Source organism: Hylobates moloch, unplaced genomic scaffold, assembly GCF_009828535.3.
Source record: "Hylobates moloch isolate HMO894 unplaced genomic scaffold, HMol_V3 SCAFFOLD_2, whole genome shotgun sequence".
In the NCBI taxonomy this organism is placed as follows: Eukaryota; Metazoa; Chordata; class Mammalia; order Primates; family Hylobatidae; genus Hylobates; species Hylobates moloch.
In genome coordinates, this window is record NW_026652277.1 from 131,631,502 (window position 1) to 131,703,590 (window position 72,089).

The window sequence follows — 72,089 nt, forward strand, 5'->3', positions numbered from 1 at the left end:
AATTTCAGTTAGCCATTAGGATAGGAAGTTCTGATTGTTGTGTCATTGGCATAAAGCAATATTTAAAGCAATGAGAAAAAATCCAAAGTCAATTGAAAACTTGCCTTAAGTATCTTTTCCTCAATATTGGAGATGAGTGTGGTGATGCATGTCTGTTGACCCAGCTACTCAAGAAGATGAGTAGCTTGAGCCTGGGAGTTTGAGACTGCAGTGAGCTATGATTAGGCCTGTGAATAGCCACTGCACTCCAGCTAGGCAACATAGCGAAAAGCCATCTTAAAAAAAATACACACACGCACACACACTGGAGAGGAAGGGGAGTGGAAGACATGTAGAAGAGGCAGAGACCTCAGGATAGGGCAGTGACAAAGTCCCTGTCTGTCCCAGCAGACCACAAGATACTGGCTGGTCTGGGTAGCTATAGTTGAGATTGGGAATTTTTTTGTTTTTAGATGAAGTCTCTCTCTGTCACCCAGGCTGGAGTGCAGTGGCGTGATCTCCGCTCACTGCAACCTCCGCCTCCCAGGTTCAAGCGATTCTCCTGCCTCAGCCTCCTGAATAGCTGGGATTATAGGCGCGTGCCACCATGCCTGGCTAATTTTTTTATTTTTAGTAAAGACAGGGTTTCACCATGTTGGTCAGGCTGGTCCCGAACTCCTTACCTCATGATCTGCCAGCCTCGGCCTCCCAAAGTGCTGGGATTACAGGCGTGAGTCACCGTGCCTGGCCTGTAGTTGGGATTTTAAGCAAATTATTTAACAGCCTTATAACTGGGAATTCATCTAATTGATCTAATTGATCTCTGAATTTACTATGGGTATTAAATAAAATAATATATACAATAGTGATTGAAATTTTAAAACTGTCAAGTATTTATACCTACAATCAAAATGTAAATCAAATTCCAACCATAGCCTTAATGGAAGAATGTCACATTTTCATCACTCCCTACATTCTCCGCCATGAGTCTCCTCCATCCCAGGAATCCTTACAGTTTTCTCACAGTGCCACTGCGAAGGGCTGTACCTTCTTATCTCTGATCTCATCTCTCAGCCGCGTCTCACATCTGGATTCTCTTTCCAACTGTAACATTCTCTCCCTTTCTTTACACACTATTTTACCTACATTCCAAAAAGCTTCACTCTGCTCTAAGCAACATTCACACTTTTGCCCCAGGAAAGGTAGAGGTAAGTTTTGGCACAACTTAACCATTTATGTTTTTATTCAGTTGTCCAAAAATATGTTTTGTGATGACAATATTCTGGATAAAGTTACTAACGATGTTTCCAGATTCAAGAATCTGACCTGTCAGTTTCTGTCTGTGTGTGTGTGTGTGTGTGTGTTTCTTTGAATGCTAATTCCCACCTTGCAGATGTAGCCCTAAATACTTCTCTTACAACAGATAAAGTTTAATATTTAATATATTTCAGAAATTTTTAGTGTATCTTGATCATTTTGTAACCTTCACAAAAACTGGAAACATCCCATAAAATTCTTAACTTTATCTGAGGCAGTATGATATAGTCAGGGAAACAGTGTCACAGCTTTGGAATCATCAAGAGCTGGACTGAGAACCCAGTCCAGACCACTTATGAGCAGCATAAACTTGAGCATGTTATGTTATGCCTCAGGGATTTGATTTACAAAGAAAATGGGAGTAATGGTTTCTATTTTATAAGATTACTATAGGGATTCAAATATGTAATGGAGGCAAATCACTGTACGCCAGTGCCTGGTATAAAGTAGGTATTTAATAAATATCTGCTGAGCAAATGAACTCCTTCCAAGTCATCTCATCACAAAACCTAATAGAGTGTTGAAGGCACTGAAAAGTCCATCAGACTGGAAGGGCCCTTACTAAAGTTCTACTTTAGCAGTAGCTTAATAAAAACTTTCTATTTATTGATTGCAATAAGTTATTTCTAAGAGTTTAATACATCTTTTTTAAAAAACTGCATTGTTATTTGGAATAAAGGTGTTTGATTTTATACTTTAATTTCTAGAACCATAGATTAGTTTAAACAGCTCGTTTCAGCCACTGTTTAAATCTCCTTTTTAATATCAGAAAGTATTTATGACTAAAAAAGCAATGAAAACTTACCCCTTGTATGGTCCCTATACTCATCATGCCGAAGATTCAACTTTTTTCTATGTGAATGTTTTACCTCCACTTCTGGTCTGCCAGTTAAGAACAATGAGAAAAGTGACTAGGTAACTCTATAAGACCAGGAACCTGATCTCCTGATCCTTTTAATGAAAACTTTGATTGCTTTTCTTTATTTACTTGCCTCTTATCTCTGAGAACAAAGTAGTTGGAAAGGGAATTATCCCTGTGCCCTCCCCAATCCCCCACCTTCATTCCGTTCTTCCAAAAGCTTATATGGAAAATTTTCAGCCTGTCCCTGGAGGATAAATATTGCAAATTTTGAGAAATGCTACTATGGATAAGCTTTGATTCAAAATTTCTGGAGAAAAATTTTTCTTTAAAGATTTTCCTACTTTTTGTTTACTTGTCTCTAATATTATGTCCTACTCTTTGATTACTCTTTCAAATATTAAAAAATCTTGGGCAGGCATAATGGCTCACATCTGTAATCCCAGCACTTTGGGAAGCTGAAATGAAAGAATTGCTTGAGCTCAGGAGTTAGAGACCAGTCTGGGTAACATAGGGAGACCTGGTTTCTACAACAAATACAAAAATTAGCCGGATATGGTGGTACGTGCCTATAGTTCCAGCTACTGGGGAGGCTGGGGAGGGGGTGAGAGGATCATTTGGGCCCAGGAGTTAGATCAGCCTGGGCAACAGAGCGAGACTCTGTCTCAAAAACAACAAAAGAAGATATATATATGTGTGTGTGTGTGTGTGTGTGTGTGTATGTATATATGTGTATATGTGTGTGTATATATATTTATATATGTGTGTGTATATATATGTATATACATGTGCATGTGTGTGTGTGTGTGTGTGTGTGTGTGTGTGTATATATATATATATATATATATATATATATGGTTATTTCAGTTGGTGTGCCTGAATAGCAGTGACCAAAAAATACACTCCTCCTTATAGTGGTTTTGTAGTGATCACCTATTCCGACCATGTGGAGATCTAACATGCCAGAAACTTCACTCCTGTCGTAGATGTGTTAGTTCTTGATTCCTCAGACAGATAAGCAGTGACTCCGATGTTTCCTAATTATGAAAGAATCTTTCTATTTGAGTACTATTGGATAGTTAATAAGGAACACTAAAGCAAAGTCTAAAAGTAAAGAAGCTTGCAGTTTTAGTATCAATTTTAAAAACCAATAAAGCTCCTATTACAGGCTGGGGGCAGTGGCTCATGTCTGTAATCCCAGCATTTTGAGAGGCTAAGGTGGGAGAATCAGCTGATCCCAGGAGTTCGGGGCCAGTCTGGGCAACATAGTGAGACTGTCTCTATTTTTTAATTTAAAAAAAAAAAAGCTCCAACTACATATAAGGTTCTGTGCCTATTACAACCATTTGAGCTCTTATTAGATTCCTAGATGCCAGATAGACTTCAATGAACAATGGCTAACACACTATTAAACTTTATTTTCCAAACCTTCCTGAACATCAATTTCCAAATCTGTAAAATGGGAAAATGATACAAGTTCAGGTTCTGTTGGAAAGGTGAAACACAAGCCTAGCGGACTCACACAGTGCAATCCCTGGTACAGAGTAGGTTATCTTCCCTCCCTCTTTCTCTTTATGCATATCTGTATGAAATAATACAGGATTAACTGACATTGTGCTTTGTAATAGCACTGCCTTTTAATCTATATTCTATTTTTGTGTGAATATTGACTTACAGATATAATACAAATTGGGCATAAGTTGAGAGAGTGAATGGCTGGAAATCTTAAAGAGGATTGTAGAAAGATATATTTGATATATTGATTAAGCATCCTTGAGATTTATCAACCTCAAATGGGCCCTCATTACTGCTCTAAAGTCTTACCATGCCCAAAAGTCTCAATCCTATGCCTCCCAGTCATTATTCCACACCTTCTATAAGATCATCAAACTGCAACTCTCCCTTTTCTTCTTTCCTCTTAGCTGAATAGAAGCCATCAGAGGGAAACTTTCTCATCTTCCCACCAGCAAATCTATAGCCATCCTCTTCTTCTCTCATTACAGAATATTTTAAAAAGCAGAATATCTTTTAAAACCCAATTTCTCAGCATGTGCCCTATATCCCCATCCCTTCCTGCCTTCTCAGAAATGTTTTTCCATTCTTTATTCCTTTTCCTCTTGTATCTTCATTTTCTTTTCTACTGTATTAGTTTCCACATCAGTTAAACGTGCTCTGATGCCTTCCATCCAAGACAGCATAACACAAGCCAAAAAAACATTAAGTGGGTTGAGCATTCCTTATCTGAAATTCTTGGGACCAAAAGTGTTTCAGATTTCAGATTTTTTTGAATTTTGGAATGTTTTCATATACATAATGAGATATCTTGGGGATGAGAACCCAAGTCTAAACACGACATTTATTTATGTTTCATATATACCTTATAAACATAGCCTGAATATAATTTCATACAATATTTTAAATAACATTGTGCATGAAACAAAATTTGTGTACATTGAAATTTATGTACATTGTGAAAAAAATTTGTGTACATTGAACTACTTTATTACCCTTTGCGGTGTGCTTGCATGGGGGAATCTGGACGTGCAAAGAAAACATATACTGCAGCTGACAGGGACTGGGGGGATGTTTTTTCTCCTTGGAGACACTGAAAAAACTGTGTGTCGTGCACGTGTGTTTTTACCACGACCCCTCACATGAGGCCAGATGTGGGCTTTTCCACTTGTGGTGTCATATTAACACTCAAAAATTTCAGATTTTGGATTTCAGATGTTCCCATCAGGGACGCTCAACCTGTCCCAGCCCTCTCCAGCTACTGCCTTGTCTCCCTAAACCTTTACTGAGTCCAGCTTCATAAAGAGGTGACTATGCCATCAACTTCTTTGTCTTCCATTTTATCCTCAACACATGAAATCCAGCTTCCATTCTCAACATACTACAAAAACTGCTCTGGAGCCTGTATCCAGTAGTTTCTGTCCTGCAACATCCAATGGAAATGTCTCAGTATTTCATTTGAACACTCAACAGCATTTGACAAAACTCACCTTTCCCCCTTGAAACACTGTCTTTATTGACTTTCCTGACCCCACACTCCCCTGGCTTTCTGTCTACTCTTTGAGAGTTCTTTCTCAGTCTTCTTTGCCATCTTGGCTCCTTTTCTCTGGGTCCTCTGAGAGCAGAAATTACTCAGGGCATCATTCTGTAATCTCTTACCTTTTGCATTTTCCTGTGACTTGGCTTCTAAAAATATTTTCATGTGGAATGATCACAAATCAATATTTACATTCAAAACCATAGTTTGAACTCCAGACTTACATCTGTGAACTTCACTCTTCTACTGAGACGTTTTATAGAAATCTGAAAATATGTTCTAACTCATCTCTCTACCTTCCTCCCAAATCCATGCCGAACTCTTCCTCCTCATGGGCTTTGCTATTTCCTCCATCTGAACACAGTTCTTCACATCTTTACCTGGTTAATGCCTACTCTTCCTTTAGGTTTCCACTTAAATGTCACTTATTTCAAAAGGCCTTCTTTAACTCTCCTGATGAAATTATACTATCTTATAGCACAAAATAGAACTTCAGATGGTCACATGTACTCCCTATTTTCGTTCAGAGTACATATGACAGTTTAAAGTTATATTCTAGTCTGTGAACTCATTGTTAAATGCTGTCTTCTCCCCTTTCTTGTTAGGCTAGAAGCATTTGAGTGAGCTATCTGCATTATTAATTCCCCCACCTCTTCAAATCTGCTCAAAGTTTGTCTTCTCCATGAGGCCTTTCCCGGCCTATATGGAATTACATCTCAACTCTCCCCTGAACTCCCATCTCTCTTATTTTGCTTTAGTTTCCCCCACCACTCCGCCCCTCCCACAACACTTACAGACTTCTAACATTTCGTATAATTTGCTGACTTACATTTTTTTAACTTGTGCTTTTCTCCCCACCCAAGAATGTATGCTTCACAAAGATTTCTTGTCTGTTTTGTTCACTGATATATCTCAAATGCCTACTACATGATAGGAGTTCAATAAATCTTGCCGAATGAACTGAGGGGCTGTGTCTGTTTTCCTCCCCACCACACTGCAAGCTAATCAATTTCTGTGGAATTAAATTTCAAGTAGCATAAAACCTAAGATGAAGGATGGAGCAGAACACTGCCTGCACAGTGGGATTGCATATGTTGTGAATGCATGAATGCTTCCAGGTGAAAAAGGCGTATTTAATTTGGAATCTACAAAGTGGCTGTCATCTTTTGTATTGTTTTTTAAGCACACAGTTAATCCTGTTTTTCCTTTCTTTCTTCACAAATTAAGAAGTTTTAAGAAATAATAATACAAATGTAAGCTGCATGAGAGGAAAGACCATGTCCATATTTGTCCCTGGTGCAAGCTGATGTCTAAAGCCTTTTTCTTGGCACTTAGGAGGACCTTAATAAATACTTTAGGAATGAATGACTGACCTACCGAGTGAATCTGTGCCATCAAGGGAAGACGGCAGCACCGGCAGTGGTGGAAAAAGCCAGGACTCAGAATCATCAAGGGGGCTGAGCTCTATTCGTGGCTCTACCATCTGAGAAATCTGGCAACGCTCTCGTGCCTATTTCTTCATCGTTGAGAGAGGGAAGCCAGGTGCTCCAGTTGAACTTCACTAGATGATCTTCTAAATTGGAAGCCCCCTGAGGTCAGAGACTGAGTTTATCTTGTTCAATGATATGAAAACAAGATCTAGATTATTGTGTTTGCCACACTGGGCCCTCAGGATTTTGTGGAATGGTCTCTAAAATCCTTTCCAACGCTAACATTTTGCAGAAAAATAACAGGTCTCTTAAATAAATTGCTCTTTTTTTCTTAAAAAAAAAAAAAAAACCTATACACAGATTATTATTATTATCTTGCAAATATGTTAGGGCAGGGTGAAAGGGGATTACAAATAAACAATAAATGGCCGTTTCTTCCTGCTGATTTGGTTACAGACACCGGTTTTACATTTTCACTATGAACTCTTGGGTTCTTTAGTCATATTTATATAAACACTTTTGGCGCTTTATTTGGAACCTTTAACTCTGCGTGTGAGCACACCAAACTCCTGAGGAGCCACACTTGCACTTGTACTGCTTCCCTACTAGTTCCACGTTCTTGGCCTTCCTTCCCTGTCATTATGCAGGTTTTCAAGAAGAATCACAACCGTTTCCCATTTCCCAGCCCGTTCTTCCTTACCCATCCTCCGCCGGGACCCCCTTCCCTATAAGCTGAAGAAATCCCTTGCTTGGACGACGCTAGTCGCTGGGGGAGGTTGGGGAAAGGGTGGCCCAGCCCTCAGCGGCCGCTGGCAGCTCCAAGGAGCCTCTGCCTGCCACTTGCTGGGGACCGTCGGCTTTCCAGCTACTGTAGAATGCGCTTGCGTATCAAAAAGAAATCATCTTTCTACTGTAAACTAGAGACCGAGACCGCTCGTGGGGAGGGAATCTATGTGTTTACATTTTTTTTTTTTTGCCCCGGAGCTGCTGCGGGAATTGATTGGCTCCCTTGCGCCCCTGACGCTGGGACTGTACCCCCGCCCCGCCCCGCCCGCACCCCGCCCCCTCGCTCGGCCATCTGCTTCGCAGTCTGTCTCTCAGTCTCTCACTCGGCCCCTCTCCCCTCCACCACTCCCAGTCCCCGTCTCCCCCACCGTCACCCCCCAGCGCCGGCTCCGCCTCTTCCCCCTCCCCGGCCCCGTGCTCCGAATCTTCCCCGGCCGTTGCCAGGGAGACCAGCCGATACCAGGCAAATAGGCGTACCAGAAAGAAGAGGGGGGAAAGCTACACGGCAGCCTGGTAACAAAGGAGCAATAAAAGCAGCCCCCAAATGAAGGGCTAAGGACGCGTCTGGGAGAAAATCTGAAAGCGAGCTAGCAGTCACCCCAATTTAAAATAGGAGGGGGATGCGGAGGAAGGGGCATGATTCACGTTGGGGGTGGAGGGAAATCAAGAGCCTTAAATGGGCTTTTGGGAATCGCCTTGGATGGTGGTGTCGGATCAGCCCAGTTGGCTTTTCAAGTTGGAAATGCTAATACAAGTGATTCGCGTCCATCCTGGCGGCTGGGCTCGTGGGCCAGGCCAGCGGGCTCTCTTAAGGGTAATAACACGTTTGCTGGCAAGATGCATTTCTACGGAAACGTCTTTACATCAGCTCTGGGGAATATGACCATGGTCGAATAACGCATCTGAAGGAACTGGACAGTGAGAAGACGAAGCTTCACGTAACAATGTTCAGCTTGGTGATTTTCAAAGCAACGCTTGAACAAAGAGTTATTGGCTTGAACCAACCGTCTTTTTCACTCAGAGTGTGACCTATTTCCCTACAATGAGCAGAAAATAAAACTGTTTGAGAATTCAGAGCCAGCACCAGGAGAAATGAACCATTCCCTCGACTGCTTCTCACCTTCATAAGCGAAAGATTATTCCTTGCAGGATCACCAAATGTAAACGAGAAAAGGTGGTCTGATTTTGCCACGAGTGAAAACTTTGGGAAGAAAATGCTTATTAAGCTGTTTCCTTGGTCCCCCTCACCCCCCATACTTTTAAGTCAGTGACTTGTCTCTCACGCACAAAAAGCGTCTGGTACTTCGATGGCAAGGAGTGCAGTGACAGATGGAGGTATCCTGTGTACCATTATAGAAGCTTTTCCTCTAACCCAAGTTAGACTTGGAGAGCTTAGGGATCTTGCTATCTCTCAACATGCAGAACATTTCTCCTTAGAACTGCAATCCGGTTTAGAATGTCATCGTTGCTGCCTCCCTTCCTTCCAGGAGCACATTCGCCTGCGTACGCACTCACACACACGTTCAAAAAGAGTCCATTCGATTCTGGCAGTAGGCTGAAAATGATCCATATTGACGCGAATAACATCCCAACTGTAAATATGGATTCGTATACTCGAGGCTGTGTCTCATTTCACCATAGAGGAAAATTATGTCATTTAAAACAGTGATAAAACGCGAAGAGTTTCGATCTTCTGTAAATGGCTCTCACTTTGAATTGTGGAAAAAAAAAAATCACTAATTGGGAATAGCCAGAGAAGGGGGAATTTGTTGAGCGCCCAAGGCCAATCTCAAAATATTTTATTTCATGCCAATGTGGGAGAGGGAAGGGAGTGTGGCTTCGCTGTTTGCCGCTTTTGCATTTTCCACATCTGGCCTACAGACCTAATTCTAACTTGGGATCTCGCTTGATGAAATTCGATCTTCGTGGTTTAAATACCTTTCAATTTGGGACGATTTAACCATTGCAGCAGTTGAAAAAACAAACCCTGAGCATTATCTGTAAATCCAATATGGAAAAAGAAGGAAAGAAAGAAAGAAAACATGCTGCAAACACACAAATCGCAACCATTGTCTTTAACACTCGCATACACATACATACACATAAACACACGGAAAGATGGGGGAGGGGAGCGAGAGACACACGGATATAGACCGACGAGAGTCAATGCGAGTCAAGTTAACGCTTTCTCCGCCCCGATGCACAAGTACCCCCCTCCCGCGTTAATTAATTCCAAACAAAGCAAGCCAATCAAGAAATGCATTATTATTTTCAAGCAGAGAGAGGCGAGTGCCATGTATTTTTTAATTGATTTATTTATTTGGAGGACATTAATTCTCGGTCTGAGGCTGATTTTCAAACCGTTTGCAAAGCGCGGCTCCATTGTTCGCCAGGCGCGCAGACCCCGCCCCCTGCTTTGTGTGCGGCGCGCGGATTGGCCGACGCGCGCGGGGGCCGCGTCAGCGCCCGCGAGCCCATTCATCTGTGCACTTGGGCGTTGGACCCCGCATCTTATTAGCAACCAGGGAGATTTCTCCATTTTCCTCTTGTCTACAGTGCGGCTACAAATCTGGGATTTTTTTATTACTTCTTTTTTTTTCGAACTACACTTGGGCTCCTTTTTTTGTGCTCGACTTTTCCACCCTTTTTCCCTCCCTCCTGTGCTGCTGCTTTTTGATCTCTTCGACTAAAATTTTTTTATCCGGAGTGTATTTAATCGGTTCTGTTCTGTCCTCTCCACCACCCCCACCCCCCTCCCTCCGGTGTGTGTGCCGCTGCCGCTGTTGCCGCCGCCGCTGCTGCTGCTGCTCGCCCCGTCGTTACACCAACCCGAGGCTCTTTGTTTCCCCTCTTGGATCTGTTGAGTTTCTTTGTTGAAGAAGCCAGCATGGGTGCCCAGTTCTCCAAGACCGCAGCGAAGGGAGAAGCCGCCGCGGAGAGGCCCGGGGAGGCGGCTGTGGCCTCCTCGCCTTCCAAAGCGAACGGGCAGGTAAATTCTACCTGTGGTTGTGGTCATTTATTTGGTGTCTTTCTCTCCTTCCCTCCTGGTGGCTCCCAAGGCTCATTCGTGGAGAGGAGTGTGGCTGGATTCTGGTCTGAAAGTTGAATGGAAATGGATAGCCTAAATTGTGGATTTTTCATAGCAGGGGTCTCCCCCCCCCCCCCCACAGCAAAGGAGTGGTTCCTTAGAATCCTGGAGAATTCTTGAGTAGACGGGAGGAAAGGAGTGATAAATCGTCTAAAATGGCGTGGTTTGGAGATTGGCAGAACGTGACTAACTAGGTGCCCTCCTCCCCCGCCCCCAGCAAGGTTGCATTTGTGTTTGGGGGCACAATGGTGTTTGGGTGGCTCTCGGGTTTGTTGTCGAAGCTGGATTGTCTTCGAGATTTCTGAACTGGTAGTGTGATTGTGTGTGGGGGGGAGTCGGGAAAGGGGGGCGCAATGGGGATGGTGGTGGAGAAGGGCGAGGAGGGAAGGGCTGTCTTATTGTATGCCGCGGCGGCGTGCCCTGGGTTCTTGGAAAGGTGGCTGGCTGCGGCTAGACAGTACCTTTTGATGAGGCTTTCCCACTGTCCTAAATCTTTATTCGTAGCTGTCTGTGGAATTACACACCCATTTGATTTTTAAATGGCATCTGTGGGGTAGGAACACTCGGTGGGTCCTTTAAGAACCTTTCCAGATGGTCAAAATGAGGCGGTTCGTGCCTTTCGGTCGGGATTGTTCTTGTGCGTGGCGCCTCGACCACCCGCGGGGGGCCGCCCGGCGCTGCCCGGACCCAGGCAGATAGCCACGGTTGGGTGGACCCGAGAGGTCGGCCATGGGTGGCTGCTTCGCAAACATGGGCACCCACCACGCCTCTTTTCCTAGAGAAGAGATCGTGTCGCTTCGCCTGCTCTAACCTACTGGGGAAAGCGAGGTCTGCCAAGAGGCTTTAAACCCGTTAAAAATGCAAAATGAGCCACCGAGGAGCGCCCAGGCTTCGCAGAATCGCAGGGGAAGGTGGGCGTGGAAGCAGAGGCGAGACCTCAGAAATAATGGGTTTCCCCCTGCCGTGTTGGTTTCAGCCCGACCGGCAGGCCAGGAAACCACCTGAGCTTTGTTTGCGGACTGTTGGGCTGCGCGATCCGGGCTCGGGGGCGCCTCGGCCTGCGGGCAGGGCCCGGCTGGGCAGGGCGGGGTGGCCTGGCGACTCCGCCCCTCCTCGCCGGCCTGCGCCCAACGCGGCGCGGTGGAGGCACAGCGCCCCCTGCCGGTCCCAAAGGCCTGGGCGGGCGCAGGAGCTCGGAGGGCCCCGCGCGGGCGCTCCTGGCTCGAGTGCTGTGATCCCCCTGGGAATTCCTGGTATTTTGAAGAGGCCTTTATGTATTTAGGGCGAAAGAGGGATGTGAAACGTAGGCGCGAACCACCAGCCCTGGCTCTGTGCCTTCTTCCAAAGGGCGTTTGCTGTGTCAACTATTCCCTGGCACCTTTTTTCCCCCAAGCCCCCAATAAGGCGAGGGCTGGCATGGTTAGCCTTTGCTTGCTACGTTTCGGACTTCGTCTTTAGGGCACTTGCTGAATGGCTGGGAGGCCATTGCCGTACTTGGGGGCTACAGTTGGTGTTTTGGGGGGTCTCCAGGCAGCGGTGCCCATTTCCTCGTTCGTGGGGCTCTCGTCTGGGCATCCACCCGCGCCTCCCTCCCCGTAACGGCAGGGGTGGGGTCTCGATGGCCACAGGGGCCTTAGGGGGAAGCGGGGCACTCCCGGTCCAGGGCTGGGGGCGGGAATGGCGGCGCCCTGGCCGCTTCAGTGACGCTCCCGCTTTCTCTGCCCCTTAGGAGAATGGCCACGTGAAGGTAAACGGCGACGCTTCGCCCGCGGCCGCCGAGTCGGGCGCCAAGGAGGAGCTGCAGGCCAACGGCAGCGCCCCGGCCGCCGACAAGGAGGAGCCCGCGGCCGCCGGGAGCGGGGCGGCGTCGCCCTCCTCGGCCGAGAAAGATGAGCCAGCCGCCGCCGCCCCCGAGGCCGGGGCCAGCCCGGTAGAGAAGGAGGCCCCCGCGGAAGGCGAGGCTGCCGAGCCAGGCTCGCCCACGGCCGCGGAGGGAGAGGCCGCGTCGGCCGCCTCCTCGACGTCGTCGCCCAAGGCCGAGGACGGGGCCACGCCCTCGCCCAGCAACGAGACCCCGAAAAAAAAAAAGAAGCGCTTTTCCTTCAAGAAGTCTTTCAAGCTGAGCGGCTTCTCCTTCAAGAAGAACAAGAAGGAGGCTGGAGAAGGCGGTGAGGCTGAGGCGCCCGCTGCCGAAGGCAGCAAGGACGAGGCCGCCGGCGGCGCAGCTGCGGCCGCCGCCGAGGCGGGCGCGGCCTCCGGGGAGCAGGCAGCGGCGCCGGGCGAGGAGGCGGCAGCGGGCGAGGAGGGGGCGGCGGGTGGCGACCCGCAGGAGGCCAAGCCCGAGGAGGCCGCTGTCGCGCCAGAGAAGCCGCCCGCCAGCGACGAGACCAAGGCCGCCGAGGAGCCCAGCAAGGTGGAGGAGAAGAAGGCCGAGGGGGCCGGGGCCAGCGCCGCCGCCTGCGAGGCCCCCTCGGCCGCCGGGCCCGGCGCGCCCCCGGAGCAGGAGGCCGCCCCCGCGGAGGAGCCCGCGGCCGCCGCCGCCTCGTCAGCCTGCGCAGCCCCCTCACAGGAGGCCCAGCCCGAGTGCAGTCCAGAAGCCCCCCCAGCGGAGGCGGCAGAGTAAAAGAGCAAGCTTTTGTGAGATAATCGAAGAACTTTTCTCCCCTGTTTGTTTGTTGGAGTGGTGCCAGGTACTGGTTTTGGAGAACTTGTCTACAACCAGGGATTGATTTTAAAGATGTCTTTTTTTTTATTTTACTTTTTTTAACCGCCAAATTTTGTGTTTTTTTTTTTTTCTCCCCTCCCCACAGATCCCATCTCAGATCATTCTGTTAACCACCATTCCAACAGGTCGAGGAGAGCTTAAACACCTTCTTCCTCTGCCTTGTTTCTTTTATTTTTTATTTTTTCGCATCAGTATTAATGTTTTTGCATACTTTGCATCTTTATTCAAAAATGTAAACTTTCTTTGTCAATCTATGGACATGCCCATATATGAAGGAGATGGGTGGGTCAAAAAGGGATATCAAATGAAGTGATAGGGTTCACAATGGGGAAATTGAAGTGGTGCATAACATTGCCAAAATAGTGTGCCACTAGAAATTGTGTAAAGGCTGTCTTTTTTTTTTTTTTTAAAGAAAAGTTATTACCATGTATTTTGTGAGGCAGGTTTACAACACTACAAGTCTTGACTAAGAAGGAAAGAGGAAAAAAGAAAAAACACCAATACCCAGATTTAAAAAAAAAAAAAAGATCATAGTCTTAGGAGTTCATTTAAACCATAGGAACTTTTCACTTATCTCATGTTAGCTGTACCAGTCAGTGATTAAGTAGAACTACAAGTTGTATAGGCTTTATTGTTTATTGCTGGTTTATGACCTTAATAAAGTGTAATTATGTATTACCAGCAGGGTGTTTTAACTGTGACTATTGTATAAAAACAAATCTTGATATCCAGAAGCACATGAAGTTTGCAACTTTCCACCCTGCCCATTTTTGTAAAACTGCAGTCATCTTGGACCTTTTAAAACACAAATTTTAAACTCAACCAAGCTGTGATAAGTGGAATGGTTACTGTTTATACTGTGGTATGTTTTTGATTACAGCAGATAATGCTTTCTTTTCCAGTCGTCTTTGAGAATAAAGGAAAAAAATCTTCAGATGCAATGGTTTTGTGTAGCATCTTGTCTATCATGTTTTGTAAATACTGGAGAAGCTTTGACCAATTTGACTTAGAGATGGAATGTAACTTTGCTTACAAAAATTGCTATTAAACTCCTGCTTAAGGTGTTCTAATTTTCTGTGAGCACACTAAAAGCGAAAAATAAATGTGAATAAAATGTACAAATTTGTTGTGTTTTTTTATGTTCTAATAATACTGAGACTTCTAGGTCTTAGGTTAATTTTTAGGAAGATCTTGCATGCCATCAGGAGTAAATTTTCTTGTGGTTCTTAATCTGAAGTTTTCAATCCCTGAAATTCATAATCCACAGTGTCAGATTACGTAGAGGAAGATCTTACAACATTCCATGTCAAATCTGTTACCATTTATTGGCATTTAGTTTTCATTTAAGAATTGAACATAATTATTTTTATTGTAGTTATGTAGCATGTCAGATTAAATCATTTAGAACAAAAGGGGTGTGAACCTAAGACTATTTAAATGTCTTATGAGAAAATTTCATAAAGCCATTCTCTTGTCATTCAGGTCCAGAAACAAATTTTATACTGAGTGAGAGTCTATAGAATCCATACTGCAGATGGGTCATGAAATGTGGCCAAATGTGTTTCAAAAATTGGTGGTGTATTACCTGCTATTGTAATTGCTTAGTGCTTGGCTAATTTCCAAATTATTGCATAATATGTTCTACCTTAAGAAAACAGGTTTATGTAACAAAGTAATGGTGTTGAATGGATGATGTCAGTTCATGGGCTTTTAGCATAGTTTTAAGCGTCTTTTTTTTTTTTTTTGAAAGTGTGTTAGCATCTTGTTACTCAAAGGATAAGATAGACAATAATACTTCACTGAATATTAATAATCTTTACTAGTTTACCTCCTCTGCTCTTTGCCACCTGATAACTGGATATCTTTTTCTTCACTGGACCCTAAACTGATTGAAATTTAAGATATGTATCAAAAACCATTATTTAATGCACATCTGTTTTTCTGTTTTTGAGCAGTGTGCAGTTTAGGGTTCATGATAAATCATTGAACCACATGTGTAACAACTGAATGCCAAATCTTAAACTCATTAGAAAAATAACAAATTAGCTTTTGACATGCATTCTTAATTGGAATAATGGATCAAAAATAGTGGTTCATGACCTTACCAAACACCCTTGCTACTAATAAAATCAAATAACACTTAGAAGGGTGTGTATTTTTAGTTAGGGTTTCTTGATCTTGGAGGATGTTTGAAAGTTAAAAATTGAATTTGATAACCAAAGGACTGATTTATGGGTCTTTCCTATGTTAATCAACGTTTTCTTAGTTACCTAGATGGCCAAGTACAGTGCCTGGTATGTAGTAGGACTCAGTAAAAAAGTGGATTTTTAAAAATAACTCCCAAAATGAATAGTCAAAAATCCTGTGTAGCAAACTGTTATATATTGCTAAGTTTGTTCTTTTAACAGCTGGAATTTATTAAGATGCATTATTTTGGTTTATTCACTGCCTAAAACACTTTGGGTGGTATTGATGGAGTTGGTGGATTTTCCTCCAAGTGATTAAATGAAATTTGACGTCTCTTTTCATCCAAAGTTTTGTACATCATGTTTTCTAACGGAAAAAAAATGTTAATATGGCTTTTTTGTATTACTAAAAATAGCTTTGAGATTAAGGAAAAATAAATAACTCTTGTACAGTTCAGTATTGTCTATTAAATCTGTATTGGCAGTATGTATAATGGCATTTGCTGTGGTTATGAAATACTTCCTCTGGGTTATAATAATCATTTGATCCAATTCCTATTGCTTGTAAAATAAAGTTTTACCAGTTGATATAATCAAGCCTGCTAAAATAGGATTTTTTTTACAAATTTTATTTTAAAATGCAAATATTTTTAGAGAAAATTTTTAAATCTTGTGTTAAAGGTAAGCATTCAGTTTAAGAGATTTAAATGATATGCTTAGCATTATATTTAACAAATAAAATTATATCCATTGAAGGTGAGTTGTATGCCCCCAAGCCAATTAAAAATTTTGATGATAGAACTTGATAATGTATTTGAGAAACAATGCAATTTTTTTATCATATGAATATAAACAATATATCCTTTCAATTAAAGTTAAGGATTTGGGGTAAGGTACTTTTCACAGCCATATATATATATATATATATATATATGTTTATTTATTTACTTATAGGCAGGTGTCTTACTATGTTGCCCAGGCTGGTCTTGAACTCTGGGCTCAAACAATCCTCCTGCCTCGACCTCCCAAAGTTCTAGGATTACAGGCGTGAGCCACCACACATCCCTGGACGTGCAGTCATATTTTTTAGATAGATCCTTGACTAGCAGTTCGTAGGGGAGTATAGTTTAATGTAGCCTCAGTCAAGTTTGAAAAATTTTTAAAGTATTTAAGTAAGAAATCTATTAGATTTTAACTTCCCTTTAATCATTCACTGCAAATTGAGCATTTTTTTCCCCTCTCCACATCCTATGAAAGTAGAGTGTGCCACACAGGAATTTTAAAATGCTTTTAATGTGTAAATGTTCTAGTCCCCCCTGTTGGGGATTGAAGTTCCAGCACTCTTTAAATTATACTCAAGAATGCTATTCTGAAAATGGAAAATAAATACTTTTAAAAGGTTAGGTGTCAATTTCAACAACTTTAGGATTTCCTATATGTTTTCAATATTTTTAAAGTATTCAATAGATACACTTGGGTGTAGTTGACTAAAACTGATGAGATTATCCTTTTTTCTATTTTATCTTTAGTAACATGCCAATCACTAATGAATTATAAAAAGCAATCTTTTCAGTGTTACTTGTTTACATATGTTCTTCATTTAAGTTGTAGGTAGGTGAAACAGATCAATTTTTTGTCTGGAATTTATTCAACCCAAAAGGTTCTCTGAAACTCCTCTTTCAGAGACATGTGGAAATCACTCCTTATTTATAGTTATGGCTCATATTTAAGAAAAAATGATAATACATAGTTTGATCTCTTGCCTAATACTTTGAGTGATAATGACTTACTGTAAGCCATACCTTTTCTCAAAAGATGAGGATTTGGCATCATTTAGAAAAACTGTCTTCTGGATAATAGGCATTTCTTGTTAAATTCTAAAAATACTTTGAATCTTAAAAGCATCAACTAAATTAATGAATAAACCTTTCAAGACCACTGTAAGGGAAGCCCCATATTTAGATATATAAGGTGTGTTTCATTCTTAAGAAAGAAAATTCTTTATAGATTGGTGTTGAAAATGTGAATGAAACATTTTTTTTAATTTTTGCTTATGAGACTTGAAATTTGAATGTTCAAAAATAAACTGTGTAACTCTTTATAGAATTCTGGGGTAATTATGGTCTCAAACTCCACATTACAAAGTTAACAACCATCTAGTATCAAAATAATGAGCTTTTTTTTTTTTTTTTTGAGTTAGGGTCTCACTCTTGCCCAGGCTGGAGTGCAATTCACTGCAACCTCCTGGGTTCAAGCAATTCTTGTGCCTCAGCCTCCCAAATAGCTGGGATTACAGGCATGCACCACCATTCCCAGCTAATTTTTGTGTTCTTCGTAGAGACGGGATTTTGCCATGTTGGCCAGGCTGGTCTCGAACTTCTGGCCTAAGCAATCCGCCTACCTCTGCCTCCCAAAATTCTGGGATTAGAGGCATGAGCCACCGCGCCAAGACAAAATAGCATTCTCTATAAGCATTTTGTTTCAGGTCCTTGAGAGAGGCTAAATGAAGTTAAATACACAGCTAAGTGGCATAGTATGCCCTTGGAAATACAAGAAGGGAAAAAAAGTAAACCTTTTATAGTAATCAATTTAAATCTAAAGGATTTCATTTACAGACTGTAATGTTGAGAAAGCTAGATTAATGTTTGCACTGATTCTTTATAATGCTTACTAATGTGCAGTGTTGAAGTGCATTCAATGAACAAGATATTCAGCAATCCACTTCTATAGTATTTTGCTTTCTCTGTAACAGAGTACTCTCCCTCTCCCCTTTTTCCTCCATCTCAATCCTCCAAATGGGTAATCCAATCACCCCAAAATGCTGCAAAAGTAGTGCTTGAAGAAATGTTTGGAAGGATACTTCAACTATAAAAATAATTATTCTGAGATTCTATGTTGACTTAAGATAATTTTACAGGAGACAATCAAAATTAAGGATGTGAAAAAGTGATCTAATTACAAGGAGTCTTGTTAAAAACTTGACTCTCCAAAAACCTTTTTTTTCCTATTTCAATGCCTTAAACTTATTTTAAAAACTGACATTTTCATTATTTGATTTCTTGTCAATTCTTAAAGATTACTTTGATGATTGTGGAAACTATCATTCAGGGATATAAACGATAAGCCAAAACGCAGTTTTTAATCCTGTAGGTTTTGAGCCACTGTTGTGCTGCCAAATAAGTATACTCATTTGATGAGCATTTAAATCTACCTAATTAAGCCTGTATGGATTAATTGTACTAAAATGAAAATCTGGGTAAGATACAACTGAGCCTGCCAAGAAATACAAGCAGTGGATGTTAATCATATTTTATGTTCCTGAAAAAGTAAAAAATTACTGATGCTGAAATACTCCTAACTACAATTCCTCCTCTCAGCATCAACTTTTAAGCAAAATGAAATATTTATCTTTGTCACAAAATTTAGCAGCTGCAAATATGTAAGTATCGCAAAAATTTCTAGAAATCTGTATAAGCCCAGTTCTAGTGTTTTGGTAAAATTGGAGCATAACACTTTTTCTAGTGTTGTTTATAAATGAAATATCAGAGTATCTTTTTTACATTTTTTATTTATTTATTTTTTAAATAGAGTCTCACTCTATCACCCAGGCCGGAGTGCAGTGGTGCAATCATGGCTCACTACAGCCTCGACCTCTGAGACTCAAGTGATCCTCCCACCTCAGCCTCCAAAGTAGCTGTGATTACAGGCATGTAGCACCATACCCAGCCAATTTTTTTATTTTTTTGTAGAGATGGGGTCTTGAACTCCTGGACCCAAGTGATCCTCCACACTGTCCTCCCAAAGTGTTGAGATTACAGGTGTAAGCCACTGCGGCAGCCTGAGAATATCTAGTACCACTGGTAAAGGAAAAATGAGAGTATCTTTGTCAATTGCTATTATTATAGCTTCTCTTTTTCCTTGGAAATGGTAAAAGGCAACAGAACTATCCATCACTTAACATTTCAATAAATATAACAAATTTCAGTGGTTTTTTCTAAGTTAGCATTACATATTGTCTGCCTAAGAAGTAGGCACATGTTCTTCAGGTTTGAAATGTGAATTAAGGACTGCATATAGCGCTAGAATTCTGCACCTAGGTTATTAAATGTGTGGTGCAAAAAGGAAACGGATTATTGGGGAGAGTCATAAATTGGAAGTCTAAGAAAGTCTTTGAAGCAAATCTTAGGTCAAATGACAGGTACCTGTATTTTTGAATAGTGCCATCCAATAGAAATATAAAGTGAGCACATAATTTTAAAGTTATTTACTAGCCATTTTTTTAAATAAGGAACAGCTGAAATTAACTTTAATAATCTATTTAATTTAGTATATCCAAACTATCATTTCAACATGTAATCAATACAAAAACTAGTAACGAGATCTCTTTCTCTTTTTCTTGCTAAGTCTTTGAAATCCAGTGTAATGTATACTTACAACACATCTCAGTTTGGATCAGCCACATTTCAAGAGTTTACTAGTTCATGTGTGACTACCATATTGGAGAAAATAGAACTATAGAATTAGTCTGAAAGTGAAGGAGTGGTTAGGATTGTTGGGCTATGGACTTTGCAAAGTATAGCATAGCGATTAATGCCAGGAGCTTACAAAGTTTAGCTTTTGAGCCAATATTGAAGGTAACCATTTTAAGCAGTTTATATGGCATTGATATTACAAATAAACAGAGCAAGATTCTGAATGGACTTGTTATGAACTGAATTATGTCCCCGCAAATTCCCACTAATGCCTTAACCCGCAGTACCTCACAATGTGACTGTATTTGGAAAGAGAACTTTAAAGGTGACTAAGTTAAAATCAGGCCATTAGAGTGGGCCATGATCTAATCTGATTGGTGTCCTTATAATAAGAATAAGAAATTTGGACATGAACCCACGGCCAAGATTGCCTTGTCTATACTCAGTCCCCAACCCCAACACCAGACTCTTGGATAATTTGGAAGCAAATTTCAGATTATAAATCTTTTCTTCTGTAACTATTTTAGGAAGTATTTTTAGAAGAAAAAGACTCAACAAAACCCACAATACCATTAGCACACCTGCAAAAATGAAAACTTTCTTGTCATTAAATATCCAGCCAACATACAAATTTCTTCAATAATCTTATTATTTTTTCACACTTTGTTGATTAAAATCTGAATCCAAATAACATTCTGTGATGGTTAATTTTATGTGTCAACTTGACTGGGTTAAGGGATAGCCAGATAGCTGGTAAAACATTTCTGGGTGGATCTGTGAGAGAATTTTCAGAAGAGACTAGCATTTGAAGCAGTAAACTGAGTAGAGAAGAACCACCCTTATCAATATGGACAGGCATCATCCAATCCGTTAAGGGTTCCAATAGAAGAAAAAAAGAAGAAGGGCAAATTCTCTCCCTCTTGGGGCTGGGACATCCATCTTCTCCTGACTTCACTGAGCTTTCAGACTCCAAGAGTACACCAATGGCCCCAGTTTCTCTGGCCTTCAGACTCAGACTGAATTACAACATTGGCTTCCTTGGTTGTACCACTTGCAGATGGGATGTTGTGGAACTTCTCACCCTCCATAATCATGTGAGCTGGCTTCCATAACAAATTCCCTCTGATATATCCATATATATCCTCTTGGTTCTGTTTCTCTGGAGACCGCTAATACACATCCATAAATTGCATCTGGTAAGCATATCTCCGAAGTGTCTTTATCCATGTCTTTATTTTTCTCTTGCAATTTATTTTGCAAGAAACTAAATTGTTTGTTCTATAGTTTCCATGGTATGAATTTTGCTGATTGTACCTCATGCTGCAGTTTAGTACCTTCCTTTGTCTTTTCTGTGTCTCTTGTGTTTTATATAAATTGATGAATAGATCTAGAGGCTTGATCAGATTCAGGTTCAAAAGATGAAATCATAGATAATTGTGTATATTTCAACCAGGAGGCACATAATATTAGTTGTTTCTTTTCTGTGTTCTATTCAAAGCCATTTCTTTTTGCTTAGATTCATTAATTAAATCAGGATTGCCACATCTTGTTGTTGTAATTATCATTCCTTTCTCATTTATCTACTCAGTTACTTTTTTTTTTAACTGCTCCTTGTGGAGCCGGGCTACCCATAGGCAGTGTGCCCACAATAGCTGATGCCCAGTTACTGTTTTAAATATTTTCTTTCTTTTTAAAGACAGGGTCTAGATATGTTGCACAGGCTGGTCTCAAACTTCTGGGCTCAAGTGATCTGCCCACCTCAGCCTCCCAAAGTGCTGGGATTATAGGCATGAGCCACCACGCCTGGCCTCTTCAGTTACTTTTATAAAGAGAAACTTTCTTTCATTATCACCCATTTGGTTGTTCAAAGTACAATTTTTTATGGAAAGACAGAAAAAAAATGTTTGCTTCTTTCCCTTTATTTACTGATTTTCAGAATAGTTAGTTAATTCTCTAGTATTCTCCAAAGGTGACTGATATGGTTTGGCTGTGTCCCCACCCAAATGTCATCTTGAATTCCCATGTAGTATGTGAGGGACTGGTGGAAGGTAATTGAATCATGGGGGAAGGTCTTTCCCATGCTGTTCTCGTGATAGTGGATAAGTCTCACGAGATCTGATGGTTTTTGAAAAAGGAGTTCCCCTGCACAAGCTCTTTTCCCTTGTCTGCTATCACGTGAGATGTGCCTTTCGCCTTCCACCATGATTGTGAGGCTTCCCCAGCCACATAGAACTGTAAGTCCAATTAAACCTTTCTTTTGTAAATTGCCCAGTCATGGGTATGTCTTTATCAACAGCATGAAAACAGACTTAATACAGTGACCAATGATTTTATTTGTTTGCTTAGTATCATTATTGACTCAAATTTAAACTTATTTTATGTAAGCAATATGTGATGCTCAAAATGATCCAAAGTAGATTGTCTTTTAAAGTTAATAATAAAACTCAATAAGTAAAATCAGTTTAAATTTATGGAGATGCTACTTGGGAATTTGCTAAAAGGTAAATGAAACTCAATATTTACTCAAACAAAATGGATTTACTTATAAGTGCTGTCACACCCCTAAATTTTAGTTGGGGTATCATGCTCAGAAGCCTTTCATTGTACACAATTTCAAAGAAATGGGAGTCATGGCAACTTTTTCTTACCTTCGAAATACTGCAATGTAGTCACATTTAAGTGTCATCAGACATTTAGCAACATAGCACATTACTCCATGTACTAAGAAAAATGTTTAGAAATTTACTAATATAAGGAGACTCAGCCATCAGCAGTCACTGGAGACATATACGATGGCACTTAGTGAAGCAGTACACCAAATAGAACATGTTGGTCAATAGGCAATACTAATTAACAGCAAAATGTGAAAACTTTTATCATAGAACATAGATCAAGAAATTGGCAATTTTTAAGGAAAAATTATACTCACTGCGGAGCCCAGAGTGTCCTTTGGCAGGATTACTTCACAGCTTTATATAAAAAAAAGAACTTTTGAGGATGTTGGATTTAAGTGACCATGGGGTAACATTTCTTTCTAAGTAAACCACCAACTAGAGCTATTTATTTTAGTGTATTTGAGAAACTGGGAACCACTGGATGAAGCAATAGATAATCTAAAATAGGTAACATTTGAGTAGAATTAAGGACTTCTGGTGAGATTATAATGAAAAAGAAGCCTATAGATTAAGGTCAGATTATACAATATTAATTATTAACTGGAAAAACAATTATGTTAACAATGCCATTTTCCTCCAGTCTCTGAGGCACTATCTAGCTGGTTCATTATTTGGCTTACAATATACAATGAATGTCTTTTTTTCCTTTTCTCATTTGCTTCCTGATATTTTGAAAGCATGAGTTACTGCCAGGAAATACAAGGGATACAGAAAAGACAGAAAAATATATTAAGTGACAGTAAAAGACAGAGGAATGTATTAAATTATAGCAACTGCCTATGTTTAAAATTTTTCAGAACATTATAAATGAGAATTTTTATGTTAATTTGAAAATTAGTTGCTGTACAGCTTCTAACTTAAAATTTTCACATGGTCTAGAAGCAAAATTTATTAGAACTCCAGTGATGAGTTTATTTAAAACAAACAAAAAATAAACCAATACTAGTTTATTTTCCAAATTATAGTGAAAGTTGTTATTCGTATATCCGGATTTGAATTATACATTTTTCAGCATTCTTACCACAGCACAAAGATTTTTTTCATGCTTAGTAATGCTTAGTGAACAGAAAGGACTTAATATAACAATCAGTAAAAAAGAATTCTAGCTTTCTAGCTGTAGTATTATCATATGAAAAAATATTTTTTTTTCCTTGAGACAGAGTCTTACTTGCTCCATCACCCAGGCTGTAGTGCAGTGGTGCCATCTCAGCCCACTGCAACCTCCACCTTCTGGGTTCAAGTGATTCTCGTGCCTCAGCCTCCCAAGTATCTGGGATTACAGGTGTGCACCACCATGCCAGGCTAATTTTTTTTGTTTGGTTGTATTTTTAGTAGAGACAATTTTTCACCATGTTGGCAACGCTGGTCTTGAACTCCTGACCTCAAGTGATCTGCCTGCCTCAGTCTCCCAAAGTGCTGGGATTACAGGTGTGAGCCACCATGCCAGGCTTGAAAAATATTTTCTGTAAAGCATTTCTACCATAACTTCTTGAGACTTAAAACACAGAGAAAAACATATTTATTGAGAAAATGCAGAGTTTTGATTTTTTATTGTTTAGATTAAGAATACGATCATTGAAACCAATTACTCATAAAGCGTGCTTCCTCTAGACCTTCTTATTGTCCTGAATTCCTATTTCGTTAGCAAAAGTACATTTACAAGAAATATATATATATAAATTTCATATATGTGAATCAGGCATAAATATGAATGCATACTTCCCATTATTAAAATTAGAATTCTTTAAACAAAACAAAATTTTCCTCTATTTTCAACTTTTGTCACTTCTGCCATTTGCTGCTTGAAGTCCTTAAAAAATATATCTTCTGAATGATTTCTAAGATTATAGAGATAATGGTTGAATGAGGTTTAGAGTTGGCTAAAGGAGGACTTTTTTGACCAGAAGTTGATTCTCTGAAGTTTTTTGTGTGTCTTTAATTTGTTTTTTTTTCCACTGATTAATCTTTCATAGTATGTAGTTATAATGGTAACCATCATGTACATCTGACCTACAATAAAGAAGAAAATGGACAGAAAAAAGATTATTAACTTTTCTTCCTTTTTTGTTCCTTCTGTAGGTCTCATTCCTGTCAGTTAGACTTGTGGTCATGTTATTTCCTGATGGGGTCACGAGGATGAATTAGTGATTAGACACTTAGGTGCTGGACTGAAAGGGACCTGGCTCCATCACATGCGAACTTTTTGTAATAGAAGGTACATTGTTTTATAATGTGCATTTTTGGTTGAATATTAAACTAAAACTTGAGAGCAATCTAGCTCAGGTAGACACTGGTGTCCTGAAATCATTTGCAATACATTTAAACTAAGATATACTAGATAAAGATATTAAAACAAAAGAAAAGGTTTAGATTTTATTCCATATTTCATTTATATTTTTACCAAACACTTATTGAATATCTAATATGTTCTAGGGAATGGACTTGGGTCTAGAAACTTAAGAGTGAATGTACAAATGCCTAGAATCTGTTCTAGTAAGAAATTCACTTGAGTAAAAAACAATACTAATATTATCAATAATAATCCATAATGTGATTTTTTAAAGCCAACTCATTTAATCTATTATATCTAATATAATAGGTTAGATTATAATCTAGACTGTACAATCTATAGTCTAGATTATAGACATTTAATAAAAACAAATTGAATATTGTAAAAAAAGTACTTAATATACCTAGTAAAGTTTTATATGCCAAGTTTGTATTTTAATAATATTTTTATTTTAATAAATATCAGGAAGAAATAAACTTAAAACATAGGAAGTGCATGTTCAGGTTATCTATTGTCATATTACAAACCACCTGAAAACTCAGTGGTATAAAACAACAATTATTTTTAAATTTTTGAACAGCTTTATATATAATTGACATATAATAAACTGCACATTTTAAAGTGCACAGTTTGATAAGCATACATAGGTACACACCTGTGAAACCATCACCAAAATCAAGGTCATGACCATATCCACAAATTTCACGATTCTGTAGGTCAAGGATTAGAGCAGCCATAAGCAGAGAGAGTTTGTCCCTGATACACGATGTTTGTGGCCACAGCTGTAGTTGTTTGGATAGCTGGGGGCTCCTGGGATGGCTAGAGCGGGATCATATGCCTGGGGGTCTTGATTCTTCTCCATTGGATGTTTGCTCGGATGAGAAGGTCCAAGATAGTCCTTTGATAATGTGTCGTGGTGCCTGGGCTAGGATGGCTGAAACACAGGAGTCTTAGCAGAAATTCTCTATACTCACCGCGATCTCTGGATAGTCAGACTTCTCACTCAGCAGCTGACTTCCCCCAGGTCTGAAGTTTCAAGAGACTTCCAAGAGACAGGAAGTGAAAGTTGCCAGTCTCTTTCAGCCTGAGCCCGAGACACTGGCACAGCTTCACTTCCACTATGCTTTATTGGTCAAAGCAGTCAATGAGCCCACCCAGATTCTGGGAAAGAAGGACATTGACACCACCTCTTGATGAGATAATGTCAAAGAATTTTGACCATCTTTAAAGCACCACAATGCATGTTGGATACTCTATATTCCTGAGTGAAAGAAGACTTCAATTTGGTCACATGAACAAACTATTTCTGTGTTTTACAAGGGCAGTAGTAGGGGAAGGAGGTGGTAGTAATATCAGAATTTCCATCGACTCTTCTGACTTCATTGCTGTTTATCAAGTAATGTTCTTCAAACAAGCTGGAGTTGCTATGCCCTGATATGGTATAAATGAGTGTGTTTTGGATACAAATACACATGGTAAAGGTAATATGGTAAATACCATTGTTTATTTATTATAGAATATTGTCATGTTAATGGTATACTTTAGCCATGTAAGTTTTTATCAAGATTCCAAAATATTATTGAGACATAATCAATTCAGTAAAAAACTATTTGAGATGAACGCATCAGATTCTAGTGATGTTACTCCCCTAGGGTCTTACCCTATTGGGAATCTATTGTATAATTAACATATAACTGTACCTTTGGCCAGGCATGGTGGCTCACGCCTGTAATCCCAGCACTTTGGGAGGCTGAGGCAGGTGGATCAATGGGTCAGGAGATCAAGACCATCCCGGCCAACATGGTGAAATCCCGCCTCTACAAAAATTAGCTGGGTGTGGTGGCGTGTGCCTGTAATCCCAGCTACTCGGAAGGCTGAAGCAGGAGAACCGTTTGAACCCAGGAGGTGGAGATTGCAGTCAGCCAAGATCGTGCCATTGCACTCCAGCCTGGCAACAGAACAAGACTTCATCTAAAAATCAAACAAACAAACAAACTGTACCTTTATACAAATTCCATCTTTTAAAAGTCTATAAATGGAGCTGTTACATTTTAACAAACTACTAGAGGTAATTTCAAATAGATGGCTTCAAATTTTCTGAATAAATATAATCTGTTGTGAGGATAGCATCTTGAAGAAATGTTATCAAGCCATGGTAAAAATATATCTTTCCTTATATGTTCAACCACCATGTGAAATGTGTGAATCTAGCATAAAATGCAGTAAAAACAAATTTTTCTAAGTCAGTGAAATAAACTAAATTTTTCAAGAGAATGTTTTTATTGTGATCTTTTGAGTAGCACAAGGGAAACAAAGTATAAATACAGTTTTTATGCATGAAAGGGACACGTGACTCATTTAAGAGGAGCTAAATAATTATTAACAATTGTTTGTATTATTTAAATATTTGTTCAATGGCAGTGGCTACTACTTGTAAAGAAAGAGATACCCCATATCATCCTTTTGGATTCCACTTAACCACAAATAGTCATCTCAGTGGCCCAGTGGCCCCTGTTTCATAAATTTCTCACTGTACCACCATCCTAAAACATCTCTTCTGGCTAAAGCACACAGGAATGCAAAGAAGGAAGATAGACTATTTTTGAGTGCACATGTCCTTGCATACATGTATTTCTATATCAGGGAGATCACAAAGAACCATTAAAAATGTAAGCCATTTGGAACACTAGAGCTAGAGGAGTGGCCAGATGGTAAAGATCTTGATCATTTAGTACATCTGAAGGTGATGTATAGGGGCAGGAAGTATCTGTCACGGAACAGAGTTTAAGGCAGCGACATTCCTTGGGAGAGCAGTGGCAGCACTAAAAACAAGGAGTGAAAGCACCACATTTCCTTTGTTTTGGATATCTTATACCTTTGGTTACTGAATGTTCAAGTCAAATCTCACGTCTGTTTCTTTAAGAAGCTCATGTCAAGGTTTTATTATTTTTTTTTATTTTTTACAAGGTTATATCATTTCCATGGAGTTGGGGGATCATGTAACCAAGGTGAAAAGCAATTAAAATTAATTATTGTGATAGAGGTTAAGCTAGGTTAAAATATCTACCCAACCATCAACATTCCAGACTTCTAATAGAGGTCTGTGTGTGCAGGGTGGTAAGTAAGGGTTTGGCATATGGGGTATTAATTAATTAGCATCAGAAGAGAGAGAAGTCAGACATGGTAGACAGTAAATATAGCTGGAGAAAAACGAGACTCAAAAATATTTCTTTATTGCTGAGCCTTAAGTTCTAGAGTTTCAAACATGCTTGTTCAAAACATAGCTTCTTTGTTCGTGGTCAACAAATTCCTCCCAGATGATGTCAGAAAGAGTGGCTTTATCTTTGGAACCCAGTGCAGGCCTAAAGTTTATTTCATATGGTATCAATACTTACTGAGAGTGTTTTATATATGATCCATTGTGCTAGGTTTTCAGGATACAGCCATGAAAAAGACAGGTTTCCTGCCCTTGAGAAGCACACAGGCAATAGGCGAGATTTGAAACATAATTAAATACAACAGAAAATGACCTAAAAAAGGAAATTCATATCTCAGAGAAGATTTAAATGTTAAAAGATACAACAAAATTTAAATGTGAAAAAAAAGTGTTAGAAGAATCCAAGGCAGAAATTCTATCAAAGTAGTTAAAATTTTGATAAATTTGACAACATAAAAGTAAAAAGTTATGCATGGCAAATATTACTCTAAGTAAAGCCAAAAGAAAAATGACAAACTGAGAAAAAATGTTTACCACTCATAAATCAATGATTAAAATCTCTAAAGAGCTTTTATAAATCAATTTTTAAAAAAACCAACATCCCAGTAGAACCTGAGCAAAGAGCATGGACTATTTAGAAAAAAGAAAATACGAATGGCTCTTAAATATATTAAAATATGATCAATGTTATTTTAAAAATGGAAATACAAATTAAAATTATACCATTTTCTACCAATTAGATTAGCAAAAATCAGAAAGTTTAATAACATAGTATTAGTCAAGGTGTAGGAGAATAGTGACTTCATATATTACTGCTGAAAGTGTAGGTTGGTGAAATCTCCCAGATAACCATTTTGTAATATCTATCAAAACTGTAAGTGCATATTCTCTTATATCCGGAAATTCTAATTTTAGGAACTCATGCCACAGATACAGTCACTCATAAAAAGTGACATATTTATGTCATTATTAATTGCAACATTGTTTATAATAGCAAAAGAGGAGAAACAACCTGAATATCCATCAGTAGAGGTTGGGTTAAATAAAACAGCATATACCCACATGATGGATTACTATGTGTTTTGGTTATCTATTGATAGTCACAAACCACCCAAAACATAGTGGCTTAAAACAATAACAATTATTTATTTTCTCTCACAATTCCAGGGGTGACTGGGCTTAGTTGAGAAGCTCTGTTCTGTGTGATGTCCACTGGGGTCATCACAGGGTCATCTGGAGAGTTAAATCGGCTGGAATATCCAAGATGGCTCCCTCACATGCATGTTAGTTGGTGCTGGCTGTTGGATGGGAAATCAGCATAGACTGTTGAACTGGAGGGTTTTAGCATTAGCTTCCTTCCATGTGGCCTCTCTTCATGGCTTGGGCTTCTTCCAGCATGGTGGCTAGCTTCCAGCAGTGAGTCTTCTCAGGACATAAAGTTGTAGATATCTCAAGATCTCAAAAGCTGTAGATCTCAGAAATTATACAGCATCACTGCTACCTCATTCTATAAAGAAAAATAAGTTTCAGAGCCAGCCCAGATACAAGGGGAGAAAAGTGGACTCTACCTCTTAATTAGAGAAGTGGTCAGGAATTTGTGGCAGTCTCTAATCTATACTATGTATCTATAAAATAGAAAGAGGTAATACTTTATGTATTGATTTGGAATAATTTCTAGTACCTATTGTTAAGTGATGAGTGTACATCAGTACAGTATAATGATACAAACATACTATACTATGTATGTATGCAAAAAGTATGGGCACAGGAGAAGATGCAAGATTGATTACTTACATATTACATTAATATCTTTAGAAAATACACAAGAAACTGTGTAGTTAAGCCCAAGAGTGTAAGAATGCTCACTAATTCATCTTTGTGCCTGGTGAAGTTTGAATAATATGAATGTATTACCTTATTTTAAAAGTTAAACTCTAAAAATTACAACACGTATTATAGGCTACATTTCCTGAACTAAAAATTAAGAGATATTTGGTAGAGAGCAGGAAATTTGAAATATATTCCTAAAATATCTGTCATTTTGATAGTGATTATATTCACAATGTGACTGATGGAAGACTGACACCGGAACTGGAAGAGAATGATCCAGGGTGGCCACAACAGAGGGATGGCTTTTGAGCTAGGTCTTGAAGAGTGAAATGATGACCTATAAATATTAGTAAGTTGCAGTAAGAAGACTGAGAAGGGTCAAACATGATGGTTTTATTTTTTTCTTTTCTTTTTTTTCTTTGAGAGAGAGTCTTGCTGTGTTGCCCAGGCTGGAGTACAGTGGTGAGCTCTCAGCTCACTACAGCCTCTGCCTCCCAGGTTCAAGCAATTCTCCTGCCTCAGCCTCCCAAGTAACTGGGACTAGAGGAGCGCGCCACCACCCCCGGCTAATTTTTGTATTTTTAGTAGAGATGGGGTTTCACCATGTTGGCCAGGCTGGTCTTGAACTTCTGACCTCAGGTGATCCACCCGCCTCGGCCTCCCAAAGTGCTAAAATTACAGGCATGAGCCATTGCACCCAGCCTCTATTTTTTATGTGAAAGAAGAGGCAAAGTTATCTCTTAAATATGATTTTTTGAAAATGAAGAGGAAGACTTGAAGAGAATGAAAAAGGTTAACAGCATTTCCATAGGAAATGAATTTAAAAAGTAAGAACAAGTAGAATAGCCAGGTCAAAAAATTCATGAATCTGCCACACTGTCATCAACACAGCGATGAGATTTTTTTCTGCCTACTCAGTTACAGAGGAAACAGATCATGAACTGATGCAGGGCTGAGGATGAACAGCACAGGTGTGGGAGGAGGATGAAGGAATGTGAAAGGACACTGATGTGAGAGATGTTAAAAGCCACTGACAATACAGTCCTGCACAGGAACCCAGAAGAAACAGTAGACAATGGAAACTCAGCAGCACCCATGCAGACTCAGAGATGGTAATGGGAGAGAAGGTAGTGAAGTTAGATGAATAGAAGATAATTTGATTATTGGTTTGAAGTTGAAGATTTCAAACATGAAACAATTCTGGGTGAAAGAAGGTACAACCTAGACTGGAATGACTGAACATGGAGTTCTGCTTCTAATACTGGCTGTTAGAAACCTATTTTTCTAGGTTTTATTTGGAGACAATACTTTTTGACTGAAAAATATAAACTGGATAAGCGCCCTTAAAAACCTGGGGCATAGTTCTAGTGATCATATTTTATAAACCCAAATTAAAGCAGGTGGCTTAGCAATAGCCCCTACATTTTGGTAATTTGTTAATGTATTTATATGAAAAGACAAAATAACATGTAACATATAACAATATATTGGTTCTATGTCAGAAAACTCAGGAACCACAGTTTCTGTAGACATTATAGCAGTAACTTTTAGAATGACAAATAACAATGATGAAAAAAATTAAATACTTCCAAACATGCTTAAAATACAACAATTTTGAGTTAGACTGTAAACTTCTTGAGAGAAGAGACCATTTATGAACTCAGTGTGTTTCAATACTCCTTTTGCACAATTGTTCCCTTCATCACTACCAATATTTAGGACAGTACAGGCCAACAGTAAGAGATAAATAATACTTCTTGTTCAAATTCTTGGTTGGTGATTTTATCTATCTCTTTTGGGGAGGTGCATCCCAGCTAGAATAACTTTATTTTTTTGTCCCCCAGAAGGATGAGCGTATTCTTTCTTGTTCTACTGCTAGTTTAAAGAACAGGCGACTTCCCTGCTCAGATTCCAAATTCCTTAGGAAAACAAGAAGCGGCAACAAAACCACACCAGTAACTTCCACTCACATGTCAGTTTTAAAACAACTTGGGAAAGGTCAGTCTATTTGACTTCCTGCTATTGTTGAATTTACCCAGTTCCTGATTATATTACAGTCTGGTGGTGATTTTTAAAGGAGATTCCTTTATCTGTTTCGGTTTTCTAAGCAACATAAATTAACCGGGAGCTTTCTTTTCACACTGAATACTGTTTGTCTTGGGAAAAGATTAGCTGTGATTTAAAATTTTTTTAAAAAACCTGTTCTCTTTAGCTCTTGCCTTTGCAAGCACACCGATAGCACTGGAGTGGGAACCCGTTGAAGAGATAGGTAGAAGGGAGCCAGGGAAAGCTCACCAGTGACACGAAGAGGTCACTGGTGTGTACTGTATCTCAATTTCACTGCCAAGGACACTCCTTAGTGGATTAAGCACTAAATTTAGACTTACTGAAATTATAGTCTTAGCCTTCAAACTAGGATTTCAGTTTGTTTTGATTTCTATTATCTCAAAGTTATTAGGTTTGTCCCAATTATCTGAAAACACACATTTATACTATGCAGTGGCTGAGTATAATGTGTAGAAAATTGTTCCTTAGGAAGTCTTTTTCGTCTATCTTATGAACAATTCAGAATAATATATTATTTTTATATTTATCATTTTGTTGATTGTTATTTTACTTTTCAGTTACCAATGCTAGTCTAAATTTTCTATAGTTTTCTATATAATCTCCATATTTTTAGTACATTACTTTTTTTACCTTATTATTATTTTTATCTCCCAGTTGGCTTGGCCGCTTTAGTACCTTTTTAAATGCTGCACAGACAATATCTGATAGTTAAAGTAGAATTCAATGTTTTCTTTTTTTTTTTTTTGACTTTTAACTTCTGGGGTACAAGTGCAGCTTTGTTACATAGGTAAACTTGTATCCTGGGGGTTTTCTTGTTGAGATTATTTCATCACCCAGGTATTAAGCATAGTACCCATTAGTTATTTTTCCTGATTCTCTTCCTCCTCCCTCTCTCCACCCTTTCAAAGGCCCCTGTGTCTTGTTGCCCTCTGTGTGTCCATGTGTTCTCATCATTTAACTCCCACTTATAAGTGAGAATATGTGGTATTTGGTTTTCTGTTCCTGCATTAGTTTGCTGTGAATAATGGCCTTTGGCTCCATCCGTGTCTCTGCAAAAGGATATGAACTCCTTCTTTTTTATGGCCATATAGTATTCCTTGGTGTATATATACCATATTTTCAACATGAAAAAGGGGTTGAATATCAAAATCATCATTTGAAAAAAGAAATCCACAAAACTGGGTGGGAGTGGTCTGGGAGGAGATTGTGCTGGATGAGGAGACGAATTTAGAGCATAACTTTCTGTCCTTCTTTCTTTCTGTCCTTCTTTCTCTCTCTCTCTTTCTTTCTATTTTTTTTTTTCAGACAGAGTCTCTGCTTGCTCTGTCACCCAGTTTGGAGTGCAGTGGCACGATCACGGATAACTGCAGCCTCGACCTCCCAGGCTCAAGCAGTCCTGCCACCTCAGCCTGCCAAGTAACTGGGATTACAGGTGCACATCCCCATTCCTGGCTTTCTTTTTTTTTTCTGGTATAGATGAGGTGTTGCTATGTTCCCCAGGTGGTCTCCAACTCCTAGGCACAAGTGATCTTCCCGCCTCAGCCTCCCAAATTGTTGGGATTACAGGTGTGAGCTGCTACGCCAGGCCTAGAGCATAATTTCTCAGATTACTTGAATATGTTTCATGGGTAAACCTGCTTTTAGACTTCAATAATACTACTTACCAGAAGAATGTTCCAGAGGCAATTTAGTATATATTGGTCATCAGTGTTTAGGAATTGGGTAACCAAACCAGCAAGCTTAATGTAATGGACAAGGAGTGCAGAGCAATGGTTATGAGCACACATTCTGCTTTGGGGAATTTGCTCAACGTGACCTTGGGCAATTTACCTAGCTTCTCTCTGCCTCAAGTTCCTCACCTGTAAAAGGAGGATAACAGAACTACCTCTTAAGATTGCTGTGAGGATTCATGAGGTAGTAATATATGTATCACACGATACTGTGAACTTTAATCCTGGCACATAGTAAGCACTCAGACATCAAAGTGAATACTCTGCCCAGTTTTTAAGTTGGTGTAGACTCCAGATGAACCATAAAACTGGTGGAAGTTTTAAAATAATGCCCATTTCTAGAGGTGGAAAAAAATAGGAAGATCAAAGAGTCCTGGCCTCTATGAAGGGATTGTGAAAGAGGAGAGAGATAATTAAGCATTTGGTTTGTACTAAGGAGGAAACAGGTTTAATTTATAGCAGGAAAGGCTTCGTTTCAAGTTTGTAGACTTCCTGGCACATTGCACTGTAAGATACTATTGAGATGAAAATTGCAAAGAAAGGAAAACTTAACTGAATATCAGTCAAGATGGCATTAGTAAACTTGGAAGCTTCCCTGCATCTTTTTTGGATATGAAGTATAGTGATTTGACATAAATATACTACTGCCTAAAACAAAAGAGCTGGATTCTACTACTATTAGAGTCACTTAACAGGGAGAATCACTTCACCCTGGGTCTCCTGTTAGCAATTCAGTAACTAAGTTCCCTTGGTTGAGTTCCAAGACCAGTAATTCTTATAAGGAGGTTCACTCTAGAGCAAATAGTGTTTATGGTGATGTTTAAGCCTTACTCATATTCAATTTGAATTACGATGGAAAGTAAAAGTATTTGACATCTAATAATCCATTTACATTTGTTAGTGATCTCAATTTAAATCACCGTGCCTATGGCCTGACAGATGAGTTACTAGATTTTGATTTTCCTGAGGTTTATAATGTTTTAAAACTCATTAACATTTTAAATATTTACTATTTCATTTTATTACATAAAGCAGCACACAAACAAACTGAAAATTATTTCTAAACCAAATTTAATCCAGAACAGTTATTAAAACAATAAATGTTAAAAAATGACATTTTAAAAAGCAAATGTGAAGAAGATATAGAGAAATACTGGAGTATCCATTGTCAGAATGATTAAATTTCAGTTCAAAGGGACTTTGAAGATCAGTTAATTTGTCCATCCTTCGTCATGTTATATACAGGCTGCCTCTTTGCATGTTCCTTGCAGTTGTGCAGGACAGAGCCTGTGTGGCCTCGGCCAGTGCCCTGGTGATAGATGGGAAAATGGACTTAAATGCACTTGCCCCAGGCTTCTTAAAAGGTTTGGTTTCTTGTTGACTTCTTGGGTGCTTTCCAAACTCCACAGTGTTGAAATAAAAGTTGACCTGCTAAATCTAAATTCACATTCTATACCAGGACATGTTGTTTGGTTAAAATGAGAACCTTAGAGGATATTATATTAAGTGAAATAATCCAGGCATAGAGAGACAAATACTGCATGTTCTCACTCATTTATGGAAGGCAAAAAAGTTGACCTCATAGAAGTAGAGAGTAGAATAGTGGCTCCTAGAGGCTGGGAAAGGTGTGTGTGTTGGGGGTGGGGTGGTAGGGAGCTAGCCAGAGGTTGATTAGCAAACACTAAGTTACTGCTAGATAGGAGGAATAAATCTTAGTGTTCTATGGCACTATAGAATGACTACAATTAACAAAAATTTACTTTCAATTTTTGTGAATAATTTATATTCAAAACCTACAAGAGTGGATTTTGAATGCTCCCAACACAAAGAAATAAAGTTTTGAGGTGATGAATTTGCTATTTACCCTGATTTGATCACTACACAGTGTGTAGGCATGTCAAAATATCACATGGTACCCCATAAGTATGTACAATTATTATGTGTCAATTAAAAATAAAAGCAAATAATCACTAGTGAAGACAAAACTGATTTAAATCTTAAAAAATTTATGCTCCCCAAATATCTAAATGCTTTCAAAACAGAATTTCAAAATGCATCCAAAGGAAGGACATAGAATAGAGTAGAAAAAATAGTGCATAGCTGTTTGGATAGCAATAGCAGTAAACCTGTTTTTTTTAAAAATGAACAGTTCCCTTGAGGTGGAAAGTAGGTAGGAGCGCGTGGAAGAAGCTCAGGCCTGGAGCCACTTGGTGGCGTCAATCTCTGGTGATTTGAGAGCTGCTCTGCCACCTGCAGTGCTCTCAGTGGTTCCTGTCTCATTGTCTTAATTTTATGGGATCCTGGTTTAGGTAACCTCACAGAAGCAAGGATTCTCTGAAGAATCTATAAAATGTTAACTTAGAGAAGTCATTAAGGGATAGCTGAAGGAGGCATTGGGGAAAAGTGAGAATGTGAGCAACAGCAAGCAGAGGTAGCACTAAGATATTTACTTTTGCACTTGGGGAAATGCATCTAACTTATATGTTATGTAACTTGTATCCTTTGGACTTCAAAATGCATTGAAATATATGCAAATAGAAACTTTTAACCTCTTTTTCTTTTCCGTCCTAGTGAATTATTTGTACCATGGTCATTGTGATACAATTTCTGACATTTATCCATGAAGGGCAAGAAATATCATATACTTCTTTGGCATTCCTTACATGTACAGCATTATGATGGGGGTAAGACAGAGTTTTATTACATTTGTCTCATATTATTAAGACAAAGGAAAGGGGGAGATGAATCCCTAGCTTTCTAGGTTTCTGTTTATTCTCCCAGATATACCGTGTATGTGTTTTTTCATTTGTCAAAGCTTATCAGTTGAGTGTGAAACTCTATTTTCATTCATAGTCCACAAAGACTTACTCTAAATTGCAACCTATTGCAGTGGAAAACAAACAAAGAAAAACAAAAACAGGCTGGCTGGCATTGAAAGTGCTGGCAGGCTGAAGCAGTAATCTGTTGGTAATTTTATAAGATTTCTTTGCTGATTACTATTTGGGCAGTGTCCGCATCACTGATGAATTCACACACTCACAGCTGCTCTAGGAGCAAGACAACATCTCCAAAAACAGACAAGGACTATTCTGACCATTTAAAAAGCTGGTTCCTGCTAATGGTATTGTTGATGATCTTCTACGAGAATTTCAATTACATGAAAATCAAATGCCAGCTCTCAGAGGCCATATGGTGTCATGAAGGAAAAGCCGCACACCCATAGTCAAGGAGCCCTGGTTCCTGCCCTGGCATTGCCAACAACTAACTGAGAAAGACAGTGATCAGCTCATGCATGCACAGACCTAGGCAAAGGTCTTTAGAATCAGAGAGAAAGGACCTGCTGCTTCAGTAACCCAAAGAAACTGAGGAAAAGCTTATATTAGACTGAGAAGAACAGACACACTCAAGAGGACAGAAAGGAAGGACTGGGTTCGAAGAGAAAACTGCAGAGAACACCTCCGGGTGTGGAAACAATAACTCATATTTTTTAGTGCCTATAGAATGCCAAGCACTTTTTAAAAATAACTTATTAATATTTTTATTGGAACATGTAATGAATCGATCACCATCCTTTCAAATTTCATGCATTGACATCACTCAGCAGTTGCCGCATTGCAATGCCAAAGGGCCAAGCACTTTCATCTAGTATTTCTAATGGATAAAACAAACTTCCACCAGAATGTGTAATTGCGGTTGTTGAGGAAACTGAGATTCAGAGAGGTTGAATTCTCAGAGACACACAGCTGGTGCATGGCACCACTCCTCTTACTGGAGATTTGGGCAAAGCTTTCAGATGATTCAAGCTCTCCTGAGTGAAGGGAGCCTATCGACTATGAAGATTCTCATTCTGTGTAGTCTGAAATGTTCTCACTTGATGGTAAAATGCTTCCTATTCTTTACATAGCTTGCACTGAGAAGAGAACTAACAAAAAGAAGGAAGGAAGAGAGGAAGAGGAGGAATCCGAGAGAAGAAAGTAAAGAAGAAAGGAAAAGGTAGAAAGAAAAAAATTAAAAGGTAAGAAATAAAGGGAAGAACTAGTGGGGCCAAGAGAATAAAAGGAATCTGAATAAAGATTCTATTTTCTAAAGAGTAATAAAATACCTTTCCCTATATCCTGACCCCAGGTACAGGGGCCTGTTTTCTCCAGATGTAATAACTGCTTCAAAGGAAGCTTCAGACCAGGAGCAAGTAACTTTGCCAAGTCAAGGAACTGCAAAATGGACACTCCACACTACAGAAAGCATTTATTTTGAAGAAATTAGATCTATTTTCTTCGTTTGCTTGGTAAATTCAGGCCAGTTTTCACCATAATATTATTACAACTTTTATACAAGATCTGCTATAAAATTTTATGTAAACTAAGTGTTTAATAATAGGGAGCCACAGAACAATTCTAGGATGTTAAATTCTTTTCAGAGAAGAAAGCTGAGCGTGGCCATTTTCCATGTGTGTTTAATGATCCTCTGTGCTTGCTATTATAATTATATCACAGTCATTAGTTTACTCACAAAGACTTGCAAATATAGTATACGAATATAGAATATATTACTATTATAATAATTTTTTCTTGAGACAGAGTACCGCTCTATCACCCAGGCTGGAGTGCAGTCGCACGATCTCAGCTCACAGCATTCTCCGCCTCCCAGGTTCAAAGGATTCTCCTGCCTCAGCTTCCCAAGTAGCTGGGATTATAGGCATGTGCCACCACACCTGGCTACTTTTTTTGCATTTTTCATAGAGATGAGGTTTCACCATGTTGTCCAGGCTGGTCTCGAACTCCTGGCTTCAAGTGATCTGCCTGCCTCAGCCTCCCAGAATGCTGGGATTACAGGCGGAAGCCACTGTGCCCAGCAACAATTATAATAATTTTAACAACTAACTTGAATTAAACCCATTCTTTCTTAGCATAGCCTTCTCCAATCAAAACTGCACCCCGACACTGTCCCCTATACCTATCACTTTTTTAATAGACTCATTGCCACTCTAAAATTTTACCTTACATATTATTGTTGGTCTCCTTTCAGAGAATATAAACTGTCTGGGGCCAGAGTTGCTCTGTTTTGTTCCCTGTTGTATCTCCAGGACCTGGCTCAGGGCCTACATGAAATAGGTGCTAGTAACTAGTCATCAAATGAATTCATGAACAAATGATGAGTGAATACGTGAGCAAATGAATGCCATGTTCCAAGAACTACACTTTTACTTACCTATGTTTTTTAGCTTGATTGTCACATCATTCTAAGGTAGGAAGTCATCTTTAGAATGACTGAGTTACTTGCCCAAAGTCTCACAGGTATTAAATATCAGGGCATGACCCAGGCCTTCTGATTCCAAAGCCCTTCAACAACTATGCTATGAAATAATAGTTCTTGTGTGTGTGTGTGTCTGTGTGTGTGTGCGCACACATGTGTGCCTGTGCACACTTAATCCCTGCGGTTAGATTGCCCTAAACTCCCTGATTAAATTAAAAAACACTCAGTTATATGCAACCAAAAGGTGATGACAAGACAAAATGGAATAGTTAAAACATAAAAATAAATGTTTAGCTTTCTTTAGTTACTGCTAAAAAGAGAATTGCTTGTGGGAGTGGGAGATAAAAACAAAACAGTGAAATTCTCTTTTTCACATTTTTTCATACCATAGTGCACACATAATTCAATTTACCATTTTCCCTTAAATAAACTAAATATGTAAAAATTCTCTTTTTCCAATGTGCAACATAGCATATCTTGTCATTGTATAGTATCAGTATTAGTTCATCATGCTCTTCAGGGTAAGAGAAGCCTTGATTTTTTATTTTATTTTATTTTATTTTTGAGACTGAATCTCGCTCTGTCGCCCAGGCTGGAGTGCAGTGGTGCAGTCTCGGCTCACTGCAACATCCGCCTCCTGGGTTCAAGTGATCCTCCTGCCTCAGCCTCCCAAGTAGCTGGGACTACAGGCATGTGCCACCACGCCCAGCTAATTTTTTGTATTTTTAGTAGAGACGGGGTTTCACCATGTTAGCCAGGATGGTCTCAATCTCCTGACCTCGTGATCTGCCCGCCTCATCCTCCCAAAGTGCTGGGATTACAGGCCTGAGCCACCGCGCCCGGCCTTGATTTTCATTTCTTACCTAGACCATCTGTTTCCAATTCTCTACTCTTGACTCCATTCAAAGTAGGGATGCACCATAAATATGCCCACTTTGTGGTCTGAGAAGGTGTCAGGTGTTCCTGAGCAATACGCTGGTGGTCTCAGAATAGAGAAATTGAACCAGTGAGGGGTAAAACACAGTATGTTTGAGTATAGCAGTGATGTCAAAAGGATAGTTATTTAAATTTTACTTTTCTTTTTCCAGTCTCTTAAGTTAAATTTAAACAATTAATGTATGAATTCTGCCTGAAATTAGGGGAAACATTATGGCCTCATTTAGAGCCAGGAGAACTGGATTCACATTCCAATTCTGCCACTTGTTTGCTCTGAGACCTTGGACAAATGGGAATTTATTCCCTCAGCTGGGAAGTGAAATAATCATGCCTGCCCTGGCTGCTTCTGTGAGTGGAAGATCATAATTGGAGTGCATGAAAGACTTTGTAAACTGTTAAGTGCTCTATAAACGTTAGCATTTTACTCAATAAATTTTTATCACACACCCGATGGAATAAGGAAAGAGAATTGAAATAATACAGTTTTTGTTCATTGCCTTAGATTATAATTCAGACATAATACAGTTCATTACATTTCATATTTGTGGCTATTTTAGTAAATTTATTTGTCAAACTCTATATTAAATAAAATAAATCTATTATATTTTATCTATGGGAAAGTCATTTGATTTGCGTAAAAATTTTCTAAGATGTATTTTCATTCATTTCTCTTCTTATACTCTTGTTGTGTGGATAATATATTCAAATGATTCAAATACTTAAAATTTAAAAAGATACACAACAGAAAGTATACTTCCCATCTTTGCCCCACAATAGCCTAGTTCCTATGCCCTCTCCAGCAGATAATCTGTATTCGAGTGTCTTAAATATAATTTTTGACTGGTTTTATGTACACATGTAAGGTTAAGATCTGTTTTGCAGTAACATGGGTTTCTTTAGGCTTAGGGTATTGAGAGGGGAGGCAGGAGCTAACTCTTCTAGGCAACAACAAGTTCACACACTGGTTCAGTGGTAGAGCCAGATTTGAACTAAATCTGTTTGTTTCCAAAGCTGGTATCTGGTCCATTGTGTCAGACTGAAGAGGTATGGAGTTAGAGGTCAGAGAAAAATTAAGTGAGGGGAGGACATGAGTGATAAGGGGAGCAGGAAGAAGGCAGGCATTGCATATTTGGCTCTACCCGGAGAAAGGGTCCCAGTCCAGGAACATCAGGAGGTGAGCCACAAATGATGTGTGCTCAACTGCAGACATGTGCCCAGCCTCACCTCAAACTGGGGAACTATATGCCTTGCAATCTAGGAGCTCAGAGGCTTTTCCGAGCAAGTCACTATGAGTCGTGATTAAGATCCAAGGTAGCAGGGTAGACTGAGCCCATAGGGCCACATTCATTCATCTGAGAGGCAGGAGAGCAGGTACAGCTTCAGTTTTTCTTCCAAGTGAAACCCAGAAGTGCATCTGACTTTTTTCTTCTGCATGGACCAAGCCTGGAGAAAGATCAGTAAGTAACCTTCAAAGGTGAAGCTTCCTCTTCTAACATTGCATTTTTAAAGGGCTACCAAGGGATGAATACCCTGACAAGTGCAGAAATGGCCTTCAGACATCCATTGCCATCACTTTGCAATGGGCATTTGAAACACTTGGCCTAGAGAGTAACCTCTTAGGTCAGCCTTCAACTAATTAGCTTATTTTCAGGGACTTTGAAATTCTGAGATGATGTAAGATATTCCATCAGGAAATTTTGGAACTTTGAGAGATTTGTTTATATATGGTTGGCCTGACATTTTTTCTTGAACACTGTATTCTTAAACGCAGCACACACACACACAAACACACACACACACACCCCTATCCGTTACCACACAGTGACAGAATTATGGGATTTGTTGGTGTCTTACATGTTTGTTTCTTCTCAACTGCCTTCAGCTACTCAAAAATAACCTAAGAATTCTAGTTTGAATTTCAAAGATGTTTCTAAACTTGTGTTTTTGCTGCATTATGTTATCCTAAAAATACTTCCAACTTTTCTTGATTTTTTTCCTTGTGTAATTGTTTTCATGTGTTTCTATTTTCTTACATCTGAAATGTAACACTTTGAAAACCACATGTGGTTGCTGTGTTCCAGAAGGGCCACTCAGTAGGAAGCACCCTGGAGTCATGGAGTCATGGGACTTTGTGATTTCTCTTCCTTTATTTCACTGATTTTAAGCTGAACTTTATAGTGTGTCTTCATCAAAAAAACTAGATAAGGAGAAAGATGCTGGGGATGTTCAACATGTTTGTATCTGTCAAAGCTATATTAGGATCTAAACAATTAGTCGTATGAGTCAGGCATATGCAAAAGATGAAAAAAGTAGCGTTATACAGTGAGAATTTCATAGCTTCCGATATCTCAGCAAAACATAAAGCTTGAACAGAATCTCAGATGTGATTCTTCCATGTCACTAAATTGTTGATCAAATATTCAATTCAGCCTGGCACAGTGGCTCGTGCCTGTAATCCCAGCACTTTGGGAGGTGGAGGCAAGTGGATTGCTTGAGCCCAGGACTTTGAGAACAGCCTGGACAACATGGTGAAACCCCATCTCTACTAAAAACACAAAAATTAGCCGTAGCATGAGAATTGCTTGAACCCAAGATGCAGAGGTTGCAGTGAACCCAGATCGTGCCACTGCACTCCCACTCCAGCTGGGCGGCAAAGTAAAACTTGGTCAAAAAAAAAAAAAAAATTTAATTCATGAGCAAAGTGATGTAGATTCAACAATAGTCATTACAGCACCATTTTTATAGCAAGAGATCAGAAAAACTTAACCATCTTGAGGTGATTGTTTATGAACTATGGCACATCAATAAAATGAAGCTGTTTAGATAGAATAAAAAAAAAAAAAACAGGCCGGGTGCAGTGGCTCATGCCTGTAATCTCAGCACTTTGGGAGGCTGAGATGGGAGGATCCCTTGAGGCCAGGAGTTTTGAGACTAGCCTGAGCAACGTAGCAGGACCCTGTCTCCACAAAAAAACAATTGTTTTAGTTAGTGGGTATAGTGACACATGCCTGTAGTCCTAGCTACTCGGGAGGCTGAGTCAAGGGGATCGCTTGAACCTAGGAGATGAGCTATGATCACACCATTGCACTCCAGCCTGGGTGACAGAGTGAGACCCTGTCGCTAAAAGTAAGTAAATAAAAATAAAATAAAATAAACACAACAATATCCAAGATATATTGTTAGAGAAAATCCAAGGTGCAGAAAAGTGGGGTGTGTGTGTCTTTGTGTACACACATATATATACAGGCATACCTTGTTTCATTGCACTTTTCAGACACTGTGTTTTTTACTAATTTAAGGTTTGTGGTAACCCTGCGTTAAGCAAGTCTACCAGAGCCATTTTTCCAACAGCATGTTCTCATTTTATTTCTCTGTGTCACATTTTGATTATTCTCTCAATCTTTGAAACATTTTTCATTATTATTATATATGTTACTGCGATCTGTGATCAGTGATCTTTGCTGTTATAGTGTAATTGTTTTGGGGTGCCAAAAACCACACCCATAGAAGACAGCTAACTTAATCGATACATGTTTTGTGTTCTGACTGCTCCACTGATCAGTTGTTCCCCATTTTTCTCCCTCTTCTCAAGACTTCCCATTCCCTGAGATGTAACACTATTGAAAGTATGCCAATTAATAACCCTATAGTGGCCCCTGAGTATTCAAGTGAAAGGAAGAGTTCTATGTGTCTCATTTTAAATCAAAAGCTAGAAATGATTAAGCTTATTGAGGAAGACATGTCCAAAGCTAAGATAGGCCAAAGCTAGGCCTCTTCTGCCAAATAGCAAAGTTGTGAATTCAAGGGGCAAGCTCTTGAAGGAAATCACAAGTGTTACTCAAATGAACACAAGAATGAAAAGAAAGGCTGGGCACAGTGGCTCACACCAGTAATCCCAGCATTTTGGGTGGCTGAGGTGGGAGAACACTTGAGGTCAGGAGTTCCAGACCAGCCTAGACAACACAGTGAAACTCCGTATTTTTAGTAGAGATGATGAAACCCTGTCTCTACTGAAAATACAAAAATTAGCCAGGCATGGTGGTGCACACCTGTAGTCCCAGCTACTCGGGAGGCTGTGGCAGGAGAATCACTTGAACCTGGGAGGCAGAGGTTGCAGTGAGCCAACATTGTGCCACTGCACTCCAGCCTGAGCCACAGAGCAAGACTCCGTCAAAAAAAAAAAGAAAGAAAGCAAAACAGCCTTATTGCTGATATGGAGAAAGATTTAGTGGTCTGGATAGAAGTTCAAACTAGACACAACACTCCCATAAGCCAAAGCCTAATCCAGAGGAAGATTCCAACTCTCTTTAATGCTATAAAGGTTAAAAAAGGTGAGGAAGCTGCAGAAGAAAAATTTGAAGCTAGCAGAGGTTGATTTGTGAAGTGTAAGGAAAGAGGCCATCTCCATAACATAAAAGTAGAAGGTGAAACAGCAAGTGCTGATATAGAAGCTTCAGCAAGTTACCCAAGGGTCACTGATGAAGGTGACGACATTAAACAATACATTTCCTTCTTTTTTTCTCAATCAGCTTTCTCAGGTAGAACACAACAGATTTTCAATGAAGACAAAACAATCTTATACTGTATTGTAAGAAGATGCCATCTAGGACTTAATAACTAGAGAGGGGAAGTCAATACCTGGCTTCAAAGATGCAAAGAGCAGGCTGACTTTCCTATTGGGGCCAAATGCAGCTGGTCACTTTAAGTTGAAGCCAGTGCTCACTTATCATTCCAAAAATTCTAAGGTCTTCAAAAAGTATGCTAAATCTACTCTGCTTTTGTTCTGTAAGTGAACAACAAAGCCTAGATGACAGCATATCAGTTTACAGCATTGTCTGCTGAATGTTTTAAGTCCACTGTTGAGATCTACTGCTCAGAAGAAAAAAAAAATTCCTTTCAAAAGATTACTGTTCATTGACAATGCACTTAGTCACCCAAGAGCTTTGATGGAGATGTACAAGGGGATGAATGTTGTTTTCATTCCTGCTAAGACAACATTAATTCTGAAACCCATAGATTGAGGAGTAATTTTGACTTTCAAATTTTATTATTTAAGAATTCATTTCATAAGTCTATAGCTGTCATAGATAGTGATTCTTCCGATGAACAAATTAAACTGAAAACTTCTGGAAATGATTCACCATTCTAGAGGCCATTAGATTCAGATTAAAATATTGACATTAACCGAAGTTTGAAAGAAGTTGATTTCAATCCTTGTGGATGTTGTTGAGGGGTTCAAGACTTCAGTGGAGGAAGTAACTACAGATTGAGTTGGAAATAGCTGGATAATTAAAATTAGAAGTGGAGATGAAGATGTGAAGATGTAACTGAATTGCTGCAATCTTGTGATCAAACTTAAATGGAGGAGAAGTTGTTTCTTATGGATGAGCAAATAACATTATTTATTGAGATGGAATCTACTCCTGGTGAAGATGCTATGAACATTGTTGAAATGATAACCAAGGATTTAGAATACTACATAAATTTAGTGATTAAGCAGCAGCAAGGTTTGAGAGGACTGACTTCAATTCTGAAAAAAATCTATTGTGGGCAAATGCTATCAAACAGCATTGCATGCTACAGAGAAATCTTTTGTGGAAGGAAGAGTCAATTGATGAGGCAAACCTCATTTCCTTGTTTTAAGAAATGCCACAGCCACTCCAACTTTTTGCAACTGCTACCCTGATCAGCAGCCAGCAACATCAAGACAAGACTGTCCACTAGAAAAAGATTACAACTTGCCAAAGGCTCAGATAATTATTAGCATTTTTTAGCAATAAAGCAAACTTGAGGGGAAAGCAGTCATAACTGGGGGAACTACTGGAGGTGTTCAAATAGGAAAGAGGTGAGTTCAGAGTTTTGAGAACATTGTTCTGACTGCAGAGTGCAGGATGAACTGGTGGAGGAACATGAGATCCTAGTTAGGAGGCTGTAGCAGTGGCCAACAGAGAGGGAGGAGGGCCTGAACCGAGGATGTCACCCTAAGAAGGAAAGGTAGTGGAACGAATGTGGAGGAGGCAGCACCAGTGGAACTTGGTGATTAGCAGGAGTCAAGGTCCTGAGTGGAGGAAAAATCAAGGGTCACAAGGAAATTTTGAGCCTGGGTTACTGGGACTATTGTGACATTATTAATAAAAGTGTGTCATATTCTTTATCACCTCCAGGCCTTTACACATCCTTTTCTGTCTTGTAAGTTTGCTCTCCCAGCCCCCAATATTTTCCTCCCACTCCCTCTGGCTATTTACCCTTCACTCTCAAGTGGACATCACTTCCTCTGGGAAGAGTTCCCCAATTCCTATGTATAGTTTTGGTGCCTTCCTTTGTGGTTTCACTGTAATGCATATTTATCATAACATATCTTACAGGCTACATAATATGATTAACTGTTTTTTGAAATCTTAGCTTGGATTTCCCCATAGTAAAGCCTGAAAGAAAGACTTACATATGGTCAATGTTAAACAAAAATTGTGGGAAGCCACTGTTTTCTACTGAGCTCTTCCATGAGGCCCCAGTGGTACAGAACAAACCAAATGCCACACAGTTGAACGGAAAGTTTGAGGAAACAGACAGATCCCTAAACAGATCAGTTTTTCCTGAAAACAGGAGAGTCCAGTCTTGCTGAGTCAGTGTAATTGGGAAGTTCCCTATGCTTTAACCTTCACCAAAAAAAAAAAGTAGCCTGAAGTAACCTGATGTTAACCAATCAGCTTTTTTTCCCCCTATTATTCTGTTTCCTTGTTTCTGCCTAACCTAGTATTTTGTCATTGTCCAGTGGGAACTCTCATCCTATTTTTTAGAGTGGAAGCTGACTGGATTCATGAATCACAAATGAAAGCCCATATATTTATAACTAAATTTATTGTAATTTTGTCATTTGACAGTAGTTTTTTTGGTAATGTGATTGCAAGGAGTAGGAATGAGGAATGAGAAAGTGCAAAAGGGAATAAACAGGAAGCCAGGACACAGATGCTTTAGCAGGTAGCCACCATTGTGGAGGCTCAATTCTACCGGAACCTTCTGAGAAGACTTACGAAATAAGAAGAAGACAAGTGAAGAATTTATCCATCAGCTTCCATCCTCCATGGGTCAACAACTGTCCCACAGGGCATTCTGTCATTCACACTTCCAGGTTGCCCGAGCACTGTGCGGGCCATTGCCCCACAGTCATCCCAGGTAGTGGCACTGGGTTTTCCTGCTCTTGCCTGAAGTCAGTCCAAGCCTTTGTGGAAATGGATGTTATAAACAGTGCTAGAACAAGAGGCAAGGCCAAGAATATTAAGAATTGTGTCTAAGAGGTATCTGAACTCAGAATTGAGGAAGAACATGAGGGAATAGAGGAAAGGATAGTCTTGATGAGAAAAGAATATGTGAGCACAGCATGAGCATCTTGGCAGATAATATAAAGCTGGGAAAAGATGACCTGGGGAGGAAGGGCTTGGGATCCCTCCATACTTCTGTCATCTCCGGCAGCTTTAATCATACCTGCCATCTATCATCTAGGACCATCTGCCTCCACTTTCATTTCAGGGTTTTATACATTTTTGCATTTTGGCAGTCTGTGAGTCATGCCTATGTTCTATGAAGAGAATTCAGGGATGGAGATAAGATTTGGCAATTATAGAAATAGAGATAATGTTAGAAGCCTTAGGAAAGGGTGAAATTGTCAGGAAAGACAATGTAAAATGAAAACAGAGTTTAACATAAAACTTTTGGTCAGAGGAAGGCAAGAAGCCACGGAATATAACAGATGGAATTAACTCAGCTGTTAGGAAAAAAAGCTACAGCACAGAGGCAGAGACCTCACTGGGAAGGCCAGAGTGGATGACAGGAAATCAGTACAAACTATTCTTTCAAGATGTTTGGTGATAGGAAGGAGGGGGCAGATGCTTGAGGGGGCAGTGTGGTTATAGGAATGCTATCTTGGTGTTTAAGAAGATACTTTTTATCATATTTAGAGTTCTAAGAGGAGGGATGAGTGGACAGGGGAAAAATGAAGGTGCCAGAAAGAAGATTAATAAGTAAAGCCAGATCTTGGAGAATTTGTGAGACACCAAGGAAACAGGTCTAACCTTAAAAAGGATGATGTAATAAGACTGAAATACACTTCATCTTTTAAATAGAAAGAAAGGAAGAATAAAAGAATGGGGACATTCAGAAATTCGGAGGTGTGGAGAGGAACTGAAGGATCATTTTAACTTTATCAGGGAAGTTGAAGGCCGAGTCTTTCCCTGTAGGGGTGTGTGCATCTGTGCTCATGCATATGCACTGGGGGAAAGGACAAGGCAAAGTGACAGGTAACTGTGAACAAGCAGATGTTTGGAGTTGGAGATCTTGACTCTAGAGTCATTGAGAGTCATGATATGTATGGTGGCCAAGGTGGAGAGGACAATCTGTTACTGGCGAAGTTGAGGAATGTGGGGGATATTTCTATTTTAAGGTAACTGAAGATAAAAAAAAAAAAAAACGTGATCGATAAAAGGACAAAGAGTGGAGTGTCAGGACTATGGAGGACAGGGGATGGAAAGCCAGCTATAGACAAAGGCAGCCTACACTTCAAATAAGAAAATGAGGCTTCTCCACTCCCTTGTTAGGGAGAGACATTCTAGCAAAAGCAGGGGCCATTATACACCTGAACATAGGAGAAGGAACACCCATTTGTTGTCCCCTGCTTGAGGAAGGAATTAATCCTGAAGTCTGGGCAACAGAAGGACAATATGGACGAGCAAAGAGTGCCCATCCTGTTCAAGTTAAACTAAAGGATTCCGCCTCCTTTCCCTACCAAAGGCAGTACCCCCTCAGACCCGAGGCCCAACAAGGGCTCCAAAAGATTAAGGACCTAAAAGCCCAAGGCCTAGTAAAGCCATGCAGTAGCCCCTGCAATACTCCAAGTTTAGGAGTACAGAAACCCAACGGACAGTGGAGGTTAGTGCAAGACCTCAGGATTATCAATGAGGCTGTTGTTTCCTCTATACCCAGCTGTACCTAACTCTTACACTCTGCTTTCCCAAATAGTACAGGAAACAGAGTGGTTTACAGTCCTGGACCTTAAGGATGCCTTTTTCTGCATCCCTGTACATCCTGACTCTCGATTCTTGTTTGCCTTTGAAGATCCTTCAAACCAAACATCTCAACTCACCTGGACTGTTTCACCTCAAGGGTTCAGGGATAGCCCCAATCTATTTGGCCAGGCATTAGCCCAAGACTTGAGCCAGTTCTCATACCTGGACACTCTTATCCTTCGGTACGTGGATGATTTACTTTTAGCTGCCCGTTCAGAAACTTTGTGCCATCAAGCCACCCAAATGCTCTTAAATTTCCTCGCCACCTGTGGCTACAAGATTTCCAAACCAAAGGCTCAACTCTGCTCACAGCAGGTTAAATACTTAGGGCTAAAATTATCCAAAGGCACCAGGGCCCTCAGTGAGGAATGTATTCAGCCTATACTGACTTATCCTCATCCCAAAACCCTAAAGCAACTAAAAGGGTTCCTTGGCATAACAGGTTTCTGCTGAATATGGATTCCCAGGTACCGCGAAATGGCCAGACCATTATATACACTAATTAAGAAAACTCAGAAAGTCAATACCCATTTAGTAAGATGGACACCTGAAGCAGAAGCAGCTTTCCAGGCCCTAAAAAAGGCCCTAACCCAAGCCCCAGTGTTAAGCTTGCCAATGGGGCAAGACTTTGTATGTCACAGAAAAAAATAGGAATAGCTCTAGGAGTCCTTACACAGGTCTGAGGGACCAGCTTGCAACCTGTGGCATACCTGAGTAAGGAAATTGATATAGTGGCAAATGGTTGGCAACATTGTTTACAGGTAGTGGCAGCAGTAGCAGTCTTAGTATCTGAAGCCGTTAAAATGATACAGGGAAGAGATCTTATTGTGTGGACATCTCATGATGTGAACGGCATACTCACTGCTAAAGGAGACTTGTGGCTGTCAGACAACCATTTACTTAAATATCAGGCTCTATTACTTGAATGGTCAGTGCTGCGACTGCGCACTTGTGCAAATCTTAACCCAGCCACATTTCTTCCAGACAATGAAGAAAAGATAGAACATAACTGTCAACAAGTAATTGCTCAAACCTACGCCTCTCGACCTTCTAGAAGTTCCCTTGACTGATCCTGACCTCAACTTGTATACTGATGGAAGTTCCTTTGTAGAAAAAGGACTTCGAAAAGCAGGGTATGCAGTGGTCAGTGATAATGGAATACTTGAAAGTAATCCCCTCATTCAAGGAACTAGTGCTCAGCTGGCAGGACTAATAGCCCTCACTTGGGCACTAGAATTAGGAGAAGGAAAAAGGGTAAATATATATACAGACTCTAAGTATGCTTACCTAGTCCTCCATGTCCATGCAGCAATATGGAGAGAAAGGGAATTCCTAACTTCCGAGGGAACACCTATCAAACATCAGGAAGCCTTTAGGAGATTATTATTGGCTGTACAGAAACCTAAAGAGGTGGCAGCCTTACACTGCCGGGGTCATCGGAAAGGAAAGGGAAATAGAAAGGAGCCACCAAGCAGATATTGAAGCCAAAAGAGCTGCAAGGCAGGACTCCCCATTAGAAATGCTTATAGAAGGACCCCTAGTATGGGGTAATCCCCTCTGGGAAACCAAGCCCCAGTACTCAGCAGGAGAAATAGAATAGGGAACCTCACGAGGACATACCTTCCTCCCCCCAGGATGGCTAGCCACCGAAGAAGGAAAAATACTTTTGCCTGCAGCTAACCAATAGAAATTACTTAAAACCCTTCACCAAACCTTCCACTTAGGCATTGATAGCACCCATCAGACAGCCAAATTATTTTTTACTGGACCAGGCCTTTTGAAAACTATCAAGCAGATAGGACCTGTGAAGTATGCCAAAGAAATAATCCCCTGCACTGCAGGCCATACATTTCAATCCCTGTATCTTTAACCTCCTTGTTAAGTTTGTCTCTTCTAGAATTAAAGCTGTAAAACTACATTCTTCAAATGGAGCCCCAGATGCAGTCCATGACTAAGATCTACTGCAGACCACTGGACCGGCCTGCTAGCCCATGCTCCAATGTTAATGACATTGAAGGCACCCCTCCCGAGGAAATCTCAACTGCACAACCCCTACTATGCCCCAATTCAGCAGGAAGCAGTTAGAGCAGTTGTCAGCCAACCTCCCCAACAGCACTTGGGTTTTCCTGTTGAGATGGGGCACTGAGAGACAGGACTAGCTGGATTTCCTAGGCCGACTAAGAATCCCTAGCTGGGAAGGTGACTGCTTCCACCTTTAAACATGGGGCTTGCAACTTAGCTCACATCTGACCAATCAGGTAGTAAACAGAGCTCACTAAAATGCTAATTAGACAAACACAGGAGGTAAAGAAATAGCCAATAATCTATTGCCTGAGAGCACAGCGGGAGGGACAATGATCAGGATATAAACCCAGGCATTCAAGCCGGCAATGGCTACCTTCTTTGGGTCCCCTCCCTTTGTATGGGAGATCTGTCTTCACTCTATTAAATCTTGCAACTGCAAAAAAAAAAGAAAGAAAGAAAAAAAAGAAAATGAGGCTTCTGAGTGATGGTGGAGAACAGTGGCTGGAAGAATAGAACATCTACATGTATCCGTGATTTCTTCTGCATTCTCTATATCTCCCTGGAGCCCTTCTGACATGAATTAATCTCTCTCTCTCTTTCTCTCTCTCTCTCTCTCCCTCTCTCTCTCCCTCACTCTCTCTCCCTCACTCTCTCTCCTCTCTCTGGCACTGTTTTTTTGTTCCAAGAATTTAAGTTACTATTCCCTCATCTTTTAGAAATGTAAAGTGGTACCTGTTGAGGCCTGTTCTGCATCCTAGAAGGAAGCAAGCAGCACACTGCTTCCCACTGTCAGGACAGCAGGTCATTTAGGCCATGCTCCCCATCTGACGTTTGTACCTGGAGTAGTTGTTGTGTCTTCATGTGACAGGCAGGGCCAAACCAGGCCACTGTCTTTGCTGAGAGCTTCTTCTTGGCAGACTACAGTATAAACACTTGGGGAAAAGGCAGTTGTAAAAGAGGAGAGGAAAGGAGGGGAAGGTGTGTGGAGCAGTCACAGTTCTGAGTTGGAATCCTCCAGGGAGGATCACCCTTAAATCATAGTGCATCAGCCTACAAGTGTGAGACCTAATGCAGCCAAGGTGGGGGGTACACAGAAAAAACAGGGATGGAAGGAGGTAGAAACAGTGCCCAGCATGATGCAGGAGGGCTGGGGTCCTTGAAGGCAGCCAGCCAGCTTGCTTTGCTCACCTGTTTTTCTGCATGGACCTTTGGATTATTTTAACACCAGATAATACAACACATCCTCTTTTCCTGCTCCCTGAGCTTCCAGGGAATCTCAATAGTTCAAATAGAGATTGGGAGCCTTGGCTCTGGAAGCCAAAGCAGTCATTTCTCTGAATGTCATTGTCTCTAGATTCCCTTTTCTACTTGAAGAGAGCTTGGCTTGTGTCTCTACACTGAAGGGTTCTCTACCTGGATTATAGGCTCTCTTGCCGTGGTTAGAAGCCCCAAATTACAGAGGGGCTCATTATTAGTGAAATTGAGGCCCAGAGGGAGGCCAGGAGGACACTTACCAGGATAAGCTCTGTGATCATGGGAAATAGGGATTACATTGTCACTTTTACAGAAGAGGAGAGGGAGGCTTGCCGCTTAAATGGCTCGCCCAGAACAAAGCTAGTAGGAGCTGCAGCCAGAATTTAAAACCAGGGCTGAGTTCAAGACAACACACTTCCTGCCCCACTAGCTGTTTCCTAAGGTGCTATGACCCACCAAACCAAGAGGAGGGTCATGGCAGGGCCCTGACTGGAGCTCTCTTCCTCAAACTCTACCTGCAGGTGCCTTTCCCCTGCACGGCTCTGCTGACCTCATAGTCTTTCTGAGGCAGGGGGTTCAGAATGAGGGAATGCTGATGGTAGAAAAAGAAAAGGGTATTTTTAATACATGTCAGTTCCATCTCTCTATTTTTTTTTTTTTTTTTTTTTGAGACAGGGTCACACTCTGTCACTCAGACTGGAGTGCAGTGGTACAATCATGGCTCACTGAAGCCTCGACCTCCCTGGGCTCAGGAGATCCTCCCACCTCAACCTCCCTAGTAGCTAGGACTACAGGCATGTCTACCTACAAGTGTGTGCCACCACATGTGGCTAATTTTTCTTTTTTTTTTTTTCTTGTACAGATGAGGTTTTGCATGTGCCCAGGCTGGTCTTGAACTCCTGGGCTCAAGCAGTCTGCCCACCTTGGCCTCCCAAATAAAATGTTGGGATTACTGGCGTCAGCCACCACACCCAGCCTGTCAGTTCAACCTTGATATAGGGAGCCCACTGCAGTTCAAATTTTCCATCCAGAGAAGGCTGACGCATTCTGAAGCTTGCCTAAGAGGATTTGCTTGAAGGAGATCGACAGTCCATGATAAAATACAGATTTCTAGAAAGTAATGAATACAAGAAACAATAGAAACTTTTGCTAATTTTCAGGAGATATTGAATCATTTGAGTGAATTTGTATGTAAGCAATCAATAACGTCAAATAGACAGTTTTTAAGAAATAATTTATCATTTGTTTTGTGAATGCTGCCAACAGATTTCTAGATCTTGAAAGACCTTGGAGTAAGTCTAGTCAGCTACCTCATATTACTCATGAGAAAACTCAGATATGGGGTAACTGATTTGGCCAAGGAGACTAAGCTAATTAGAAGCTAAGCCATGGATGAAAACAGAGGTCCTTTGAATTTTCCTTATAAAATTAGTGTCCTGATTGTAAGTTTGGTCGTATTTATGAATATCTTTTATTTAAATTATAAATATATATTTTACTTTGTTAAATTAAATGTGTATATTACTTAATACAAAATAAAATATAACTAAAATGTGAATGGATTCTGAAATAAGACATTCTCATTTAATAGTAATAAAGTCCTGCAATACTTCATGGAGAAACTTACACCTTATGACTATTAAAGACAGAATATAATTTGTATTTTCAACTTTCAGAATCTTAAGAATTGTATCCTCCACCTGAAAAGTTGTCTTAGAATGGCAGTGTTATGGCTTGGACTGTACTCCCCAGAATTCCCTCTCTAGCATGTTTCTGGATAGGGTGGACCACAAGGATATTCTCTCTTCAGAGTTGGAGGATGGATGGGAGCAGTGGCCATTTTGTGGACTATCCACACCTTATTCCAATTGTTTTGCCAAATGCTAATCTAGGTGCTGCTGAGCAGAGATTATATAGACATAATTAAAGTCCCAAGTCAGTTTATTTTGAGTTAATAAAAAAGGGGCATCATACTGGTTGGGCCTGATTTAGTCAAGCCAAAGCCCTTTTAAGGAGCAACTAGACTCTTCCTAAAGCTCAGAGACTCCAAGCTTCAGCTCAAGCTCACGGGATTCCAGCTAGCTTATGACCTTCCCTTCCCAGCTGCCTGCTCTATGGACTTTGGGCTTGCTTAGCCAGCCCTCATGCATGTTTAAGTCAAATCCCTTCCTATAAACATATATATCTTATTGATTCTGCCTCTCTGGCTGAACCCTGACTGATACAGGCAGTTTCTGTAATTTATGTCTTAACCAGAATACTCTTTATCTTGTTCCCATTTAGGGTTCTGCTCATTCAAATGCTTTCCTGCCTTCATCTTGGCAATTTCTGCAGCAAATTAACCCCTAACTGTTTCAGAACCCTCAGTATTCTGGCTGTACAATAGATGCCATGGCACTAAGTCTAAATGTCATGGGAATTTAGCCCATGTTGTTTAACCGTCCTCGTCTTGGCATCTTCATAACTAACATTTTCTAGTAAATGGGACTTCTGGTCCTTCTTTAAATAACTCCTTTCTAGGTGACGGTCTCACTTGTAGGGTCTCCTCGCCTTCAGTCTGTCGTCCTTACTGCTGCCAGTTGGATTTTTCTAACATGTACATTTGACCATGCCATTCATTCTCTGGATTGAAAAAGCATCAATTGCCTTCATCTTAGCAATTTCTGCAGCAATTCCTCCATTAGTTTTTGAGTAAAATCTAAACCTCCTGGTGTGGTCTATTCCGTCTGTTCTAACTGGCCTGCTTCCCCAGTTTCTTCTACCTTTGTGGATGTGCCTCAGTGCCCACATGGTGCATTCCTTACAGGTCTCCTACCGTGCCTCCCCAAGGCCACTGGAAGAACCCAAACTGCCATTGTTAAGGCAAAGACCAAAATAAATATCCTTCTGAAAACTCTTTTACACCATCCCAATAAAACTTAAATATAATCTTCAGGCATCTGCAAAATGTTTTATGCACCATAACTCTCTGCTAACTTTTAGCTTTCAAAAAGCTGTTGCATGCCATGTTCTACACACAGCAATCACTCTTTTTACTGCAGCAATCCCTCTTTCTTCTATTTGCTTCATTGTTAGAAGTGGCATTATGCTCTTCACATTTTCCTGACTTTTTACCTTGGGTTTCCCCTCAACCAAAAACATTCTTCTGCCTCACACCTAGCCCTGGAGCTGCCCTCTCACAATACTTCTTTTTCCTACATACAACACTTTGAGCCCTTGACTTATTACTGACCTGACTCAAGGCCCTTTGGACCTCAGTGTGGATTCCTCAACCTTCTCTAGATGCCTTTCTTCCAGATTCCCTTATCGAAACTAAGAAGGAACTTTCTCGTATCCCTTTTTTCTTTTCTTTTCTTTTCTTTTTCCTTTGTTTGTTTGGAGGCAGGATCTCGCTCTGTCACCCAAGCTGGAGTACAGTGGCATGATCACAGCTCACTGCAGCCTTGACTTCCCATGTTCAAGTCATCCTCCCACCTCAGCCTCCCCAGTACTTGGGGCTACAGGTGTATACTACCACACACTGCTCATTTTTAATATTTTTGTAGAGATGCAGTCTCCCTATGTTGCCCAGGCTGGTCTCAAACTCTTGGCCTCAAGAATCCTCCTGCCTTGGCTACCCAAAGTTCGGGGGTTACAGTCATGGGTCAGTGCACCTAGCCCCTCTATATTTTTTAATGACATAATTCACCACTCTGAAATGTATATCCCCACTCAGAAACTTATCAACGGCTACCACTCAATCATTCAACAAATCCGAGTTACCAATTTTCCACTACTTTAAATTAAAGTTTCCAATTACACTTAGTTAAATAAAGCTAGTTACCAATGACTATTTCCACAGCATCCCTTTGCCCACCTACATAAGTTGGATTTCTCTGTTCTAGCCAGTAAATTCCTCTTATCCCTCCACATCGCTTGACATTATTCTGGCAATTCCAAGCCTTTTACTCCCCTCCAAACTTTTCCCTGGCCTCTCCTTTCCACCAGCCTACCTTTTTCCTTCTTCAAACAATTCTCATAAATCATCTATCCTATAAAGCTTTCCCAGGATACAGCCATTTCAGCAATCTCCTGAGTCCTTGTATAAATATGAACCATGTGCAGGCATCAGAAATTGGCCCTACACAATTTTAGAAAATTATGTATAACTATGCAAATTTAGTGGGGAAAATGAGATAGAATTTCAGTTCCCAAACACCTTTCATAGAATCAAACATGCAAGCCAGAATGACATTCCAGAACCTTGTTTTTAAGACTCACGTGGCAGTATAACATAAAGCCCACCACTAGATATAGGTCAAATTGGGTGTTTATATCAAGTAACAAAACTGTCTGTTTTTATGCACTTTGCATCTCCCTACCTAAGATGAGGAATCTAAATCCTTTAGTCAATGTTCAACTCCTTTCTGCTTTGGGTCTGAGGTGAGGCCAGCTGTTGAAAGGTTCACTTGCATTGGGGGATCAAGGGAGTGTAACCTGGACAGAGGAAGATGAGAGAGAAATGATGGGTTTTAGATTTACCAGTACATCAGACCAGGTAGTAAGAGGAAAATCTACCAAATTGCTTCCCCCAGCTCCTGGGTCTCCAGGCTTTAAACTCTGTGGATCACTTCTCTCTTACAAATACAGAACATTACGCAAACCACAAAGGTTAGTGTTAGGTTTTTCCAGAATGTTTATCCCAAGGAAGATCTCTATTCTCTTGCATTGTAGGCCTTCGTTGTTATCCAAAGTTGGCTAGAAGTTATGGAGTCATTGTTACCTCTCCGCACAGCTGTTCTTTATTTTTTTATTACCACCATAGATTCAATCAAAAGAAAACAAGGCAGCTTATTATTTCAAATGTACTTTTTAAACCTGAAAAACCAGGAAATAAGCCTACAGTCATAAAAATACATAAATTGAATCATGGCACCTCAGTCAGGAAAAACATCGGGCCTCCTGAGCCAAGCAAGCTTAGCCTCAATCACTGCTCAGGCACACCCCCACAGAAGGACCTGATAGTATCTACAGACAATTTAAAGCCAAACTGAAATGAGTCACTTACTTAGCTCCTGGAGAGCAGGAGTGAAGAGGAATTATTGGTGGACTGTGGAGAGTTTAAATTACAAGAGAAAACCCTCTTGCAGATATGAATCCCAGTGAGATGGCTGCAGAGGATCTTAGTTTTCAAACAAATTTTCTACTTGAAATAAAAGAGCAGAAAAACATTTTGGTTTCTAATAAAATTGATTGATTTTAATAATAAAACTCTGAGTTTAGACTTTTCTACAATAATATGAGATTCTCGGGGTGACAGACTTCAATTTCCTTAATGCTAACACAAAATTTCCTGGGTCATAGCACCAGGAAGGCAACAACGTGGAGGTGAATGTAATAGTGAGACCTCCCTGTAGATTGCAGTCTCCATCAGTCTTCCCTGGACCTCAGTCCCACTTGTGCCCTTCTCGGCCTTCCTGTCCACTGGCCAGGCCCCAGCATCATGCACCCATTCTCCTCAAGACCTTCAGGCTCCTGCTGCCACCGCTACGCCAGTGTCAATCCCTGAATCCTGCTCTGCTGCCTTGCTGCTGGTATTGCTGTGGTCACACTATTACTCTGGACTTATCATTGCGATTTGTCACTGACACACAGATATCATGTCCCAGGGAATTTCTTTTCTTATAAACTCATTATAAACCCATAAATTTAAATTTAATTGATGTGCTTTAACTTATTGCAGTTATTGTTTCTGATATTCAAATGGGAATCCCTGAAAATTGGCTCTTGACTCTTTGTGACACAACCATGGTAGTCTTCAACAGTATACTTGTTTTCAGGTAGGACCATGTGTTAAAGGTGCATCTTGCACATCTTTCACTAAGACCTGGAGCTCGGTATTTCTCTAAGGAGCCCCAACTCTTAGGGGAGCATTATCTGTGTGTTAGGGATGATCATGGCTAACAGGTTGTTCTTTGTTTCTAGGCCTTTTCAGGGAACAAAGCTAGGAGATTAGAGGTAGATTAATGAATGGATCTGTAGATAGATAGATAGATAGATAGATAGATAGATAGATAGATAGATAGATAGATAATGTAGATAAAACATCATATTTATAATTGAATGTTTCCAATTCAAAGTCTGATTCAGGACTATAGAGCTTTTATTTGATCCCACTTAAATTTACATCTCTTTTCAACCTAAATTTCTGGTTCTCCACAACACCTACATATTACTCACTTGTTTTATACCGGGAAACATATACAATAGTCTCAGAATAACAATAGGAAAATTTTCCATGACAATGTAATTACTGGAAACATTTGAAGTTTGTGTGTGTGTGTGTGTGTGTTATTGCACTTCCTTTTGTTCTAAAGGTATATCCCACTTGAGGTCTACAATCAATTCCCAGGTTTTAATGTCACTTGAAATACTTTCTCCCAAGAGGATGTGCCACCAACTCAATATCTAGTTAGCTTTGACTTTTTTCATTTTCTTTTGAGTTTTAATGATTATGTCTTAATATTTATCAACAATATATTTTGGAGATCTTTTCATACTTGCATGTAGAGATATTTATTATTCTTCTTTTTTTTACAGCTGTGTACTACTGCATTGTGTGAATGTACCATCGTTGAGGGTCCCCTATTGATGGACACTTGAGTTGTTTCTAATACACAAATCGTGCTCTGATAGGTGGCCTTGTGAATACATCTTTCCATTGCTGTCAGTACATCTTTGGGATAAATTAGAAATTGTAATGCTAAATCAAAAGTAGCCAGTAGAATGTCTTTTTGCTTGAATAATCATAATATTTATCCCGTGCTCTAAGAGTGAAATGATGCCACCTCTTCCTCAAGCGCAGGGAATGAAGAGACGAGCCTTTGGCCCCTGATATGTGAACAATTATCTCTCCTAGAAGACCAGCTGAGCCCTCTTACCAGTAGACTTTCTGAAAGAACATCCAAACATGTCCTGATGGAAACAAAGCCAGATCTTGTCTCAGAAAAAAAAAAAAAAAAAAGGAGCAAAAATATGCTATGCAGATCACAAAAGTTTTCTTAGGAAACCATGTTCCCCCTGGGCAGCTCCCCAGGAAAGTAACCCTTGGTGTTGATCTTGCGATTGGAGGGGTGTTCATTTTTTAATTATGCTGACAGACATTCAGTGAGAGCTGTACTTCCCGAGGGCCAGTGAGCAGGGAGAGGTTTTCCCTGGTGTGCTCAGGCAGGATGTTCCAGGGATCGGGGGAGGCCCTGACATAACTGCACGTTCACACGGCTGCCCCTCCCTCCTCCTCCCTCTGTCTTCTCCAAAACAAATGACCTCGCTGGGATCCTGTTTGCGCTTTACTTACTTCCTGGACCAAAGCAGTGTGCCTGTGAGCGAAACAGCTGATCGCCTTCGGAGTGGAGTTTCCTAGCTGGTGCCTGTCCTCTCTTGAGCATTTGTTTCCTGAGTGAGCACTCACTGGGGCTGTGGCTCCACGAACTAGATTTCAGGAAACCAGCCAAGATATTCTCTCTCTCTCTCTTCATTCCTAGAGAGGCAGAAAGCCTGGGAATGGGTTTGGCAGGAAGGTCTCTGTACCTCAATCTCCATTGCTTTCAGCACCACTGGCTTTCTCCCCAGCTCAAGCGCAAAACCTGCCATCATTCCTACCTGGGGTGCCTCAGATTCACCCAAGTCCCCTAGGCCAGAGGACATGCTCTCAAGCCTTGTTTCAGAAAGAGGGACCCAAAGGCTGTTAGGGTAGAGAAGCAGGATCCTCAAACCCAGGGTTTTCTCACCCACTGCCCCTGCTCTGGCTGTGGCCGGCCAGACCTGTCCTCTGATTTTCGCTTTCCTTCCTGCCAGTGCCTTTGTTTATCTGAGGCACCAAGATCCCACTGTGAAGTCTGAAAGGAAGACCGGTGGTTCTCGCTTTTCCTCTAGATGCCATGTCTCCCAGTGTCGTCTTCTTTCCTCTCAAAGACAATTGGATGTTGTTACAGATTTTCTTGGAATGAGGTGAGTGGATGTTGTTTTTCCCTAAGAATGTTCTCCTGTGCTTCAGAGACATATTTAGAAGGGCATAAGAACAAGAGGAATTAGTGTGGGTCCCTGCCACTGGCACCCCTCCAAGCTTGGCTTTACCCCTTCATGCCAACACCATTCCCTCCCAGGCTTTTCACAGCTTTACAGCCCATCTCAAGTCTTTAGCCGCTAAGTGAGCTTTAAAGAAAAGAAAAATCTTTAAAGACTCCACCAAAGGAAAGAACAGGGAACCTCACATTCGGCCTAAGACAGGAGTGAACAGGCAGAAGGTTTGACATTCGCATGGCTGTTCTCTATCCCACCCACTTACAACTTTATACTTATCCTCCCGAAGTCTCAATCCAGCTTCAATTTTATCTGAAAAGGGTCATTTGGGATACAAAATCTGTTCCTCCAATGCCACCAAACAACTGCTGGTGCCCTCTATTAACCATCTGAGAAAACCTAAACATCTTTCCAGCACAAGTAGACCAGGAATTCCCAGCCCCCATCCCATATAAAATCCAAATGATGACAGTAATTGAATGACACAGTGTATTCAATAACCCCGCCCTACCTTCCTTCACACTTCCAGGGATGATCACATTGACATCTCACCTCATCTGTGGGCTGCCCACAGCCTGGCTGTGTCCAGGACTTCTGGTCTCTCTCTCTGTCTCTAAAAGGCAGGGTCTCGTTATGTTGCCCAGGATAGACGTGAACTCCTGGGCTCAAGCAACCGTCTCCTCTCATCCTCCCAAGGAGTTGTGACTACAGTCTCACACCACCATGCCCAGCTAAGCTCACTGCACATGTCAGTGTCTTATCTCCTGGCCCTTCCCTTCTTCCCTTTGTCCTCCCCTCCCCTGTTCTCACTATTCACCTTTCCTTCAGTTGCCCACCTACTTCCACGTTTGGAGGCCAGTGCTCTTTGGATCTGACATGATGTGTGTGGGTCCCAGTGGTTCATAGAAGGCCAGAGGGTCAGACACTTCTGCTCAGTAAGGGGAAGGATGAGAGGATCCATCTTGATCCTTCCCATCGAGGGCTATGGCAACAATTTGTACAAAGAAACCCAAAATAAAGCAACTCCCAAGAGGAGGGAAAAAAGAAGGTAGCTCCAATTTGCTTCAATATGGGAGAATGGGATGAACAAAGACCTACTAGTGGGAAGCTGAGAAACTCTGTGAGGGCTCCTGACTTGGAGCAGGATGGGTGGATTGCGGGGAGAGTGGCCTTGCCCCTGGCCTAGCAGGGCACTATGAGCTGAGGAAAATGACCATGAGGCTTCGGAAGGCTTTGTCTGGCCTAGGTTTCTCAGAATTATAATGGTTTTCATTCCTTAGAAGGGAAGTCTAAAATGGGGAAAAGAGATGCAAAGAGATGCTGTCTAGATCCTAAATGTTATCAAGAGTTTTCTGCTCTGGAAACTGTGACTCAGATGTGGTAGAGATGAGATGGATACATGGCCGTGGTTGCATCCACGAAGAGGTGCAGCCACAGGACCAGGGACAAAAGGCCTCACATGGAGGGCCCAGGGACAGCAGGCCTCATGTGGATGGCGCAGGGACAGCAGGCCTCACGTGGAGGGCCCAGGGACAGCAGGCCTCACGTGGAGGACCCGGGGACAGCAGGCCTCACGTGGAGGGCCCGGGGACAGCAGGCCTCACGTGGAGGGGCCCACGGACACCAGGCCTCACGTGGAGGGCCCGGGGACAGCAGGCCTCACGTGGAGGGCCGGGGGACAGCAGGCCTCACGTGGAGGGGCCCACGGACACCAGGCCTCATGTGGAGGACCCAGGGACAGCAGGCCTCATGTGGAGGGCCCGGGGACAGCAGGCCTCACGTGGAGGGTCCCAGCCCCTGTCTAGAAGGAGGCAGGTGGGGAATGACAGCTGCGTCATGAGAAGCTTCTGTCTTGTTAAAAACAAACACAGAAAGAAGGACAGGAAGACAATCACGTAGTCATTATATATAAGGTTTTTTCAGTCTTCACCTGTTCCAGTTATACTTTGCAGCATGAAAAGTCATTCCAAAACATAGTAGCTTACACTTTGGGAGGCCAAGGTGAGAGGCTCCCTGGAGCCCAGGAGTTTGAGACCAGCTTGGGCAAGATAGCGAGAACCCCTCTATACAAAAAAATAAAAAACTAAAAAAATTAGCCAACTGTGGTGGTGCATGCATGTAGTCCTAGCAACCTGGGAGTCTGAGGCCTGAGGATTAATTGAGTCCAGGAGTTTGAGGTTGCAGTGAGCTATGATTGCACCACTGCACTCAAACCTGGGCAACAGAGGGAGAAGAGACCCTGTCTTTTAAAAACAAAATACAACAACAAAACCGCCCCAAAACATAGCAGCTTAAAACAGCTACGGTCATGCTATCGCTCACGGCCTCTGTGGGTCAAGGTTTTGGGAAAGGGTTGGCTGTGCATCTCTCTCTTCATGTAGTATCAAAACCTCTCCATGTGGTCTTTACATGGACTAATTTGGGCTTCTCACAACATGGCAGCCTCAGAAAAATCAGACTGCTCACATAGTAGCTGAAGATTTCAAGAACAAATATTCCAGAAAGCATGGTAGAAACTGCATCCCCTGTTTTGACCTTATCTTGGAAGCTGCATAGCATGAATTCTGTTATACTCTACTGGATAAAACATTCAGAAAAGCCTGCCCAGTTTCAAGGGGAGGAAATACAGCCCCACCTCTCAGTGAGAAGAATGTAAAAAGGTCTGCAGACATGTTAAACAGTAGTGACTGACCACCTTTTTTTCTCTTGAAACTAAGTTTCTGTCACCCTGATCTTTTCCCATTCTTCTGATTGGTGTGTCTTTAGCTTATCCCTTCCGTTCCTCAGAGCAGGATGTTTTTCCCATTGAAAATGTTAGCATGCGAGGTAGCCATGCTTCAGAGATGGCCTCCTGAGGAAGCACCCTGTCTAGCACCCATGCTCCTGTGCAGTCTCCTCCCACACTGGGTCTGGGCTGCCCTTGGAGGAAGTGATACTGTGGGATTTCCAAGGTTAGGGCATAGGAAACCTTGCCGCTTCTACCTGGGCCTTTTGAAAGGCCCTTATTCTAGGGAATAGGGCTCTTTCCCTCCTTATTCTAGGGAAAGTCAGCCACCACATAAGACATCTAACCTGAGACCACCATGCACTGAGGAAGCCCAAGCTAGCCACATGGAGGGGGCATGTGGAGAAAGCAAGATATTTGGCCAAACCATAGAGATTTTGGCCATCCCAGCCCAGGGGTCCAGACATGCAAGTGAAGAAGCCGCGTTGGATGTTGAGCTTAGTTGAGCATTCAGAGGACCCCAGTCCAACCACCATCTGACTGCAATCACACTTGAAACTCAAAGTGAGAACCACCTGAGTCTAGTCAACCCTCAGAAGCTTCAGAGATAATAATAAGCTTTCATTTGAAGCTCCTAAATTTTGCAGTGGCTTGTTATGCAGCCAGAACATCCAGTTCTATCAATTCCACATCAGAATTTCTCCCAAATCTGGGTCTCTTAAATTGGCCTTCAACATCATTTCCTTGCTGAAGCAAAGCTTCTTCTCTGGTTTCCGAGCAAGGAGGCATGCTTTAAGGAAGTTGGCCATAGAGGTGATATAAGACATGCTCATAAGCAACTATAAAATAAAGCAGTAAGGAGGTATGCCACAAGGTCTGTACCGAAAATAACTACCATGAGAACTCAGAAAAGAGAGGGACAGAATTATTCCAGCCTGGAGCCAGTGGGCCTGAAAAGGAGGTAGCATTGAATTGGACCTTGAGGCCGCGCGCAGTGGCTCACACCTGTAATCCCAGCACTTTGGGAGGTCAAGACGGGTGGATCACGAGGTCAGGAGATCGAGACCATCCTGGCTAATGCGGTGAAACCCCGTCTCTACTAAAAATACAAAAAGAAAAAAAAAGAAAAGAAAAAAAATTAGCTGGGCATAGTGGCAGGCGCCTGTAGTCCCAGCTACTTCGGAGGCTAAGGCAGGAGAATGGCGTGAACCCGGGAGGCAGAGCTTGCCGTGAGCCGAGATCACGCCACTGCACTCCAGCCTGGGCGACAGAGCGAGACTCCGTCTCAAAAAATAAAATACAATAAAATAAATGAATTGGGCCTTGAACGCCAAGTAGAAGTTTGTGGACTTGTTTTGTAGAAGTAGGGAGCTACTAAGAAGTTTTGAGCAGAAAAGAATGTGATCAAAAATATGTTTCATGAAAACATTGTTCTGAAAATGATGGACGTACAAGGCAATTGCATTTGGGAGACACTAGACGGGGTGGTCAGTGAGGATGGGGAGACCAGTGAAGAAACTATCATGACAGGCCAGGGGAGAAGCATTGAGCCCGTGAATAAGGCTGGCCATGGGACTGAGGTTAAAGGGAGTAGGCATAAGAGACATTCCAGAGGTAGATAAGAGTGTGAAATACACATAATGACAAAATTATAACCCAAATTCTCCTATTCCCTGAATAAGTGAAAACAAATAATTCCACAGATTTTCCTTTTGGGAGAAATGTGGCTTTTCAAAGAAAATACCTTTTCAAATAAATACTTTATGTTTAGGGGGAGAAGAGTAAATTAAATCCCTAACTTTAAATATGTATGATCAGAGATTTTTTTTTGAACATTTATAGCCAGTTCTGAAATATTCACATTGACTTACAATTTTTGTTACTTACCCATTCCTCTGGTATATTAGGGTGTAAGAAGCTTCCAAAAACAATTCAGGGCAAATCATTACTGATTTTTAAAACCTGCAGTGGTCCTTGAAACACGACGGATGCTCCAAACAGTTTTTAAAGTATGAGCTCCCTCTAGTGGCCAAAAATAATCTTTACTGCTTTATCAAATCTGCCACGCATTTGTATTGATTTTAATGAGTAGTTTATCTTCTGCTACAACTGAACCTACATTTTCAATTTTTTTCTTGCTTGTTACCAAATAGGCTCCATAATATTCACGATGAGTCTCAACATCTAGGATCTAGTATTATTGTTATAATTAGTAATTATCAGTTTTCAGTAATGTGTTTATTGAGTTTCTGACTGCACCAAAATGTAATTATCACCTGATTAATTATCAGCTAATTTACTATAAATGTTCCAAGGAAGTAATATTATTATTCATCACTATAAAAAGTACTCATTGGTCCATGATCCTTGGCTCATGCCGATAATCCCAACACTTTGGAAGACCAATGCGGGAACATCACTTAAGGCCAGGAGTTCAAGATCAGCCTGGGCAACATACTGAGACCCCATCTCTACAAAAAAAAGAAAAAGAAAAAAAAAATAGCTGAACATGTTAGTGCACCTGTAGCCCTGACTACTTGGAAGGCTGAAGAGACAGGATCACTTGAGCCAAGTATTTTGAGGTTACAGTCAGCTATAATCATGCCACTGCACTCCAGCCTGGGCAACAGAGTGAGACTCTGTCTCTAAATAAATAAACACTTTAAAAAGTCCTCATTGATAAATGCATATTCTCTCGAAATTAGTTCAAGTTGAAACAACTCCAAAGATGTACATTTCCCATCCAGATCCCATCATTTCTTAAAGAAAGGGGTCACCCTCATCAGACATTTTTCCTATTGTCTTGGGGATTAACATCCCCTCTTACTGCTCATTACTTAGGCAAATTTCTGCAGCCGGCTTGAATTTCTCCTCAGAAAATGGGTTTTTCTTTTCTATCACATTGTCAGGCTGCAAATTTTCCAAACTTTTATGCTCTGCTTCCCTTATAAAACTCAATGCCTTCAATAGCACCCAAGTCACCTCTTGAATGCTCTGCTGTTTAGAAATTTCTTCTGCCAGATGCCCTAAACCATCTCTCTCAAGTTCAAAGTTTCACAAATCTCTAGGACAGCAGCAAAATACCACCCGTCTCTTTGCTAAAACATAACAAGAGTCACCTTTGCTCCAGTTCCCAACAAGTTCCTGATCTCCATCTGAGACCATCTCAGCCTAGACCTTACTGTCCATATCGCTATCAGGCTTTTGGTCAAAGCCATTCAACAAGTCTCCAGGAAGTTCCAAACTTTCCCACATTTCCCTGTCTTCTTCTGAGCCCTCCAAACTGTTCCAACCTCTGCCTGTTACCCACTTCCAAAGTCGCTTTCACATTTTCGGGTATTTTTTCAGCAACACCCCACTTTACTGGTACCAATTTACTGTATTAATCTGTTTTCACACTACTGATAAAGACCTACCTGAGACTGGGAAGAAAACAGGTTTAATTGGACTTACAGTTCCACATGGCTGGAAAGGCCTCAGAATCAAGGCAGGAGGCTAAAGACACTTCTTACATGGCAGCAGCCAGAGAAAATGAAGATGCAAAAGTGGAAACCCTTGATAAAACCATCAAATCTCATGAGACTTATTCGCTACCACAAGAACAGCATGCGGGAAACCACCCCTATGATTCAAATTATCTCCCACTAGGTCCCTCCCACAACACGTGGAAATTATAGGCGTACAATTCAAGATGAGATTTGGGTGGGGACACAGCCAAACCATATCACTAATTTAGAGCAGATACATTGTTGCTATTGTAAGAATCAAACCAGAGCTATAACTTGCACAGCTTCTGTCACATGGTAGATGTTCAATAAATGCTTACTGTACTTGATTTGAATCTTGTTTCATAAGCCCTTACTCACATTTTTTTAAAGTTGTAGAAAATAATTTGGCCAGCTTGCTTTCCATCTTTCTAGTTGGCATTTCATGGGTGGTTCCACTGAATAGCAATCAACTTTGATATGGTTTGAATATGTGTCCCCTCCAAATCTCATATTGAAATGTAATCCCCAATGTTAGAGGTGGGTCTGGTGAAAGATGATTTTGGGTCATGAGGGCAGATTTCTCATGAAGGGTTTAGCATCATCCCTTTGGTGCTGTCCTCATGATAGTGAATGAGTTTTCATGAGATATGGTCATTTAAAAGTGTATGGCACCGGCCGGGCGCGGTGGCTCACGCCTCTGATCCCAGCACTTTCGGAGGCCGAGGAGGGCAAATCACGAGGTCAGGAGATGGAGACCATCCTGGCTAACACGGTGAAACCCCGTCTCTACTAAAAATACAAAAATTTAGCTGTGCGTGGTGGCGGGCGCTTGTAGTCCCAGCTCCTCGGGAGGCTGAGGCAGGAGAACGGTGTGAACCCAGGAGGCAGAGCTTGCAGTGAGCTGAGATCGCACCACTGCACTCCAGCCTGGGCGACAGAGCGAGATTCCATCTCAAAAAAAAAAATAAAAGTGTATGGCACCTACCCCCTCACTCTCTCTCTAGCTCGTGCCCCTGCCATGTAAGACGCCGGCTCCCCTTCACCTTCTACCGTGATTGGAAGCTTCCTGAGGCCTCCCCAGAAGCAGGTGCTGGTGCTATGCTTCCTGTACAGCCTGCAGAACCATAAGCCAATTAAAACTCTTTTCTTATAAATTACTCAGTCTCAGGTATTTCTTTATAGCAATGCAAGAATGGTCTAATACAACTTCATACCCTATGACATTGATCGTTAGTTTTCCATCTTGCTGAGTAGAATTGTTCTTACTTGGGGTTTCTAAAGTGAATCTCAGCTTAAATGAACACATGCTAGACTTTAATTATAGCTTCACTTATTTGAATTTTGAAGACAAGCATTTAATTATATGTGTTGATCAATATTGATAAACATACTGGATAATGGAAGGGAAAGAGGAGAGAATCAAATTCTCTAATAGGAGTTTAGTTTAACCTATCCTAAAGGTTACAAAAAAAATCTTAGAACATCAAAATTCTATCCAAAATACATTTGTGAGCAACCTTCTATTTCCCAGGCACTCCCAGAAGCACAAGGGACAAAGAAATAAGTAATATATAGTTCTTACTCTAAATGAGAATTTTTTTTCATTCAGACAGTGACAGTTATTTTTGATAAGATAAACTCACACAATGAAACCACAATCTTCTCTAGTCTCATAAAATTAATTAGCTAAAACAATACAAAAGCATTTCTATAACAATTCTTTCAAATTTAATTACCAGATTAAGAATATTCCTTTGGATATTCTAGTTCAATGATTGCTAACATTATTAATAAAAGTTAACATAATTTAATTTATATAATATTCTGAATCATTGGTTCTAATTTAAGACATCTAAAATCTTATTAATAAGAAAACCAATTTGTAACTGTTTTTATACAACTTGCCTCATTCATTTCAATACATTGTTATCCCGTATCAGGGAGATAAATAAGAATCTATTTTTACTGAATAGAAACGTATTTAAAATAATATTGCTGTCACTCTCTCCTTATAAATCATAAAAGAAAAGGTAAGATGTGAGCTTTTCATTGTTTAGCCAATAAGATAGTTATTTAATGGTATGGTTGTAATTTGTAATTCTCTGGCTACTAAAAGATTTTTGTATCTTTTATATATTTATTAACCATTTGATTTCTTCTTTTGTACTATACATATTTAGGTCTTCTGGCCATTTTGCTTATTGATTTATACTAGTATTTATATATTTTGAAGACCAGGGCTTTTTTGGATATATGTGCTATAAATACTTTCTCTGTTCTGTTTGTTTTTGTTTTTGTTTTTAGTTTTTAAAGAAACAGACATTTTAAATTTACCATCTAAAAATGTATGTAGCCTTTTGCTTTTGAAAGCTATTTTTACCCGGTATAGAATTTTAGCTTGATAGTCTTTTTCTTTCAATATTTTAAAGATGCTGCCTCACTGTCTCTTGGTTTCCTTTGCTTCTAATGAGGTATCTGGCATCATTTTTATATAATATTTGTTTCTCTATACATGATGTATATATTCTTTCTAGCTGCTCTTAAGATTTTTATCTTTCTCATTGGTTTCAAGCAATTTGATCATTATGTTTCCTGTAATATTTTCTTTAGGTTTCTGGTGCTAGAGATTCTTTGAGCTTCCTGAATCTGTAGGCCCATAGTTTTCATCACATTTTAAATTTTTTCAGTTGTTATTATATTTCTTTCATTATTTTTTCTACCCTCACTCTCCTCCTTCAGGAACTATTATTACAGTTTTATTAGGTGTATTAGTCCATTTTCACACTGGTATAAAGAACTGCCTGAGACTGGGTAATCTGTAAAGAAAAGATGTTCTTTTCACTGTTCTGCATGGATGCGGAGGCCTCAGGAAACTTACAATTATGGCAGAAGGTAAAAGGGAAGCAAAGACCTTTTTTACATGGTGACAGGAAAGAGAGAGCTTGTGAGAGCTCAGGAATAACTACCATTTATAAAACCATCAGATCTCGTGAGAATTCACTCAGTATCACAAGAACAGCATGGAGAAAACCACCCCCATGATCCAATCACCTCCCACTAGGTCTCTCCCTTGACACATGGGGATTACAATTCAAGACTAGATTTGGTTGGGGACACAAAGCCAAACCACAGTATTAGGCTACTTAATGCTATCCCACAGTTCAATAATGCTCTCTTTATCTTTTTTCAGTCTTTCTCTCTTCGTCACATTTTGAATAGTTTTGATTGCTGTGTCTTCAAGTTAACTAATCTTTTCTTCTACAGTGTTTAATCTGATTTTAGTCCTATCCATTATTATTTTATCTTAGATATTGTATTTTTTCATCTGTTGAAGTTATGTTTGGATCTTTTTTATGTCTTTAGTGTCATCATATAACATGTTCAATCTTTCCTCTACTTTTTTTCACTATTGAATTGAAAAAGCCATTTTCTATCTTCTTAAACCTGTGGAATATAGTGATGATAACTATTTTAATGTCCCTATTTACACATCTAATTTACCACTTGTATAATTTATGAATCTGTCTCTACTGACTGGATTTTTTTTTCTCCTTATTTTGGATGCAAAATAAGAAGAAAATTGTCTTATTTTTTCATTGTCTTATTTGCCAGACATTGTGAATTTTATCTTGTTAGAGGCTAGATTTTTGTATGTCTATAAAAAATCTTAAGCTTGGCCTTCTCTAGACCTCCTTTTAAGTTTTGTTATATGAGATCAAAGCAGCCATTAGTCTAGAGCTGATGTTTTCCAACTATAGGCAATGCCCTTCTGAGAACTCTACCTGTTGCTACATTAATTATGTGGTTTCGTAATCTGACTGATAAAAACACAAACTACTTCCAGCCCTCTTTGAGATCCAACTACTGTTCCCTCTGATACTTTTGGATTGTTCTTTCTCCAACCTCAGCCTTTAGGTTACATGTATATGCTGATCAGTATATAGTCGAAGACTTAGCTACAGATATCTGAAACTCTCTCTGTGTATAGCTCTGTCCTCTCCAGTACTCTGTTCTATGAAGTCAAACCATTTTGATCTTCTCAGACTCCCAGCTCCATCTCCTCAGCTCAGAAAGACCACTGGGTTCCATCTGGATTCCTCCTTCCATGCACTGTGGCCTACAAACTCTTTCCAGAAAGTAAGTGTATTCATAGGTGTATTCATTTGCTGGGGTGGCCATAAAAAAGATACCCACAGATTGGGTATTAAAACCACAGCTTTAATAACAGAAATGTATTTTCTCACAGTTCTGAAGGCTAGATGCCCAAGATTAAGATGTAAGGTTTTGTTTCTGCTAAGGTCTCCCTTCTCGGCTTGCAGATGGCCACCTTCTTACTGTGTCCTCACATGATCATTTATCTGTATGTGGGTGTGCACCCCTGGAATCTCCTTATTTGTCCAAATTTCTCTTCTTATAAGGACATCAGTCAGGCTGGACTAGGGCCCAGCCTAGTGGCCTCATTTTAACTTAATCATCTTTTTAAAGGCTCTATCTCCAAATACCACCACATTCTGAGGTACTGGGGGTTAAGGCTTCAACATACTAATTATAGAGGAATAAAATTCAGTCCACAACAGTAGTGCTGCCCTCATTCTCTTTTTGCTATCTCCCATGGATCACTCTTCGGCACAGCCCAATGTCTGATAACTATTGTTCCATATGTTTGCCTAGTTTTTAGTTGGTCTGGGGGACAGGGTAAATCTGGCACTATATTATACCATCTTGGTTGGAAGCAGAAGACCGAAACAATTAATTTTGAAGTACTAAAATTTGTTAACCCTTTTCTTGCTTACCCTAAAATATGAAGATATTCTTTTATGCTTTTTTCAAAGATTTATAGTTTTGCCTTTCTTGCTTAAGTTTTCAATTCATGTGGAATTGATTTTTGAGCATAGAGTAAGATCGAAGTCCAATTACATTTTTTTCCCATAAGGACATATAATTGTTTCAGCAACATGTGATGAAAAGTCCGTCTACTTTTCCCTTTGCTATGAAGTACATTCTTATAACAAGTCAAGTGCTCATAAATGTGAGAGTTTATTTTTGAGTCCTCTTTTCTGTTCCATTGGTCTAATATTTTATTCCTGACCAGTTGTGTATGGTCTTAATTAAAGTAAAAAGTTTGATAATACCAATTATTGATGAGTTGCAAATGAAAAGAAATATTCATACAATGCTACTGAGAATAGAATTCAGTACAACTACTGTATTAGTGTACTAGGGATGCTATGACAAATTATCATAAACCAAGTGGCTTAAAACAATAGAAAGTTATTGTCTTACAGCTCTGGAGGCTAAAAGCCTAACATCAAAGTATTGGTAAGACCATACTCCCTCCAAAGCCTCTAAGGATGAATTCTTCCTTGTTTCTTCTAGCTTTTGTGGTTGGTGGCAGTGTAGCTAGCTGCATCATTTCAATCTCTGCCTCTGCCTCTACATGGCCATATTCCCCTCTGGGTGTGTCTTCTCTGTTCCAAATCATTTTCTCCTTATGAGGACCCCAATCAATGGATTTAGGACACTCCTTAATCCCATATGACTTCTTCCTAACTTGATTATATCTGTTATATCACACAGTCATATCTTCA

The 72,089-nt window shown here is 40.4% G+C and overlaps 1 protein-coding gene and 1 long non-coding RNA gene across 2 annotated transcripts; one reads left to right on the plus strand and one right to left on the minus strand.

Moving 5' to 3' along the window:
* The first annotated feature begins 9,895 nt into the window (after positions 1 to 9,895).
* MARCKS (myristoylated alanine rich protein kinase C substrate) lies at positions 9,896 to 16,016 on the plus strand. Its single transcript, XM_032157129.2, has 2 exons — positions 9,896 to 10,409; positions 12,238 to 16,016. Exons 1-2 carry the CDS (start codon positions 10,308 to 10,310, stop codon positions 13,129 to 13,131), a joined length of 996 nt encoding a protein of 331 aa, XP_032013020.1. The 5' UTR covers positions 9,896 to 10,307; the 3' UTR covers positions 13,132 to 16,016.
* A 4,506-nt stretch (positions 16,017 to 20,522) lies between these two features.
* Positions 20,523 to 25,868, minus strand: LOC116475796 (uncharacterized). The gene is made up of 3 exons (XR_004249992.1): positions 25,512 to 25,868; positions 23,187 to 23,252; positions 20,523 to 22,860 (listed from the first exon to the last, which is right to left on the minus strand). It is a non-coding gene; the product is annotated as an uncharacterized LOC116475796 (long non-coding RNA).
* Positions 25,869 to 72,089: the final 46,221 nt, after the last annotated feature.

Bases quoted from the DNA above. Each gene is read 5' to 3' on its own strand.
- MARCKS (XM_032157129.2), top strand. From the start codon at position 10,308: ATGGGTGCCCAGTTCTCCAAGACCGCAGCGAAGGGAGAAGCCGCCGCG. The intron at 10,410-12,237 runs GTAAATTCTACC...TCTGCCCCTTAG, and splicing joins CTTCCAAAGCGAACGGGCAG to GAGAATGGCCACGTGAAGGT.